The sequence below is a fragment of the Triticum aestivum genome, chromosome 5D (assembly GCF_018294505.1).
Source record: "Triticum aestivum cultivar Chinese Spring chromosome 5D, IWGSC CS RefSeq v2.1, whole genome shotgun sequence".
Taxonomy (NCBI): domain Eukaryota; kingdom Viridiplantae; phylum Streptophyta; class Magnoliopsida; order Poales; family Poaceae; genus Triticum; species Triticum aestivum.
Genome location: NC_057808.1, coordinates 31,266,979 through 31,326,864, shown reverse-complemented (window position 1 = coordinate 31,326,864; position 59,886 = coordinate 31,266,979). Strand labels below are relative to the sequence as shown.

General features: G+C 46.8%; 1 protein-coding gene and 2 long non-coding RNA genes across 3 annotated transcripts; 2 read left to right on the top strand and 1 right to left on the bottom strand.

The window, feature by feature from the left end:
• The first annotated feature begins 28,343 nt into the window (after positions 1-28,343).
• LOC123119236 (subtilisin-like protease SBT5.3) lies at positions 28,344-31,174 on the top strand. The gene is made up of 3 exons (XM_044538956.1): positions 28,344-28,545; positions 28,631-28,838; positions 28,947-31,174. Exons 1-3 carry the CDS (start codon positions 28,462-28,464, stop codon positions 30,971-30,973), a joined length of 2,319 nt encoding a protein of 772 aa, XP_044394891.1. The 5' UTR covers positions 28,344-28,461; the 3' UTR covers positions 30,974-31,174.
• Positions 31,175-32,164: 990 nt separating this feature from the next.
• Positions 32,165-32,951, bottom strand: LOC123124184 (uncharacterized). The gene is made up of 2 exons (XR_006461008.1): positions 32,564-32,951; positions 32,165-32,413 (listed from the first exon to the last, which is right to left on the bottom strand). It is a non-coding gene; the product is annotated as an uncharacterized lncRNA (long non-coding RNA).
• A 17,910-nt stretch (positions 32,952-50,861) lies between these two features.
• LOC123119234 (uncharacterized) lies at positions 50,862-55,625 on the top strand. The gene is made up of 4 exons (XR_006458548.1): positions 50,862-51,271; positions 51,356-51,415; positions 51,490-51,587; positions 52,733-55,625. It is a non-coding gene; the product is annotated as an uncharacterized lncRNA (long non-coding RNA).
• The last annotated feature ends 4,261 nt before the right edge of the window (positions 55,626-59,886 follow it).

Below are 59,886 nucleotides of genomic sequence, written 5' to 3'. Positions count from 1 at the left end.
CGGCTCCGCGTCGTTCCCTTCCTAGGCCTCACCGTCTTCCACCGCCTTGGTGCTCTCGGCGCGGCGTGGTCAACGTGGTCAACGAAGGACAGCCATCGGAAGAGGACTTTAGGTGGTGAGGCTGACAGCTGGACCCACCATCTACATCTTCGAACACAAGGAAGTGCCTCCTTATTAGTCGCGAAATAAAAATATTCCTCCCCGTGACAGCTAGGACCGAGCAGCTATATCTTCGCACGCAAGGAAGTGCGTCCTTATCCTCCCTGACCGCTGGGACCACCCCGGTCAAAGCGTACGTACCGTTGTCTGTCTGGTCGCGAACGTGTACGTACATACTGGTCGATCGGTCTCTTTGCAAGTATTAACCATGGCCGAGTAAGTAGCGACACGTGTCGTTGTAGAGCACTCGACATAGCAGTTCACGCAGTCCTGTCTAAGTCCTGTACACGTATGTATAACCACAGGGCAAAAAATACGGCCACGTACGTACATACGGGCGGGGTCTCGAGCGCGTACTCGCGCATATATATATACGGATGGCCAGGGCTTGTGTACATGGAGAGGCAACGAACGGCAACAACGGTGTCCTGTTCATCGGGTAGCGAACCGGCTGGATCGGAACGGAGAAACAATGTCCTGTTCATCTGGTGGCAACCGACTGGGTCGGAATACGTCATGTTCATCGGGAGCCAATCGGCTTGGATGGAACAGCCAATCAAAACGAGGCCTGGCGTATCGCAGAACGGAGGAAACGGCCTTGTGTTCAACCGACTACGGTCGAAACGGGATCCTGTTCATCGAGAGGGGTCTGGCGTACCGCAAAGCGGAGGAAATGGACTTCTCTTGGACCTCCTACGGTCGAAACGGGATCCTTTTGATCGGGAGGGGTATGGCGTACCGCAAAACGGAGGAAACAGGCTTGTGTTGGAGCGCTACGGCCGAAACGGGGGCCTGTTCATCGGGAGGGGTGTGGCGTACCGCAAAACGGGACTCCACGAGATACTGTTAATCTCCACCGTCGACTGCCTCCACGGGCTACTATTCATCTCCACCATCGACCTCCTCCAGCCTCCAGCTGCGACTGTTCATCCACGGGCTCCTGTTCATCCAACCTCCACAGCTCCTCCACCGGCTACTGTTCAACCAGCCCTCTCCACGGGGTCCTGTTCAACCACCCCTCCACGAGCTACTGTTCATCCAGCCCTCCACTGGCTACTATTCAACCAGCCCTCCACTGGCTACTGTTCAACCTTCCCTCCATGGGGTCCTGTTCATCCAACCCTCCACGGGGTCTTGTTCATCCACGCCCAATCGGCTCGATCGATCGGGGTCCTGTTCATCCAGCGGCAACACCACGGGGTCCTGTTCATCCAACCCCCCACCGGGAACTGTTCATCCAACCCCCCAACAACGCTCACTGTTCATCAAGGGAAGGAGGCAGCAGGTTTGATCGGCTTTAGTTAGCAGAAGTAGCGAACGAAGGAATCACTCGATAGGGTTCAGTTAACAGCCATCGATCGATCACTCGGGTTCAGTAACGCGTAGCCTGCAGTGCAATCGCTCGGGTTCAGTAGGCGAACGCCCCACTCGGGTTCAGTTAGAGCCCAACGCCTCGCACCCACGTGCGTACGTGTACGAGAGAAACGCGCATCGCTCGGCCCCCGACCACCCACCGTAACCAGGAACTCCCCGATATTTTCCTCGCCCTCGCTACTACCACGGTTTTTTTTCTTCATGAACGTCCCAAAGAATGTCATGCAGCTGCGTCTCCGGCCCGCCCAGGACGAAAAGCCCATTTTTTGTCATGATTTTTTGTCATAGAAGTAGGAGCCCACCACATCTATGATGATACCGGGTTTTGTCACAATTATCGTCATAGAAGTGTCATAAGCATGACAGAAAAAAAATTCGTTCGGCCCAAAATGTCACGGATGTGTCTTTTTTTGTAGTGATATTTATGTTCATGGTGATTTATATCCTACTCATGCTTGCACTCAATGTTGGTTAATCTCAATGCATGTTTATGACTGTTGTCGCTCTCTAGTTGGTCGCTCCTCAATCTTTGGCTAGCATTCACTTGTACTAAGCGGGAATACTGCTTGTGCATCCACTTCCATAAACCCAAAGTTGTTCCATATGAGTCCACCATACCTACCTATATGCGGTATTTACCTGCCGTTCCAAGTAAATTTGCATGTGCCAAACTCTAAACCTTCAAATAATATTATGTTTTGTATGCCCGAATCGCTCATGTAGCGATTGGGGGCTGTCAGTATCTTCCATGCTAGGTGGGTTATTCTCACGATGAGTGTTGATTCACTTGTCATTCACGAGAAAGTGGCTGGTAATTGGGATGCCCAGTTCCATGCTCGAAATCAAATCAAAATATAACTTCAAACAAAACTCCCCCAGGAATGTTGTTGGTATGGACCGTACCCGTTGTTTCGGACTAGCCGTGGAGTGTGCTTTTTGGTGGAGGGGGAGTAAAACCTTTACTATTATGTTTGGGAACAGCCTATAATGTATCTAGCATGGAAGATACCGAGATCTCTTGGTTGTTATATGTTGACAATGAAAGCATACCGCTCAAAATTATATTCATCTCTGTTTTAAAGCTCGAGCTCTGGCACCTTTGCAAATCCCTGCCTCCCTCTGTGAAGGGCTTATCTATTTACTTTTATTGCTGAGTCATCATCCTCTTATAAAAAACACCAGTTAGACAACATTACTGTCATTTGTATGCTTTGTTATTAATTGATATTGAGTATGACTGTGACTGGATCTCTTTTATCATGAATTACAATGTCTAGTCAGTCGTTGATCTTCGGGGGTGCTCTGCATTCATGTTTTGCGGTCTCAGAAAGGGCTAGCGAGATACCATTTTGTTATATCATATCATGATTGTTTTGAAAAAGTGTTGTCATCTGAGATTTATTATTATCACTACTGGAAAGAAGATCTTTGCCGGCAGCCAGCTCTTTGCCGTCTGCTAGCTGACGAAAAAGAAGGTCTTTGCCATAAGCTTAAAAAAAGCTGGCGGCAAAGGCCATGTTTGCTGTCAGCTAGTTCTTTGCCTTCTGCTAGCAGACGGCATAGAAGCTTTGCCGTATGCTAGCAGACGGCAAAAAGGGAGGGTGGCCCACTAACGAGAACCACCTAACGACCACTTTCTTTTCCATCTGCTAGCATACGGCAAAGCTTCTTTGCCGTCCACGAGCAGACAGCAAAGAGAATAGCCAACCTATCAGCCCAAGAACAAGAAAAGAAAAGGGCAGACAGCAAAAAGGGAGGTTAATTACTTAGTTAGATAAGCCCAAGAACAAGAAAAGAAAAGAAAGAGAGAAGATCTAAAAGGACTAGGAGGAGAAAACATAGAAAAAAGAAGAAGAAGAATAAACAAAACAGAAAAAGAAGAAAAGAAGAACTAAAGTCTACTGTCGCTGGGAGAAGCTTATTTCCACAGTTGTCGCAACTAAACCAAGTGTAGTTGGCGCTGCCGCTGCCGCTGGAGATGCGACAGATATAATAAGTCGGTCATAACCCCTCTTTAGTGTGGTTGGGTTTAGTTGCGACATCGTTGTTTTCATGTTCTTCGTCAATCACCATTCCAGATAATCTGCCTTATTCCCGTAACTTGTCTCGAGCGAGGGAATAAGCCGGGCAATATTGTTCTAGTTGTTCTAGTATTAGGCATATTGTTTTTGGTGGATGCAATATTGATTAGGGTACTTTGTTAGATTACTATGCTCTGTTTTTCAATTTCTTCAGTCTTAGGTTCAGTTCTTAAGTGCTGGGTTCAGTCTTAGGTTCAATTTTAGGTGGATGCAATATTTAGGGTACTTTGTTAGATTACTATGCTCTGTACTGATTGTTTCCCTTTCTATTTTATGAAGTGAACCATGCTTTAAAACTAGGTTCAGTACTTGGTGCATGCTTTAAAACTAGAGTCTTAGGTTTAGTACTTGGTGGATGCTTTAAATAGAGATCTGACAAAAGGGAAGTAGGTAGTAGCAAAATATGATATGGTTCAAATTAGGTAAAGTAGATAGATTAGGTTTCTTATCTGCTGTTGAGGCCCTGGAATGAGTAGAAGTAGAAAACAAAGTGTTGCTGATGTTTTTGCCATCATAAATGTCCATGTTTTCTTACTACTATTCAAGGGTGTTGTTGATGTTGATGTTATTCTAAGGGTGTTGTTGATGTTGATGTTGATGTTCTTCTTCTACTCATTGCCAAGATAGAGTAGTAGCAAATTGAGGCCATTGCCATTTATAGTAGTATTCCAAATTGAGGCCCTGACAAACACATCTAACTAAGTGCTTGTTTATCTTGCTTTGCTTTTTGAATTATAGTTCTTGCCATCATAAATGTCCACAAGTGCATTGCTTTTTGAATGTGAAATGATAACTTGGTGTAGTTGATTTTCTTCTGCTCAAAACTTCTGTTGTTGCAATGTTGTATGGTAATGTTGTAAGGGTAGTAAGTGGTCTCTTATACTGCTTATCAGAGATGGGGAGAGGCCGCCACCGCCGGCTGCGCTCTGCCACGCCGGAGTCCGACTTGGAAGGTTTCGAGTTCTTCACGATCATACTTGAGAATTCCTCCAGCAGGCAGGTATATAAAAGGAGGGATCTCCCCTTCACCCATCTCTTTATCATAACTCTGTTGTTTGCTACATCACTGCTTGACCCATGCTGCAGAGGCTGCCTGACACTTTTATGAAGATGTTGGACGGCCGTCGGCCACAGAATGTGAAGCTGCGACAGGCCGACAGCGGGCTTTGCAGGCTGTGGGATGTGGAGGTGGTGTTCGACACCGACCACCACATGTACCTGTGTCGTGGCTGGGAGCAGTTCGTCCGTGCCTACGACCTGCGACACGGGTACTTCCTTGTCCTCAGGTACGACGACAAGACCATGCTCACCATGAAGGTGTTCAACACGACTATGTGCCGCATGCGCTACCAGGACGACGACGATGCCAGTATGCTCTGCCTCTTCTTCCTCTCCATTTGACTTTGTCTCACACCGATTGTTAAAAAAACTTTGTTAGATTTGGTTAGGCAACGGGAGCAGCAGCAGCGACTCTGGCTACAGCAAAAGCAGTAGCGACTCTGGCTACAGCAAAAGCAATAGCGACTCTCGCTACAGCAAAAGTAGCATAGAGGATCCGGAGGAACGGAGTGGGGAAGAAGAGGAGCAGAGTGGGGATGAGGAGGTGCATCCTATTCTTTCTGACGATGACCTCGCGACGGTGGTGGCTGACGATGGGCAAGCGATGGTGGTGGCTGACGATGGGCAAGCGATGGTGGTGGCTGACGATGACCTAGCGATGGTGGTGCCTGAAGATGGCCTCGCGATGGTGGTGGTGCCTGACAATGACCTCGCGATGGTGGTGGCGCCGGCGATCCCATAGCTGGGCGACAGGACCATGCCAATTGTGGTAGAAGAGTACATCCCATTGCCTCGCCGCTCTAAGCACATCAGGATGATGAAGGAGAAAGAGAAGAAGGAGGAGTGAAGATCCTTCACCTCCATGATGACGGTAAGTTTTCTCTAGTGTTTTGCTTACAAAATGCATAAAGACCTAGACTTAGCTTTATTTCCTCCAAAATGCTTACCATAATGACCTAGACTTAGCTTATCTTCCTCCAAAATGACATAATTAGCTTACTTAGCTCCAAAATGATCTATACTTAGCTTTGTTTCGTCCGAAATGACCTAAGTTAGCTCTAATATGCTAAGTTATCTCTAATAGTCTTAGTTACCTAGGTTTGCTCAATAATGACATACACTTAGCTTACTTATGTAAAAATGGGCATAATTAGCTTACTTAGGTTTGAAATGGCATAACAATCTTGGTAACCTCATATATGTCATATAGTTAGCTTATTTTCCTCGAAAATGACATAATAAGCCTAATTAGCTCCAAAATGATCAATTTTACCTAAGTTAGCTCCAAAATGACCTAAGTTAGCTCTAAAATGCTAAATTAGCTCTAATATGTCTAGTTACCTGGGTTAGCTCAATAAATACCAATACTTAGCTTACTTATGTCAAAAATGGCATAATATGCTTAGTTAACTCAAAAATGGCATAATTAGCTAGGTTAGCTCCAAAATGACCCATTTTACCTAGGTTTGCTCCAATATGATCCATTTTACCTAGGTTAGCTCCAAAATGACCAAGTTTACCTAGGTTAGCTCCAATATGATCCATTTTACCTAGGTTAGCTCCAAAATGAGCTATTTACCTAGTTTAGCTCTAAAATGACCTACACACTTATCATTTTTACCTAGCTTAGCTAAAAAATGGCATTTTTACCTACCTTAGTTAGAAGAAGAAGAAGATAAAGAAGAGGAGAGGAGAAAAGAAAGAGAAGATAAATTCTTCTTCTTCTTTAGATGAGGAGCTTGCGTTCATGGAGTCTACTCTTCTCCTTGTGCTTCTTTTATGTTTTTGGATAATTGTTGCAAACTTGTTGTGGGATATGTATGTATGGATGGAACCATTTTATGTTGAGTATGTTGTTGGATAACTTGTTGTTGGAAACTTGTTATATGTATGTTGTTGGAAACTTGTTATATATATGTTGTCGGAAACTAGTTATATATATTTGTGAAATTCTGTGAAATTGAATGAATCTAAGAAAAACAGAAAAAACAGGGGTTGTGCAGGCTCTTTGCCGTCTGCTGGCAGACGGCAAAGCTGCCACGTGGCAGCTACCTGTGCAACCTGGGGTGCACTGGCTGGCCTATTTGGCAGCTTTGCCGTCTGCTGGCAGACGGTAAAGAGCCGTCTGCCAGCAGACGGCATAGCATGCCACGTGGCAGCTACCTGGGCTGGCCTATTTTGGCACATTGCCATCTGCTAGCAAACGGCAAAGACGCAAAGGTCTTTGCCGTCTGCTGGCAGACGGCAAAGCACGCCGTTAACCCCCTAACGGACCTAAGCTGCCACGTGTGCCGTCCAGGATCTTTGCCGTCTGCTGGCAGACGACAAAGACCTTTGCATCTTTGCCGTCTGCCAGAAGACGGCAAAGTGCCCTTTGCAGTAGCTTATTCAGTCGGACCTGTTGCCGACTGCTGGCTGACGGCAAAGGCCTTTGCCGTCCGCCAGGCATGCCTTTGCCGTCAGCCATGGCAGACGACAAAGTGCCTGATTCCTGTAGTGTATTGCTCGCTAGTTGATTATGCTATTGATATGAGTAAATGTGAGACCTAAATGTGATTGTGAATATGGTTAGTTCATAGTCTTTGCTGAAAACCTGAATGCTGGCTTTACATATTTGCAACAACAAGATGAAACAGAGTTTGTAAAAGTTTTTTTATCACTTTTAGTTTGTCAACTTGATCTTGAGGACAAGCAATGGGTTAAGCTTGGGGGAGTTGATACGTCTCCATCGTATCTACTTTTCCAAACTCTTTTGCCCTTATTTTGCACTCTAATTTGCATGATTTGAATGGAACTAACCCAGACTGACGTTGTTTTCAACAGAATTGCTTTGGTATTATTTTTGTGCAAAAATAAAAGTTTTCGGAATGACCTGAAAATTCACGGAGAATATTTTTGGAATAAATAAAAAATATTGGCGAAAGAATCTACCAGGGGGGACCCACCAGCTCTACACAATGGTGGGGGAGCGCCCCCTGCCTTGTGGGTCACCTGGACCTCCACCGACCTCAACTCCAACACTATATATTCACGTTCGGAGATAAAAAAATCAGATAGAAGGATTCATCGCGTTTTACGATACGGAGCCGCCGTCGCCCCTGTTCTTCATCGGGAGGGCAGATCTGGAGTCTGTTCGGGGCTCCGGAGAGGGGAAATCGTCGCCATCATCATCACCAACCTTCCTCCATCCCCAATTTCATGATGCTCACCGCCGTGCGTGAGTAATTCCATCGTAGGCTTGCTGGACGATGATGGGTTGGATGAGATTTATTGTGTAATCGAGTTAGTTTTGTTAGGGTTTGATCCCTAGTATCCACTATGTTGTGAGATTGATGTTGCTATGACTTTGTATGCATAATGCTTGTCACTAGGGCCCGAGTGCCATGATTTCATATTTGAACATATTATGTTTTCATGAGTATATTTGTGTTCTTGATCCGATCTTGCAATTTGTAGACACCTATTATGAGTTATGATCCGCATACCCCAAGGTGACAATAATTGGGATTCTTTCTGGTGATTACCGTAGTTTGAGGAGTCCATGTATTCACTAAGTGCTAATACTTTGTTCCGGTTCTCTACTAAAAGGAAGCCTTAATATCCCTTAGTTTCCATTAGGACCCCGCTGCCACGGGAGGGTAGGACAAAAGATGTCATGCAAGTTTTTTTTCCATAAGCACGTATGACTATATACGGAATACATGCCTACATTATATTGATGAATTGGAGCTAGTTCTGTGTCACCCTAGGTTATAACTCTTGCATGATGAATGCCATCTGACATAATTATCCATCATTGATCCATTGCCTACGAGTTCGTTTCATATTGATTTTTGTTTCGTTACTTTTCCGTTGCCACTGTTACAGTTGCTACAAAACTGCTACTGTTACTTTTGCCACCGTTACCATTACTTCCATACTACTTTTCTACTAAAATACTTTGCTGCAGATATTAAGTCTTTCAAGTGTGGTTGAATTGACAACTCAGCTTCTAATACTTGAGAATATTCTTTGGCTCCCCTTGTGTCGAATCAATAAATTTGGATTGAATACTCTATCCTAAAAAACTGTTGCGATCCCCTATACTTGTGGGTTATCATCCCACTATGTCAGATCATAGACAAGCTTAGTGTTCCTACTAGGTGTGGTAGCCCTCTCATGAAGAGTCTTCAAAACAGACCTCAGGGCTATATCCACCAACCAACTTTGGAATATGCAAGAATCAGGGGGGGTATCTTCCTGAAGTGTTCCGTTAAAAGCATCATATTATACTCTTTTTCCCTTCATGAGTTTACTTTATAGGTTCTCATAAAGGTTTTTAATGAGGTAATATCAACACAAGACCATATGTCATATTTATTGTTTTCCCCACCAAGGTTTTTAAGAAAGTATATGTGACATATTTATTGTCCTCTAAACTCTACGAGTTTTCTCGTATTGAGTTAAAAGAGATAATAACCATTATATGTTGTATCATTTTCTCCTTATTTTTCCACTGGGTTCGAAGGAGTTTTAGCAACATATCAAACACCTATCTCCTCATATTTTTTTCCCACAGGGTTTTTGGAGGAGCCTTTTCAAGATGACGATACTAACACTAACAAGTATGGATTAGGGGGAGTGTTAGGATTTAATTAATCCTATTAATCCCTACTTTTTCTAACCGAACCGGTTGCCTCGTGTCCCTTCAGACGCACGCTTCAGGGGCTATATATATATATATATATATATATATATATATATATATGTATATATATATATATATATATATATATATGTAATTCCATCATCAATGAGAATGACTGATTCACTTTACATCTCTCTGGATTGTTGTCTCTCGTCTATTCCAACAGTTTCTGCCACCAGTCATGCATCGTATGTAAGTTTGATATCTGTGCTCGTGTGTTATGATGGGAGGAAAAATATCACCGCACGACCGCACCCGCCCAAATGAATAGAAATTTTTGTAAACTGGGAGAGGTCTAAAATTAGTTGAACCATCGCTCGAAGTTTGTTAAACATTTCTGATGGTCAAGCAAGTCAAATGAAGAGGACATATATGTGAATGGTCAACTCAAATGTCCAAATATAGCTCTTTTAATTAGCATTATTGTAATGCACTCAAGTACTATACCTTTGCTAGAAGTTGACACCAAAGGAAATGAAGATGATATATACAACAAACGGCTTTAATTGTAATGATTATTTGGGGGAATCATTCGTGCTACGTTACGGAGCAAGCACATTTGCCATGAATCAGGGTTGGCCGGATTGAGGAACTGGGTCTCCGCGCAAGGGTCAGTGATGACAAAACGATGGGTTGATCGAGGTTATGGTTCACTAAGAAGCCAGTTCAGGACTAACCTAACCCCAAATTTTTTGTTGGCAACCAACCCAGTTTGTTAACATGAGAATTCTTCATCTTTTCAAATTTTCAAAAACATACAACCAGTACTTTTCAAATTTTCTGTAATATGCAACCAGTTCACTAAACCAAACTCTCTCTTTTTTCGATAAGGACTAAACGAAACTTACAAGGTTAAGCCAAAGGAATTGAACCAAATCTTACCAGAATGAAACAAAATATATGCAGTGCAATGTCAACATCCAGTGACAGACCACTGAAAGAAGAATATAAAAAAAACATGCATACCAAACATCACACAATCTGCATTGGATAGCAACAATAAAATCATTCAGTGCCAACAGCAGAAGATGAATAACAACGAGAGTGGCGTTTTGGCACATGGAAGCGCGCTCCTGGTTTTTAAAATATGTTTTAAACATATTTTGAAATGTCAAAAAATTCCAAACAAAAACTTGGCACGTACATCTCGATATTGTACATGCTCACAAAGTCGTTTCGCGAAAAACCGACAACTCATGTGTCGCGTGTGAAAAAGACAAAATCCAGTGTTAAAAATGCTTTTTCACAAGACATCCTTTTGTCTTTTTTATACAAGCCACAAAAAATATTGATTTTCTCCGAAACTGGACGTGCACACATATAATGTCGAGATGTATACACTAATTTTTTGTTTTAATTTTTTTCACACTTTTAAAAAAAAAATTCGCGTGCAGGAGCGCACGCTCCCGGAAGCACCAACGGATTTCCGGAATAACAACCTGCATTTCTCTCTCTGTATAAATTTGATACTGATTTTCCGGTCTATCTCTCCACAATGAATAGCAGAGCGGACAAATAGTAGCAGCACAGGAAGCACAGATTAAAGTAATCAACACCCAGAGAGCAGTTTCTAAATCTCCCAACACGGCAGCAGACATCCATCCACCTCCCACCACAGCGCCCACACATAAGCAGCACACATCACCTCCAAGCACGTGCGCACGAGCTCCGGCGCTCCTTCCAATGGGGCTGCCTCTCCACCACAGTGCACAGCAGCAGCCATCAATCCCGACCCGTGGCAGCATGGTCCGCGGCTGCTTACTGATTGGCTTGAGAATAGTCCTGGCCATCTCCGGCCCGGCCTTGTCGGCCCACCCAGACCCGGCCCTAAAATCCAGGGCCTAGGGCTGATGGGCTTGCCCATGGCCGGGCTTGGGCCTGAGTTTTGAGCCCACCACTAGGGCCTGGACGGGCTTGGGTTTGGCATATTGGCATTTTAAGGAAGAGGCCCGGCCCACGGCCCTAAGACTTAAGAGTTTTTGCAGGGCTTTTTACCAGATGGCCAGGCTTAGACTTGAAAAGTAGGCCCGATGGTAGGGCCTGGGAGGGCCCGGGCCTCAGTTTTCTGTCGTGGGCTTTTTTAGGCCCGGCCCGGCCCATGGCCAGGTATACTTGAGAAGCACCGGCACAACTTTAGGAGAGGCGTTGATGTTGGCTTGCAGTGAGGAGAGAAAACCCCGGGGAAAGAGAACGAAGATGAGACATCAGCCTTAAAAATAAGGCAGGGGAGGGAGGAGTGGCTAATAATTATCACGAGGCCAATATCAAAGAAAGGGCAAATAGGGAACAGAGGTGGTGCAAACCAGAACCCAGATTTGTGAAGGTACTCCCTCCGTTTCTTTTTAGTCTGCATATAAGATTTGGTCAAAGTCAAACTTTATAAAGTTTGACTAACTTTATAGAAAAAATATACTACAATACAAAAGTTATATGTTATGAAAATTTATTTCATCATGCATCTAATAATATTGATTTCATAGTGTGAATGTTGATATCTTTTCCTACAAAGCTAGTCAAACTTTACAGAGTTTGACTTTGACCAAATCTTATATGCAAACTAAAAGAACGGAGAGAGTAAATGTGGATGCTGCTTTCTTTGTGGATGAAAGAGTGGGAGCTAGAACAGCTGTAATCAAGGATGCTAATGGAAATTTCCTAGCTGCACAGTGTAGGTATATCACCCATGTGGCGGATGTGGTGTCAGCTGAAGCAACGGCTATGCGAGATGGTCTTATTTTTGCAAATTACTTAGGGTTTCCCCGGGTGGAGCTGAATCTGATTCCCAAAATGTAATCAATTGCTGTGATGGTCAGTCCAGGTGGTGGGATGCAGCAGCAGCATTATTTGTGGAGTGTGTGGATGTGGCATCATCGATCGGGAAGGCTGTCTTTAGACATTGTTTTCGTTCGAGTAATCAAGCGGCGCATGTGCTAGCTAAATTTTGCGTTTGTAATAAGACTTCGATGAGTTGGACAGATGAGCCCCCGGACTGTCTGATCTCTAATCTCATAGATGATGTATTTCCTTCCTTAGATTAATAAAGCATGCCATGATGGCCTTCCCTAAAAAAGGCAGGGGAGGGACGAAAGTGCTCCTCTGAGCCCGAGCACAGGTGCTCCCGATATCCCTCGCACCTGTGATCTTCGAGATTCCCATTCTGCGTACAAGACCAAATACTCCCTCCGTCTTGAAAAACTTGTCATCAAAATGGACAAAAAGGAATGTATATAGAACTAAAATACATCTAGATACACTAGTAGGAATAGGGGCTTTTACCCCGGTTCATAAGGGCCTTTAGTCCCGGTTCTGGAACCGGGACTAAAGGGTCGTTACTAATGCCCTAGCCCTTTAGTCCCGGTTCTTACACGAACCGGGACTAAAGGCCGTCCACGTGGCCGGTGCGGGGAGCCCAGGCAGGAGGGCCTTTGGTCCCGGTTTGTGCCACCAACCGGAAGCAATAGGCATCCACGCGTCAGCACCTGGCAGGAGCTGATGTTTTTGTTTTTTTTGAAAGGGGGTGGTTTAGGGGTTTTGGGGGGTTAATTTAGGTGTTTCATATATTGTGTTAGCTAGCTAATTAATAGAGAGAAGTGTCCTCTCTTATCTCCATGCTTGGTCGACGCTACGTACTATATACGTATGGAGAGGAGTAGACACGCTAGCTAGTAATCAAATGAAGGAAACAGAAGATCGTCATGAACATATGCATACAGAGAGAAGTGATATCGACCACCTCTCCTTCTCCGAGATATTGCTCGAACAACAAGTTCTCGTATATCTATCCGACACTACCGGCTACATATATACAATAATTATCTCTTACAATACAATCTCCTAATTATATTGTAGGAACACAGGGTCCACATAGTATTCTCCGTTTTCAGCGATCACGTGGTCAAGGAAGAATGCCGCCAATTCCTCTTGAATTCCTCGCATACGATCTTCTGCTAGGAGTTCATCCCGCTTCCGAAACATCTAATTTGAAGAAGGGGGTCAATACATATATATATATATGAATAAATGAAACTCAACACAAATGATGGTAATAAAATAAAATTGTGAATATTATTGCTTACGCACTTCATATTGTTCTTCAGTGTAGCCCCGCTCACAGGTATGGTAGCGGATGGACTCGCAAACGTAGTATCCACAGTAATTATTCCCGGGTTCCTGCCACAACCACTTTACAAGAAATAGAGGTCAATCAAACTGATAAGCAAGCATGCTAAATGGTATTGATGAAACTACCGCTTGAATCACTAGGAGATGCGCGGAACATGCTACTATAGTACTTACTTTCGGGTGATTAAATTGCAGCTTCTTCGGCAGTCCCGGAGCTTTTGAGGTGAATTTTCTCCAAACCCTGCCAGACAAAGAAAACAATTACTTGATATCAGGAAATGAACAAAGTTGCTGATATGGTGGATAATGATCGATTTAACTTACTTCTGGAGCATTTGAGTCATGTTCGCATAGTCCTGGGGATCTTTTCGTCTCGAGTCTAAGACGGTTACTACTCCCGGCTCAAGCTTAATCTCTAGGAGAATATAGTGGAAGCTGCGCATGCATGCATAAGTCATCAATTACATTACCATAACCTGGACTAATAAGGGAAACCGAATATGCACAAGACAGTAACACTCACTTGAAGTTGTAAGGAAAGAGTATTATATCTTTGTTTTGATTTAATACCAACGATTGTAGCAAGTTGGCCTCGGCTTCTTTGGGATGTTTTTCAACCGTATATGCATCTATGAGATTTGTGTTAATGAACCCAATATCACCGATTTGTCTTTTCTTCAATTCGGCGATCTTCAATCTGCATAATATAGTGAGGATAAGTATAAATACATGCAATGAAAGAGCTGACCTATATAGAGAGACTTAATGACAGAAGTAGTACTACTTATAGACAGTAGCAAGTGATCGTTGTTTTATCGAGGGCCTTTTGATTGTAAAACTGGAAGAAATCCTCAAATGGAACATTCAGCAGTTCAATTCCAACGAGGTCATGCTCCGGTTTAACTCTCAGCGTCAAAGTACTCATCCCATCAGACTCTCTGCAGGTTTTCATGTACCAATCATGTAGTCTTCGCATCATCGTGCTTAGAGATCTGACATCTTTGACGAGAGGCTTCCCGTAATGGTATTTGTGTTCGTCCACCTCCATGATTTCATAATGTACATCGTCGGGCAGGTAATCTCCAAGATTGCTATAACCGGGCACCATACTCGGATCATTAGCGACGATGTCTTTTGACACCTTGAGCGGGGGGCACGATTGGTTCGCTTGTTCGCCGAGCTGGGCAATTTTTTTCCCAGCTCGTCGTTCTTTCATCCTTTTATCACTGACAGTACTTCGCGACCGCTCCGCTTCGGCATATGCCTTTGCAAGAACGCGCTCATAGTTGCCTCTCGGCGGAAACTTTGGTGGTTTTGTCAGGGCAGCCAGAGTGCGCTTTGCTTTCACCGGATCTACCTTCTCCTTCGGAGGTGGATGTTTCTTTGCTTTCACCCCTTCAAAGAAGTTCTTCACTTCGGCTCGCACGATCTTCGCGTTCTCCTCCTCGGTCCTCTCATATGGTAACTTCTCTGGAGTCTTCAGAGAAGGACCGAATCTGTATTGCCTCCCGCCTCTGGCAGCTGTACTGCTAGACGCCGGCAGAGTAGACGGAGCGGCTGCGGCTGTCTTCTTTCCTTGCTTATGAGGCGGAGGAGAAGGAATACAACGTGCCGGAGCAGCCGCAGCGGCGGCGGGTCTCTTCCGCCCTTGCTGACGAGGCGGAGAAGGAGGAGGCTGGCTGCTCTGGCGTGCCGGCGCTGGCGGAGAAGGAGGCGGAGTGCCGCCACGCGCCGGAGAAGGAGGCTGAGTGCCCTGATCACTTGCCGGAGGAGGAGGCGAAGGAGGAGGCGGAGTGCCCTTACTCGCCGGAGCCGTCCAGTTCGGAAGCTTGATGAGCTCCTTCCGCCATAGGCATGGAGTCTTCAGAGCTAAACCCAGCCGAGTCTCCCCTTCACCGGTAGGGTGGTCAAGCTGGAGGTCCTCAAATCCCTCCGTTATTTCATCCACCATCACCCTAGCATATCCTTCTGGAATCGGCCGACAGTGGTAGGTTGCGCCGGGTTCAGTAGGTAAAACAGAGCCAACAGCCGCCTTGACTTTCAAGTTCTGCCATTCCGCCATAAGGTGGCAATGTTGAGACTCCGTGATAGCATCCACGGGGTAGCTAGCAGGAGCCGCATGCTCCAGCTGAGGCAGCTCGGTGGAAGCCACGCTGCTTCTCCGCTGAGATGGCGGTGTAGCTTCGGGGGCAGTTTCGGCATCTCGATTGCCGTCTCGTTCCTCTAGCGCTTGAACCCTTTCGTGCAGCTTCTGAATTTGGATCTGCTCCACTTTTTTCCTCCTCTCCTGGGTTTTGTAACCGCCCGCGTCTGGAAAACCAGCCTTCCACGGAATGGAGCCTGGCGTGCCTCGTGTCCGTCCAGGGTGCTCAGGATTCCCGAGGCCATTGTGAGCTCGTCGTTCTCTCTGTCTGGAACGAACGTCCCTTGCTGCGCTGCATCGATATAGTGCTTAAGCTTCTTGACGGGTATTGCAAGTTGCTCGTCCGTCCAACGACACCTCCCTGATACAGGGTCCAAGGTTCCGCCAGCCCCGAAGAACCAAGTCCGGCAACGGTCTGGCCAGTTCATTGTCTCTGGTTCGATCCCTTTATCAAGTAGATCCCTCTCAGACTTGGCCCACTTAGGCCGGGCTTTGAGGTAGCCACCTGACCCCGTGCGATGGTGAAGCTTCTTCTTCGCAGCATTCTTCTTGTTTGTCGCTGACATCTTCTTACTCTTTTCCGATGTCTTGTGGGCCACAAATGCGGGCCAGTGATCTCTGATCTTCTCATACCGGCCGATGAATTCTGGTGTCTCTTCTTTGTCGACAAACGTTTTCAGCTCATTCTTCCACCTCCTGAATAGGTCTGCCATCTTCTTAAGAGCATGAGACTTGATTAATTGCTCTATAACTGGCTTCTCTGGATCCTCCTCTGGCGGTAGGGTGAAATTTGCCTTCAGCTCAGTCCAAAGATCATCTTTCTGCATATCATTGACATAAGACACCTCAGGGTCTTCCTTCTTAGGCTTATACCATTGGTGGATGCTGATCGGGATCTTGTCCCTAACTAGAACCCCGCACTGAGCAGCAAAAGCATCCTTTGTCCGGAGGGGTTCAATCGGTTGGCCGTCGCGCGCGATTGCTGTGATCTCAAACCTTTCATCCGAGCGCAACTTTCTCTTCGGGCCTCGTCTCTTTACCGCAGTTGTGCTCGATCCGGAGGGCTAGAAAAAAGAAGAAAGACGAGTGTTAATTAATATGTGTACATACCAAAACAATGAATGCATCAATTAGCTAGTCAGCACAGGCTTAACTAATATATTTACCTGGCCGGACTCTATTCGGTCACCGGAGCCGTCACCACGGGCTCCTTCTTGCACCAGCATTGGGTCACCGTCATGTCTTTCCTCCTCCACTCTTCGATCACCGTAGCCTGCTTCTTCACCCTGTTCTTCCAGACCATCATTGTCGTTAAGATACGACAAGATATCACCTCCGGCTAAGATTATGTCCCCCAACACCTCTTCTGCTTGCTCATCTCGTCCGTGCTCCATTGTTTCTACAAATATTACAACATGACAATTATTACACAAACATGACAGCAGGTGGATATATTAGTGCAAACGTAGACCTAGCTTATTCCGGGTTTGGGGTGGCCTAGGCAACGCTTCAAGGGTAGGGGCGCAACGGGAGGGGGTTGGAGAGGACATCGTTTTTTTCTAGGGTTTGGGTGTCCTCGAGAGTTTTGGTCGAGCGAGAGGGCCGGGGGGTGCTCCCGTGGTATGAGTTATCACGGTCGAGAGGGGGTATACATATCGACCGTCCATCATGTCGAAGTTATCTGGGAGGGAGTTATATATATCGACGACGACGACATACATACACGGGAAAATAATGTTATCGGGGAGGGGGTATATCGACCCCCCCCCCACGTGTTGAAGTTATCGGGAGGGGGTTTTATATCGACAACGACGACATACATACACGGGAAAATAATGTTATCGAGGAGGGGGTATATCGACCCCCCTCGTGTTGAAGTTATCGGCAGGGGGTAATATCGACAACGACAACATACATACACGGGAAAATAATGTTATCGGGGAGGGGGTATATCGACCCCCCCCCACGTGTTGAAGTTATCAGGAGGGGGTTATATCGACAACGACGACATATATACACGGGAAAATAATGTTATCGGGGAGGGGGTATATCGACCCCCCCCCCTCGTGTTCAAGTTATCCCCCCTCGTGTTGAAGTTATCGGGAGGGGTATATATCGACGACGACAGACCCGATAAAACATAAGAAAACGAAGAAGAAATAAAAAGAGGAGAAGAAGAAAGGAATAGAGGAGAGGATTGAAGAAAAAAAAAGAAGAAAAAAAAGAGGAGAAGAAGAAAGGAATAGAGGAGAAGAAGAAAAAATAGAATATTTTCTATTTTTTCTTCTTCTCCTCTTCTTTTTTCCTCTTCTTATTTATTTCTCCTCTTCTTATTTTCTTCTTTCCTATCCTTCTTTTTCTTCTTCTTCCCTTCCTAGCTAGATATATAAAACTTTTCTAAAATTGTAACTTTTGCATATATAAAACTTTTCCATGTGGATCATCATTTCTCATATATATCGAATATATATCCATTGTCATATATAAAAACTTTCTATATATGAACAAAAAACTTTCTATGAACAAAAAAACATTTTTGACATATATATTCATACATTTTGAACATCTACATACATACATTTTTTTTGTTCACATATACATTATAGCCACACACACATATACATCACATATGAACAAAAAAATTAAACTAATAAAAAAAATATATAGCCACATATGAACAAAAACATATAGCCACATACATACACATATACATTATATATATATATGATCAAAAAACAATTAACTAATAAAAAACAGAGCCGGGGCGGCGGCTCTCACAGCGGGGGCGGCTAGGCCGATGGCGACGGCGGGGACGACGAGGGCGCCGGCGCGCGGGGGCGGGACGGGGCGGGGGCGGCGAGGGCGCCGGCGAGCACGCGCGGGCCGGGCAGGGGGCTCGGGGCGCCGAGGCGGCGCGCGCGAGCAGGGGAGCACGAGGCGGGGCGGCGCGTGGGGGCAGGGTGACGGCGACGAGCACCGGGCGGCGACCCGTCGAGGCAAGGGCATGGGGCGACGGCAACGAGGAGCGGGCGGCGATGGCGAGCACGGGAAGCCTGGCGGCGTCGGGGGCAACTGGCGAGGTATCTGAAAATTTTCCAAGTGTTGGCTTATATAGGCACACCTTTGGTCCCGGTTGGTGGCACCAACCGGGACCAATGCCACCCTTTAGTCCCGGTTGGTGGCACCAACCGGGACCAAAGGTCCCTTTTCAGCAGCCCAAAGGGCGGGAAGCGGCGGCCTTTGGTCCCGGTTGGTGGCACCAACCGGGACTAAAGGGGGGGCATTGGTTCCGGTTGGTGCCACCAACCGGGACCAAAGGCCTTGCGCTGCCAGCGGCCAAAAGTTTAGTCCCACCTCGCTAGTTGAGAGGGGCTCGGAGTGGTTTATAAGCCCCACTGCGGCTGCCCTCTCGAGCTGCTCTCAAATGCAGGCTTACGGGCCTAATGTCACACTGTGTTGTCTGTGGGCCTATTGGGCCTTCTGCGGGCCTGAATCCTGGCCCAGGTTGGGTTTCTAGTCATATTCAGGCCGTGGTGACCCAATAGGTGGCAGTTTTTTTTAAAAAAATTCTAGTTTTTTGGTTCTGTTTTTGCATTATTTATTTTCTTTTGTTTTTTGCTTTATTTTTAATTCTTTTTGCTTTTAGGTCAGCAAAATTATAAACTGTCTGTTAGTGCATTAGTTTTAGAAAAAATATAAACTTTCTATTAGTGCCATTAGTTCTTTATGAAAATTCTTTTTGCTGTATTTAGTTTTTTTGTTTTCTTTTTTGCTATATTTATTTTGTTTTGTTTCTACTTACAACAAAAAACTTATTTATTTTATTTTATTTTGCTTCTAATTACTTATTTATTTTACTTTATGATAATTCTTTCTGCTATTAAAGTTTCTATCAAAAAAAGTTCTTTATGAAAATTCTTCTTGCTTTTAACGATAAAAAATAAAAAAGAGGCGCAATGCGCGTTGATTTCCTTCAAGCCTTTCGGAATAGTGTGGACTGCACTGCACATAGCTCGATGCAGTCTACCTTATTCCTCAAGGCTTGAAGCTAAGCAACGTGAGCATTGCGCCTCTTCTTCATCGTCTCTGCACTCAGGGCTTATAAACCGCTCCTAGTGCCTCTCAGCTAGCGAGGTGGGACTAAAAAAACTGCTTAGCTAGTAAGAAACTCTAGTACCGGTTCGTGCCACGAACAGGTACTAAAGGTGCTCGTGGGGCCACAGCCTCATTAGTACCGGTTCGTGGCACCAACAGGGACCAAAGGGTGGAATTGGTCCCAATTCGTGCCACCAACCGGGACCAATGGCCTTGCACAGCGGCGTGGTGGTGAGTTTAGTCCCACCTCGCTAGCTAAGAGAGAGCCGCACCTGTTTATAAGGTGCGGTGCGCCTGAGCTGTCGAGCTCCTCTCTAAAGCAGGCTTACGGGCCTAACCTCTCTGTACATGCCTGTGGGCCTACTGGGCCTTCTGCAGGCCTGAATCCTGGCCCATGGATGGGTTTCTAATCGTATTCAGGCCGTGGTGGCCCAGTAGGTGGCATAATTTTTAATTTTTGGCATGTTATTTTTCATGCATTTACTAATTATTTTGAGCTATAAGACCCTAAAATTGAAAAGCATTTCAAATGAACTCTGAAAAGGTTGAAAGTTGACATGGTATCATCATTTCATCCACATAGCATGTGCAAGAAAATTGAGAGGGTTATGGCAAAAACTAGATGCACTTCTTGTACAAAACGGACAATGGTATCATACTCGTCTATTACAAAGTTGGCATGGTATCATCATAATAGTTGCGGGAGAAAGTCTTCACTTTTTCTTCGCTTGTGTCATTTGCTTATTGCGCCGTAACCATGGATAATCTTCATCGTTTATCAGGATGCTTGGGTCAGCCTTGACTTTGAAGGGAGGAATTTCATGAAACTTTTCATAATCTTCAGACATGTCTGACTTGCCCTCCACTCCCACAATGTCCCTTTTTCCTGAAAGAACTATGTGCTGCTTTGGCTCATCGTATGATGTATTCGCTTCCTTATCTTTTCTTTTCCTCGGTCTGGTAGACATGTCCTTCACATAGATAACCTGTGCCACATCATTGGCTAGGACGAACGGTTCGTCAGTGTACCCAAGATTGTTCAGATCCACTGTTGTCATTCCGTACTGTGGGTCTACCTGTACCCCGCCTCCTGACAGATTGACCCATTTGCACTTAAACAAAGGGACCTTAAAATCATGACCGTAGTCAAGTTCCCATATGTCCATTATGTAACCATAATATGTGTCCTTTCCCCTCTCGGTTGCTGCATCAAAGCGGACACCGCTGTTTTGGTTGGTGCTCTTTTGATCTTGGGCGATCGTGTAAAATGTATTCCCATTTATCTCGTATCCTTTGTAAGTCAATACAGTCGAAGATGGTCCCTGGACAACGAGTAAAACTCATCACAAACAGTGGTGTCACCTCTGAGACGTGTTTCCAACCAACTGCTGAAAGTCCTGATGTGTTCGCATGTAATCCAGTCGTCACACTGCTCCGGGTGTTTGGAGCGCAGACTGTTCTTGTGTTCATCGACATACGGGGTCACCAAGGTAGAGTTCTGTAGAACTGTGTAGTGTGCTTGAGACCAAGAATATCCGTCCCTGCATATTATTGAGTCCCCCCTCCAAGCGTGCCTTTTCCGGTCAGTCTCCCCTCATACCGCGATTTAGGGAGACCTATCTTCTTAAGGCCAGGAATGAAGTCAACACAAAACCCAATGACATCCTCTGTTTGATGGCCCATGGAGATGCTTCCTTCTGGCCTAGCGCGGTTACGGACATATTTCTTTAGGACTCCCATGAACCTCTCAAAGGGGAACATATTGTGTAGAAATACGGGCCCCAGAATGACAATCTCGTCGACTAGATGAACTAGGACGTGCGTCATGATATTGAAGAAGGATGGTGGGAACACCAGCTTGAAACTGACAAGACATTGCGCCACATCACTCCTTAGCCTTGGTATGATTTATGGATCGATCACCTTCTGAGAGATTGCATTGAGGAATGCACATAGCTTCACAATGGCTAATCGGACGTTTTCCGGTAGAAGCCCCCTCAATGCAACCGGAAGCAGTTGCGTCATAATCATGTGGCAGTCATGAGACTTTAGGTTCTGGAACTTTTTCTCTGGCATATTTATTATTCCCTTTATATTCGACGAGAAGCCAGTCGGGACCTTCACACTGAGCAGGCATTCAAAGAAGATTTCTTTCTCTTCTTTCGTAAGAGCGTAGCTGGCAGGACCTTCATACTGCTTCGGAGGCATGCCGTCTTTTTCGTGCAAACGTTGCAGGTCCTCCCGTGCCTCAAGTGTATCTTTTGTCTTCCCATACACGCCCAAGAAGCCTAGCAGGTTCATGCAAAGGTTCTTCGTCACGTGCATCACGTCGATTGAAGAGCGGACCTCTAGCTCTTTCCAGTAGGGTAGGTCCCAAAATATAGATTTCTTCTTCCACATGGGTGCGTGTCCCTCAGCGTCATTCGGAACAGCTAGTCCACCGGGACCCTTTCCAAAGATTACGTGTAAATCATTGACCATAGCAAGTACGTGATCACCGGTACGCATGGCGGGCTTCTTCCGGTGATCTGCCTCGCCTTTGAATTGCTTGCCTTTCTTTCGACATTGATGGTTGGTCGGAAGAAATCGACGATGGCCCAGGTACACATTCTTCCTGCTTTTGTCCAGGTATATACTTTCAGTGTCATCTAAACAGTGCGTGCATGCGTGGTATCCCTTGTTTGTCTGTCCTGAAAGGTTACTGAGAGCGGGCCAATCGTTGATGGTTACAAACAACAACGTGTGCAGGTTAAATTCCTCCTATTTGTGCTCATCCCACGTACGTACACCGTTTCCATTCCACAGCTGTAAAAGTTCTTCAACTAATAGCCTTAGGTACACATCAATGTCGTTGCCGGGTTGCTTAGGGCCTTGGATGAGAACTGGCATCATAATGAACTTCCGCTTCATGCACATCCAAGGAGGAAGGTTATACATACATAGAGTCACGGACCAGGTGTTGTGATTGCTGCTCTGCTCCCCGAAAGGATTAATGCCATCCGCGCTTAAACCAAACCATACGTTCCTTGGGTCAGCTGCAAACTCAACCCAGTACTTTCTCTCGATTTTTCTCCACTGCGACCCGTCAGCGGGTGCTCTCAACTTCCCGTCTTTCTTACGGTCCTCACTGTGCCATCGCATCAACTTGGCATGCTCTTCATTTCTGAACAGACGTTTCAACCGTGGTATTATAGGAGCATACTACATCACCTTCGCAGGAACCCTTTTCCTGGGGGGCTCGCCGTCAACATCACCAGGGTCATCTCGTCTGATCTTATACCGCAATGCACCGCATACCGGGCATGCGTTCAGATCCTTGTACGCACCGCGGTAGAGGATGCAATCATTAGGGCATGCATGTATCTTCTGCACCTCCAATCCTAGAGGGCATACGACCTTCTTTGCTGCGTATGTACTGTCGGGCAATTCGTTATCCTTTGGAAGCTTCTTCTTCAATATTTTCAATAGCTTCTCAAATCCTTTGTCAGGCACAGCATTCTCTGCCTTCCACTGCAGCAATTCCAGTACGGTACCGAGCTTTGTGTTGCCATCTTCGCAATTGGGGTACAACCCTTTTTTGTGATCCTCTAACATGCGATCAAACTTCGGCTTCTCCTTTTGACTTTCGCATTGCGTCCTTGCATCGACTATGACCCGGTGGAGATCATCATCATCGGGCACTGGTTCCTCTTGATCTTCAGCAGCTTCCCCCCTTGCAGCATCATTGGACACATCGTCTGGTTCCTCTTGATCTTCTGCAGCTTCCCCCGTTGCAGCATCACCGTATTCAAGGGGCACATAGTTGTCATCGTCCTCTTCTTCTTCGCCGTCTTCCATCATAACCCCCATTTCTCCGTGCCTCGTCCAAACATTATAGTGTGGCATGAAACCCTTGTAAAGCAGGTGGGCGTGAAGGATTTTCCGGTCAGAGTAAGACTTCGTATTCCCACATATAGGGCATGGACAACACATAAAACCATTCTGCTTGTTTGCCAGCCACTTCGAGAAAATCATGCACGCCCTTCATGTACTCGGAGGTGTGTCTGTCACCGTACATCCATTGCCGGTTCATCTGCGTGCATTATATATAATTAAGTGTGTCAAAAACCATTACAGAACATCATGAATAGATAATTAAGTGACCAAATTAATAGAAGTTCATCATCACATTAGAACCAAAGTACATACATAGTTCTCATCTAACAACATATATATAGCTCTCCAGAGCATCTAATTAATTAAACCATACATTGAAACTATGTAAAACATTTCAATGCGAAAACAAATGCGATCATAATCGCAACCAAGGTAACAATTGATCCAACGGCATAATGATACCAAGCCTCCATTGCATCCATCTTGATCTTGTGATCATCGACGACATCCGCAACATGCAACTCCAATATCATCTTCTCCTCCTCAATTTTTTTATTTTTTCCTTCAAGTAATTGTTTTCTTCTTCAACTAAATTTAACCTCTCGACAATAGGGTCGGTTAGAATTTCCGGTTCAACCACCTCCTAGATAAATAAAATCTATGTCACGTTGGTCGGTATATTTGTCATAAACAATAAATGAATCAAATAGTTATAAAAAGATAATATATACCACATCCGAATCATAGACAGGACGAGGGCCGACGGGGGCGGATAGCAAAACCATCGCACTATGTAATAAGAAGGAATAAAATAGTAAGAAAATTAGACAAGTATCTATCTAAAGTAAGATTTTTTTTTTCAAAAAGAAGATAAGAACAAGAGGCTCATCACGGTGGTGCCGGCGACGAGATCGGCGCGGGCGGTCGACGACGGTGAAGACGGGAATGGGACGTGACGGGCCGCTAAACCTAGACAAATCTTGAGGAAAATGGAGCTTTGAGGTCGAGCTTCGAGAGGACAAAGCTTAACTAGTGTGGCTCGGGCATTTCATCGAACACCTCATCTGCATAGGAGGTGAGCTAGAGCACCACAAAGCCCTCCCCTCGCCGGCCAGAGAAAAACAGAGCACTGGAGTGCTCTGCTCGCGGGCGAGGGGTATATATAGGCACCTCATTGGTCCCGGTTCGTGGCATGAACCGGTACTAAATCCGGGCCTTCTGTCCCGGTTCATGCCAAGAACCGGGACCAATGGTTGTGGGCCAGGAGCGAGGCCCATTAGTCCCGGTTCGTGCCTCGAACCGGGACAAATGGTTCCATACGAACCGGGACCAATGCCCACGAGGCCCCGGCCGGCCCCCTGGGCTCACGAACCGGGAGGAATGCCCCCATGGGTTCCGTTTCGTGACTGAACCGGGACTAATGGGCTTGCCATGCCCGAACGAAAGCCCTGTTTTCTACTAGTGATACATTCCCTTTTATTTATTTTGATGACAAGTATTTCCGGATGGAGGGAGTATTATCTAGTACTCCCTCCGTTTTCCTAAATATTTGTCTTTTTAGAGATTTCAAATAGTTATCACATACGGATGTATATAGACATATTTTAAAGTGTAGATTCACTCATTTTGCTCCGTATGTAGTCACTTGTTGGAATATATAAAAAGACTTATATTTGTGAACGGAGGGAGTATTAATGAATAGTGCTGACTCCAAAACAGAAACGGCCCCCGCGTCGTCTGCTTGGGTGACCCGTGCGGCGGCTCAGATCCCTTTTTTTCGGCGGCTCCCCATGCGACCTCCCCTCGCCGCCGCGGGGCTCGCTGGTGGCGGCGGGGTTCCATTCCCGTGGTGATTTGGACGGCGTTTAGCGATCTGTATGCAGCGACTTGGATGCTGTGAAAGGCAAAAGTTGAAGTGGCGGCAACGTAGGGCTCGATTCAGCGGGATGCATGGCCGTGGGGTGGCCAGATCGCCACCAATGTGATGCCGGCCACCACTCATGAAAGTCGTGGTCACCAATGGAAGCAGCTACCCGTGGTGTCGTCTGTTCGTCAGGAGGAGCACAAGAACCACTCATCATCATGGACTGAAGGTCCGCTTGCACTCATCCCAATGGCTGCCTCATGTGTCATCCTTGATCAGGGGCATCCTAACTGGTGCATGAATGGGGAGCCGAGATCCAATCTGGGAGCATGCTCATGCCATGGTCGTTGCCCTTGGGGTGGCTTTTTGGCGTCGGGCGTGGCAGGTTGGGGCGGTGGCCAAGCTCAGTTGTCGCGCGCATCTTCAGCGGGGAGGCGCAGTCATGGTGGTCTTCCAGTCGGGCTCTAGCTCAATGTTGGGTGGCGACATGAATCTGCCAGCATGCTGATGGGTGGTTACTGGCCAGACGATGGTCACCTGAGATGATTGAACTTGTATGATCTGCGTTCATAAGCGAGGAAGTTGGAGATAGTGGCTGCGAGTGATGCTGTCGTCTCATGCAGACCGGCCTCGGCTGCCACTTGTGAGGAAGGTGCATGGCCTCTGGAGTGTCTCAAACTCAGGATTTGGCGGTGCCACTATCCTTTCTCCTCGTTAAAGACTTCTTTGGGTGGTGGCGAGTGGCTCCTTCGAGTCTCGTCAGCTTACCTGTGTGGACAAGGTCATCGCTCTGCGCAAGGACCGTGCGCATATGCAGCTATTGGGATGGAGGAAAGTGGAGGAGACAACATAATTGACTTCGATTTGGGTGGTACTTCTCAAGTATCCAATCTTGAGCTCCCGGGTGAAAATTTTGGCCTGACCCTTTGGTTATATCTGGCAATGGCGGCGTTCTTTACGTCATTACCATGATGATAGCATTGCTCGGAGTTTGCTCAGATTTGATCTTCAGGGTGAAAACCATTATCCTACTTTCGGTGGTTGGATCCGGCGGCGACGACGCTTGGACTCCATTCCCTTCCTGGAGGCGTCGCTGTTGGAGAACACCTCTCATAGTCCTTATGTTGTCAAGAGATGATTGGCGTAGATGGTCACTGATGTATATCGTCAATTGTTGTTTTTATTGCTTGGGTTTCCCCCCCTCCGCATAGGCATGGCTTTGGTCTTATATGACTTTGCCTTTTACCGGTGTGGTTGGTTAGTGCGTGTGTTGTGTTGGCTGTGTGCATCCTAGTTATGCAGATGCCGGGTATGTATTCATTATGATTGTATACCTCGATGCTACTTCCTCCGTCCCACGATATAAAAGCATTTTTGACATTACACTAGTGTTGAAGACGTTTTTATATTATCGGAGGGAGTACATTATAAGTCAATAAAAAGCACCCTTGATCGAAAAAGTATTAATGAATATTTTACTGTCCCGCTTCTGGCAAACGACCGACCATTGGTACGGCATCACGGACTGGCCAGTCTCCAGATCTGCGGTTGCATGGCCAGTCTCGTGCAGGAAACTCATCAAGATAAGCAAATTGGAGAAAAATCAGGAACTGAATTCATGGGTGGACTGAACCTTCCTTTTTCTTACCTGCTCAAAGACAGCAGACACTCCAGAAGATGAACTCAGCGCAACTTGTAGTCCTACAGGCTGGTTTACTGAACTTTCAGATCCAACTGAACCCTGCACGCGCTCTGTACAACTTAAATAGAAGTTCCTGCCAATCCATGCTACAACAGAGTTTACAGCGCAAGGAAAGTCACCTCTGCGGATACTTCATCCAGCTTGCGAGTTGCATCTGATTTTGCAATATCACACGCCGACAGGGATAGCACGGTCGGAGCCATGGCAAGAACTGCCCTGTAGTACTCAAGGTTTCTTCTACATAAACGAAGGAATGGGTCAGAAGGGGCACGCGTGGTGGAGGAGCGACTATATATGCAACTGCTTATGTAATTGCTCCTATGTTTTTCCCGCTCCTGTAGTGAAACTAGAAATGGATCGGCCGAGCACTGGGCACGTGACCTCACACAGGCATGCACTTGTCACAGCTTACACCCTGCTATGTATCCAGCATTCAACACAATTGCCCATCCAGCAGGCAAAGATAACCAGATTGTCTCAAACTAAAAATTCAGCCAACAAAAACCATGTTGGCAATGGGAAATCAGTTCACAGAATCACTAAGACAGATCAACAATCATATGTACACCACTCTGCATGCACGAGGATACTGTCAAAAAAATTCAGAAATCACCGCACCATTGTGCAAGCAGATATATATACGCATGATTTTGGATAACAGTAACCTGAATAAACTAGAAAAACAAAATCGAATAAGCCGAAACACTATTCTCGGAATATTAATTTGGTACGCAACAGTGTTTGTGTGACCGGTGTTTACATACCCGCTGAATAAACCGAAATATATACCCATACCCACCCTGAAAAAAGAGAACATAACTTTGAATGAACAGTACCCTATGCTTCTGCGTGAACAGAAAACTGAGGAAAATATATTTAAAAAACCCTAAGATATTTTTAAACAAAAGTGGTAAAGGATTGTTTTCCTTTTTTTCTATATTACCCACTGTCGAAAAAATTATGTGGGGTGATTACATGGGTTTATGGAGGGAGTAGAGTACCCAACCCAATTTGCTCCGACAAAACCTCCACGTAACCCCTACACCGGCCGAATGAACACCCTTGTTAGTAGGGGTCAGTCAGTTGGGTGTTGAAGCGTTCCTGCGGCTAAGCGATCCGCTCTGCTCTGCTGCTGTCGCCGTAGCCTCGCCGCAGTCAGAACCAGCCAAATATAGAGCCTCCTCTCCGTGATCCGCGAATGAAGCTCTATTTACACCGGCACGCCGCGGTCGGGGTCCACTTGCAAGTACCACACCACCTGGCCGGCCGCCGGCGATACCACGACTGAAGAAGAAGAAGATGGCGGGCCGGGCGCTGCTCATCCTCGCCGCCGTCCTCCTCCTGTGCGCCGCCGAGTGCCGCCTCGTCCACGCATGGAAGAGGGTATGGAAGCAAACCTGACGACGAACGCCGTCGTTGCATGTTTCTTTAGCCTTCATTTCACCGTCTTGATCTGATGCATGCGCAGTCGTACGTGGTGTACCTGGGAGCGCACCCTTATGGCCGCGAGGCCACGACGGAGGACCACGCGCGCGCCACCGAGTCGCACCACGAGCTCCTCGCTTCCGTCGTCGGGAGCAAGCAGGCGGCGAGGGACGCCATCTTCTACTCCTACACCAAGAACATCAATGGCTTCGCCGCCTATCTCGAGGAGGAGGTGGCCACCCAGATGGCAAGTAAGGAACCCATTCATTCGTTCATCAGTCAATCTCATTTACGGTTATTATCCCTTGATTGATTGATTAACTGATTGGTTGGTTGGTTGGGCGATTGATGGAGAGCAGAGCACCCGGATGTGCTGACGGTGATGCCGAGCAAGATGATGAAGCTGCACACGACCAGGTCCTGGGGCTTCATGGACATGGAGAGGGGCGGCCAGGTGCTCCCGGACTCCATCTGGAAGCACGGCAAGTTCGGCCAGAACGTCATCATCGCCAGCCTCGACAGCGGCGTCTGGCCGGAATCCAACAGCTTCAACGACGAGGGCATGGCCCCGGTGCCCAAGCGCTGGAAGGGCTCCTGCACCGACACCGCCAAGTACGGGGTGCCCTGCAACAAGAAGCTCATCGGCGCCAAGTACTTCAACAAGGACATGCTGCTGTCGCACCCGGCGGTGGTGGACCGCAACTGGACGCGCGACACCGAGGGCCACGGCACGCACACGCTCTCCACCGCCGCCGGCCGCTTCGTGCCGCGCGCCAGCCTCTTCGGCTACGCCAACGGCACCGCCAAGGGCGGCGCCCCGCGCGCCCGCGTCGCCGTCTACAAGGTCTGCTGGACCGGGGAGTGCGCCACCGCCGACGTCATCGCCGGCTTCGAGGCCGCCGTCCACGACGGCGCCGACGTCATCACCGTCTCCTTCGGCGTCGACGCGCCCCTCGCCGATGCCAGCTCCTACTTCCACGAGGCCGTCACCCTCGGCTCCCTCCACGCCACCATCCACGGCGTCGCCGTCGTCTGCTCCGGGGGGAACGCCGGGCCCTTCGAGGACACCGTCGTCAACTCCGCGCCATGGGTCACCACCGTCGCCGCCAGCACCGTCGACAGGGACTTTCCCGACCAGCTCACCCTCGGCAACAACGCCACGATGAGGGGGATAAGCCTTGAGGCATCCGACCTTCACTCCAACAAGCTCTTCCCGCTCATCAACGGAAGCAGCGCCGCGCTCCCCAACTGCACCGTCAACCTTGCCACAAACTGCGCCACGGGCTGCCTTGACCCGGCCAAGGTCAAGGGCAAGATCGTCGTGTGCGTCCGCGGTGGGGATGTCCCGCGGGTCATGATGGGGATGACCGTCCTCAACGCCGGCGGCGTCGGGATGATCCTTGCCAATGGCGAGATGGATGGCAACGACATCCAAGCCGACCCGCACGTGCTCCCGGCCACAATGATCACCTACACCGAGGCCGTCTCGCTCTACAACTACATGTCGTCCACCCCGGAGCCGGCGGCCAACATCTCGCCGTCCAAAACGGAGCTCGGCGTCAAGAACTCGCCATCCATCGCCGCCTTCTCCGCTCACGGGCCCAGCGGCACGCTGCCCTACGTCCTCAAGCCGGACGTCGCCGCGCCGGGGGTGGACATCCTCGCCGCCTTCACGGAGTACGTCAGCCCCACGGAGGTGGCCGCCGACAAGCGCCGCTCCGAGTATGCCATCATGTCCGGCACGTCCATGGCGTGCCCTCACGTCTCCGGTGTCATGGGCCTCCTCAAGGCGGCGCACCCCAACTGGAGCCCCGCTATGATGCGATCCGCGGTCATGACCACCGCGCGCACCCAGGACAACACCGGCGCGCCTATGCGCGAGATGGACGGCAAGGAGGCCACCCCGTTCGCCTACGGCTCCGGCAACGTGCACCCGAACCGCGCCGTTGACCCGGGCCTCGTCTACGACATCACCCCCAACGGCTACTTCACCTTCCTCTGCTCCCTCGGCTTCTCCACCAAGGACCTGAGCAGGCTCAGCTCCGGCAAGTTTACATGCCCGGCCAAGCCGCCCCCGATGGAGGACCTCAACTACCCATCCATTGCGGTGCCGGCGCTGCGCCACAGGATGACGATCAAGAGGCGGCTCAAGAACGTGGGCCGGCCCGGGACGTACCGCGCATCGTGGCGCGCGCCTTTCGGGGTCAACATGACCGTTGACCCGACGGTGCTCATATTCGAGAAGGCCGGCGAGGAGAAGGAGTTCAAGGTGAAGGTGGCGTCGGAAAAGGACAAACTCGGGAGGGGCTACGTCTTTGGGAAGCTCGTCTGGTCTGATGGGACCCACTATGTGAGGAGCCCCATCGTGGTAAATGCCCTGGATTGAGATTTTCATTTTTGTGGTGTGTAGCCCAAGGGAAGGAAGTGTCAGGAGTTTAGGAATTTTCTTTTTTAGTTTACTGAGAATGAGATGAGTTTATAGGTTTTAGCTCTCCTGGTTGCTAATAAATAAACGCTGAATCTATTTTGGCTCTAGAGTGTAAATAAAGTGCAAAGTTTTCTTTCTTGTAAATTCCCCCTTTCTAGATATTGTGGTTGATGGAATTTTCTTTATGTGTTCTCCTCTAATTCGGTTTCAATTGAAAATATTATTCATAATGAAAACTTTAAATTGTCACTTCATTATATTTAACGAAACAATGCTCTATATTTACAGAAATACTAACTGACGAACATTCCATGGGAAGGGAATATTTTGTATGTTGGTGCTTAAAATAGAGAATATATATGAAGGATATCAAGCCCAAAAGCCTATTGAACGAGCATACCCTAAAAAGGTTAACAAACAAATTGTCATCAAACGTGCTATTGAAATAGCATACTCTAAAAAGGTTAACAAACAAATTACCATTGAACGCCATGTTCGAAATGGAAAAAGAAGGGACCTATGTCTGCAGTATATGTTAGGCTGCAATACTCTTTGGACTCTTATCTTTTCATGCCTCCCAAGTTTATGACGATGATCATTTGTTTTGAGAGCATTGACGGGGCTAGCGGTCATAATTGTTGGGATATGCGGTATGCAGGAAGGTCTCTTTGCAACATTGTGACTGAGAATTCAGACATGTGAGGTCATAGGTGAGACGATGATGATGCCACAGCTGCAGGCGCTTAGGGGGTGATTTGTCTGTGTGTTGTACTTGGTAGGCTTTCCGACATGGCTTGGTTTGGCTGTAATATCTGTTTATCGGTAGGTATGTTGTGAGGTGTTTCACACGTTTTTCTCAAATATAACCGGGCCTTGTAGGGTTTTCCAGCCAAGTTTTTCTTGTAAACGGATCATTTCTCCCTTAGATTGATTTTCTGAAATTTCTTTGGCGATAAATAACTCATCAATGGTTGTTCCGTCAAAAAGGAATTTATCCGAGTACACGGGTCTTGATGATCCTAAGCTTGCCGAAACTGTTATCACAAGAATGTATTGTGTCCCCAAGCATCCTGCATTCTCCACGCTTCCCAAATTGAGCACCTTAATTATTATAACTGAGATGGTAATACTAATTAACTCGACTGGATGTGCAAGCAAAATGCTGCTTTATTTCTTGTGACCCGACTTGCTGCAATACAATCTAATTAATTAATTAATTAAACTCGAATGCCAAATTGTTGAATCGAGGGACCCTGCGTAGCAACGGTTGGATGGGGACACGAATGGCAGTCGTACCCAGTCGACGGGGGCACTCCTCTTCGTCCGACGAGAGATCCTCCGCAACGTCGTCCATGAACCCCACCTCCTTCATTGTCATCTTGCTCTGTCGTTGTTGCTCTATTCACATCAATTGTGTTGTGTGCGTCGATCGAGAAGGAATCCACAATTAGTACAACTTGAGGTTTAGAACAAGAAAAACATGATGAAGTTGCTTTGTTTATGGAATTAATATGTGCAACTAGCAATGTACGAACATGTATAGCTCACCGGCGGTCTTGTTGAGTTTGGTATCATCCTGGAGGCGGCGGCGGAGGTGGTAGGATACAAGGATGATGCTGGTCGACACCACAGCCACCAACGCCACCAACCCAAGGCTTCCAATGTTGCTCCGGTCCATTATGAATAGATGCAAGAAGCTAGCTTGTGCTTGGTCGGTGCTGCCTTTATTTCTGACTCTGAGTGGAGAGATGGCGGAGGTAGCTAATATATATGTCGTAGTGAATCTGATGAGGAGAAGACGACGACGACGGGTGAGACACGAGACATGCGTGGGTACGTGCCGTCTCGTATGAAAGAGCCCTCGAGTATGCATGCACCTCGTTATGGACTGACACAATCCGTTTGCGGCGACATGGCTTTGACAAAAGCTCTAAAAGGTTCTTTTCGCCTATGTGATCTTGTGTGTTATGTTCCTGCTTTTGTGTTTTTTTATTTGATTTGAGATATGTTTTGGTCCTGTTTTACTTGCTTGCACGACGGAGTAGGTAGTGCCATGCGATCTTTATAGAAACGCCAATTACAAGATAGACATATACAGTCACACCCTCATAAATCTATGGCTTGATGTACTGTCTTTTGTATTGTACCGCATATGTGTTGGGTTGGGCGTGTACATCTTAGATATGCAAAGGTCGGCATGAACTCTTATTTCTTATAAGATAGGATTCCTTATTGGACCCTGTTTAAAAATATGCTTCCCCATTTGGCGCTAAAACAATATTTCTACCCAATTAGGCACTCTATCTAAAATATTGTGTCATATATGACATTGCCATCCATTTTTTTCCGTCAAACAGTGTTAACTAACTCGTGAAAAGACTATTTTTTTTCTGGTCTAATATGTGACCAAAAATGTCTAGGACACAACAAAACTTGATGTTGACCATGTCGAGCTTGGGGCAGAACAAGGAGTCCATTGGAACGATCGGTAGCCGCCAGTGATGAGTGACGACGAGACCATGGTCGCCAGAAGCACAACCGTGCACTACAGCAGGATGCTACTAACGCGACACTAGTATCAGATATCCTTCGACCAAACTGTGTGCGATGCATTAATCACAAACTGTGTTCTAATAAAATTGTCATCAATAAGACGAATTGTGTGCGATGGCGGAGACATCAAGCACGATTCAGATTAAAGCTGCGTGTGCGATACGTGGCATACAGTTGATCCATACGAACTGTTTGCCATGAGCCAGAACAACAGAAACGGTCAGCAAAATCAAGGTGTGTGCGATATATGGCATAAAGTTCACTTGAATGAACTATTTGCGACTAGCCAACACAATAGAAACGGTCAGCCAGATCAAGGTATGTGCGATATACGATATACAGCTCACTCGGATGAAGGGTTTGTGACGAGCCTGATACGTCCATTTTGCATCATGTTTTCCTACTGTTATTTATAATGTTTTTATGCATAATAACACTTTATGGAGTAATTCTAATGCATTTTCTCTCATAATATGCAAGCTTTACACAAAGAAGGAGAATGCCGGCAGATGGAATTCTGGACCTGAAAAAGTTATGTCTGAGATACCTATTCTGCACATCTCCAAATGAGCTGAAATTTTACGGAGAATTATTTTGGAATATATAACTAATATTGGACAAAAGAAATACCAGAGAGGGGCTGCCAGGTGCCCACAAGACACCAGGGTGCGCCAGCCCCCCAGGCGCGTCCTGGTGGGTTGTGGGCAGCCCAGCCCACATCCAGTGCCCATCTTCTGGTACATAAGGTCTTTGACCTAGAAAGAATAAGGAGAGGACCTTTGGGACGGAGCGCCGCAGTCTCGAGGCGGGACATGGGCAGGAGCACTTTTTCCCTCCGGCGGAGCGATTCCACCGGGTGAACTTCCCTCCCGGAGGGAGAAATCGAAGCCATCGTCATCGCCAACACCCCTCTCATCTTTGGGAGGCCAATCTTTATCAACATCTTCAACAGAACCATCTCATCTCCAAACTCTAGTTCATCCCTTGTGTTCAATCTTTGTACCAGAACCTCATATTGGTACCTATGGGTGACTAGTAGTGTTTATTACATCTTGCAGTTGATTCCTATATGGTTTATTTGGTCGACGATTATATGTTTAGATCCATTATGCTATTTACCCCTCTGGTCTTGAGCATTAATATCATTTGTGAGTAGTTACTTTTGTTCTTGAGGCCACGGGAGAAGTCATGTTGCAAGTAATCATGTGAATTTGGTATTCGTTCGATATATTGATTGTATGTATGTTGTGATTCCCTTAGTGGTGTTATGTGAACGTCGACTACATGACACTTGACCATCTTTGGGCCTAAGGAAATGCATTATGGAGTAGTTATTAGATGATGGGTTGTTAGAGTGACAGAAGCAACCCTAGTTTATGCGCTATTTCGTAAGGGACTAATTTGGATCCATATGTTTAATGCTATGGTTAGATTTTATCTTAATACTTTTCTCGTAGTTGCGGATGCTTGCGAGAGGGTTAATCATAAGTGGGAGTCTTGTTCAAGTAACAACACCACCCAAGCACCGGTTCACCCACATACTATATTATCAAAGTAGCGAACGCGAATCAAACCAACATGATCAAAGTGACTAGATGAAATTCCTATGTGCCCTCAAGAACGCTTTGATTATTATAAGAGATCGTTTTGGTCTGTCCTTTGCCACAAAAGGATTGGGATACATTGCTGCACTTGATATACCATTACCGTTACTTGCTCGTTACAAATTATCTTGCTATCAAACTATCTGTTACCTACAATCTCAGTGCTTGCATAAATTAGCTTGCTGAAAACCGCTTGTCATTTTCCTTACGCTCCTTGTTGGGCTTGACACTCTTACTTATCAAAAGGACTACGATTGATCCCCTATACTGGTGGGTCATCAAGACTCTTTTCTGGCGCCGTTGCCGGGGAGTGAAGCGCTCTTGGTAAGTGGAAATCGTTAAGGAAAATTTTATATTACGTGCTGAAATTTATTGTCACTTGTCACTATGGAAAGCAATCCTTTGAGGGGTTTGTTCAGGGTATCTTCACCTCGACCGAAAAAATAAAGAGTTGCCCCTCAACGTACTGCACCTACTAAAAGTATTAGTTATGAAATTCCTTCGGGTATGATAGAGAAACTGCTAGCTAATCGTTATGCAGGAGATGGAACGAAACATCGCAACTTGCACCTTATATATGTGGATGAAATTTATGGATTGTTTAAGCTTGCAGGTTTACTCGGAGATGAAGTTAAGAAGAAGGTTTTCCCTTTATCTCTGGGGGAAAAGCACAATAGACTGATTCCAGTGCTCTCATCCGGCGAGCGTGGCTCCGGTGTCGCACACATGGCGCGCTGTGCGGTGGGAGGTTCATTTCGTAGGCGGCCGCCGGTGTGATTCTTTGAAGGTGATGGCGGCGTGCAAGGCGCAGAGGCCAGGCGACGCGGGCGTCCATGAGCGCAGCAGCGGCAGCCGCTTCATTCCACGCGCCACCCCGAAGGGCGGTGGTGTTCTGGCCATGGAGTGCACGCACGACGGCGGCCGTGTGGAGCCCAAAGGCCGGCGTCATCTAGGTGAGCCCAAAGATCTCTTCTTTTCTTAAAATTTCATTCATTTGGGCTCGGTTTGGGATTTCAAAAATGGGGACAAATTCTAGGGTTTCAGTTTCGGACGAAATAGGGGAAATAATTGGGATTTCACTTAACCATAGATACCCTCCTTCTATTTTCTTAATGGGATTTAATCCGTGCTAACTAACATAAAAACTTGATATGGAAACGTGGCGTAGTTAAACTAACTGAACTTGTTAATTATCATGAAACTTTGACTAGCACTAATCCAGTAGCAATTTAGACATTAACCGAAATCTCTTAACCTTAGAGCTTAACCGAATAAGAGGGCTGACCTTAATCATGAACCATTAATCTTAACCTTAATCTTTAAAACATAATCAAGATCGTTAACTTAAGAAGATCATATTTAGGGATCTAATCTAGGCTTAACTAGCTCAAGGTACCATTGTTAGTTATTAATATAGTAGGATTGTTGTTATTGGATCTTATGCCTAGTCATTAGATCACCTAAAACGTGATGAACAGAGATGTAGAATAGGATCTTACCACCAATATGGAAGCAGCCATTGGTGTAGGCGATGCGAAGTCCCATGCCTACTCGATGCAGGCGTGATGCAGGCTCGGTGTAGATGCTCACAGCAGGTAGCGGCATCCCTCCGGGCGCCAGTGGCACTTCTCTGGCACCGGAGCAGAGGTAGGAGCAGGCCTTCCCGTCGCACAGCGCTCCCCCAGATCGGATTAGGGTTTTGGGATTTAGGAGGATAGAGTAGACGCACGTGAATACGTCCGATCATGCGTGGCCGGCTGCCCCCTCTTTATATGTGGCGCTGACAATCAGGGGCCTAAACCGTGTTGGTTTGTATCGCCCCCGATCAGGGCGCGTTACTTGGGGTCGAGAGGGCACGCACTTTGGTTCGTGACCCCCTCCCCTAAAGGTTACTTTTTTCTGGTTTATCCTTTTGACCCATTGGGCCATAGATCAATTCCGATAGTAATGTGGCGGCAACACACTCGGGGTTGCGTCAGCGTGTCGGGCTGGCTCGATAGGGCCTTCATGATCCACCTTGTCGCTTACGTCACCGAGAGCTCCATGGGCATCGTGTCGATCGGCTCACTTTCAGGACCATTCATATGGGGCCCCCAGTATGATCGTGTGCCAGCCCCAACTGCTGTCAGATCACGGCCATGCGGAGCCCGAAGGCCGGAGTCATCTAGGTGAGCCCCAAGATCTCTTGTTTTCTTAAAATTTCATTCATTTGGGCTTTGTTTGGGATTTCAAAAATGGGGAAAAATTCGAGGGTTTCGGTTTCGGACGAAATTTTGAAAATAATTGGGATTTCACTTAACCATAGATCCCCTCCTTCTATTTGCTTAACAGGATTTAATCAGTGCTAACTAACATAAAAACTTGATGCGGAAACGTGGCATAGTTAAACTAACTGAACTTGTTAATTATCGTGAAACTTTGACTAGCGCTAATCCAGTAGAAATTAGACATTAACCGAAACCTCCTAACCCTAGTACTTAACCAAACCAAAGGGCTAACCTTAATCATGAACCATTAATCTTAACCTTATTCATTAAAACGTAATGAAGATCGTTAACTTAAGCAGATCATCTTTAGGGATCTAATCTAGGCTTAACTAGCTCAAGCTACCATTGTTAGTTATTAATCCAGTAGGATTGTCGTGATTGGATCTTATGCCTAGTCATTAGATCACCTAAAACGTGATGAACAGAGATGTAGAATAGGATCTTACCACCAATATGGAAGCATCCATTGGTGTAGGCGATGCAAAGTCCCATGCCTACTCGATGCAGGCATGATGCAGGCTCGGTGTAGATGCTCACAGCAGGTAGCGGCATCCCTCCGGGCGCCAGTGGCACTTCTCTGGCACCGGAGCAGAGGTAGGAGCAGGCCTTCCCGTCGCACAGCGCTCCCCCAGATCGGATTAGGGTTTTGGGATTTAGGAGGATAGAGTAGACGCACGTGAATACGTCCGATCATGCGTGGCCGGCTGCCCCCTCTTTATATGTGGCGCTGACAATCAGGGGCCTAAACCGTGTTGGTTTGTATCGCCCCCGATCAGGGCGCGTTACTTGGGGTCAAGAGGGCACGCACTTTGGTTCGTGACCCCCTCCCCTAAACGTTACTTTTTTCTGGTTTATCCTTTTGACCCATTGGGCCATAGATCAATTCCGATAGTCATGTGGCGGCAACACACTCGGGGTTGCGTCAGCGTGTCGGGCTGGCTCGATAGGGCCTTCATGATCCGCCTTGTCGCTTACGTCACCGAGAGCTCCATGGGCATCGTGTCGATCGGCTCACTTTCAGGACCATTCATATGGGGCCCCCAGTATGATCGTGTGCCAGCCCCAACTGCTGTCAGATCACGGCCATGCGGAGCCCGAAGGCCGGAGTCATCTAGGTGAGCCCCAAGATCTCTTGTTTTCTTAAAATTTCATTCATTTGGGCTTTGTTTGGGATTTCAAAAATGGGGAAAAATTCGAGGGTTTCGGTTTCGGACGAAATTTTGAAAATAATTGGGATTTCACTTAACCATAGATCCCCTCCTTCTATTTGCTTAACAGGATTTAATCAGTGCTAACTAACATAAAAACTTGATGCGGAAACGTGGCATAGTTAAACTAACTGAACTTGTTAATTATCGTGAAACTTTGACTAGCGCTAATCCAGTAGAAATTAGACATTAACCGAAACCTCCTAACCCTAGTACTTAACCAAACCAAAGGGCTAACCTTAATCATGAACCATTAATCTTAACCTTATTCATTAAAACGTAATGAAGATCGTTAACTTAAGCAGATCATCTTTAGGGATCTAATCTAGGCTTAACTAGCTCAAGCTACCATTGTTAGTTATTAATCCAGTAGGATTGTCGTGATTGGATCTTATGCCTAGTCATTAGATCACCTAAAACGTGATGAACAGAGATGTAGAATAGGATCTTACCACCAATATGGAAGCAGCCATTGGTGTAGGCGATGCGAAGTCCCATGCCTACTCGATGCAGGCGTGATGCAGGCTCGGTGTAGATGCTCACAGCAGGTAGCGGCATCCCTCCGGGCGCCAGTGGCACTTCTCTGGCACCGGAGCAGAGGTAGGAGCAGGCCTTCCCGTCGCACAACGCTCCCCCAGATCGGATTAGGGTTTTGGGATTTAGGAGGATAGAGTAGACGCACGTGAATACGTCCGATCATGCGTGGCCGGCTGCCCCCTCTTTATATGTGGCGCTGACAATCAGGGGCCTAAACCGTGTTGGTTTGTATCGCCCCCGATCAGGGCGCGTTACTTGGGGTCGAGAGGGCACGCACTTTGGTTCGTGACCCCCTCCCCTAAACGTTACTTTTTTCTGGTTTATCCTTTTGACCCATTGGGCCATAGATCAATTCCGATAGTAATGTGGCGGCAACACACTCGGGGTTGCGTCAGCGTGTCGGGCTGGCTCGATAGGGCCTTCATGATCCGCCTTGTCGCTTACGTCACCGAGAGCTCCATGGGCATCGTGTCGATCGGCTCACTTTCAGGAACATGCATATTTCACTCCTCTCAGATTTGCCCCTCTGGGTAGCCCCTCTAGATCTCAGTGATGGATAGCCTAGGAGCCCATTGCCTCCCTCCCTAGAGTCAACCTCGTGCCAACCCGCCGCCAGCGTCAACCACCAGGGCCCACCACGGATAGCAAGACCATATGCCCACAAGAGCAGATGAGGGGGAGGTCACCGCACCCACGCCGCTACCCAAGCGATGGACTGGCGCAACAGAGCGTCGTCGTGCATATAACCGCCTCGGCCAGTGTCGTGCAAACCAACATGCTGTGAGTGGGGTACGACCGACCAAGCGACGAGCTCCGCCGCCACGTTCCCCGGTGCTCGCCCCGGATTCGTCGACAACCCCTAAGGTGCGATGGTGCAAGATGAGAGGGGCCAGAAGCCGGAGTAGGGCAACGGTGAACAAAGAGGTTAGTATGATATCATGTCTGCAACAACTACTTTGACATTAGGCATCTCCAGTGCTGACCCCCAAATCAGACACCGTATCCATCGCCGGTGAGGACCAGTCCTGGACATGGATACGGAAGGCACCAATCTAGTCCTATACCTCAAATGTCCACTTTTATATGTAACTAAAAAAACCACGTTGGCTTCCGCCATCACACACACATTCTGCCATGGAGACACACACATTTTGCCAGGCATGCAAGCACACACATACATACATGCAGACCCTAGCCGCCCCTCCTCCTCTCCCCGTCCTCCCAACCCTAGCCGCCCTCCTCCTCACCCCCTCCCAACCCTAGCCGCCCCTCCTCCTCACCCCCTCTTCCCTTCCTCGCCGCCGCCTGAGGCAGCCGCCGGGCAAGTCCGGGGCGCCAAGGATGGTGGCGGCGGGGCCTCGGTTGCCCTGCATCTGCGTGGGGAACCCCGGATCTGGAGCGGCGGCTCCATTGGCAAGGCACGGCCGGCTAGCAGCCGTGCGGGCAGTGGATCTGGTGTCCCGGCCGCGCGGGCGGCATGATCCGGTGGTCGTTGGCGGCCGGCGGCGGCTTCTGCGGCGGTCGGGGCGCACGATCTGGCGCCTCCCCTCCTCCCCTCTTCGACGTGCGGGCCAGCCTGGTCGGGCCGTGCTTCCTCTTGGTCGCCGGTTCTGTACAGGAGGCGCTGGTGGTGGCGGGGATCTAGTTCAGGCGAAATCCCTGGCCGGCGATGACCAGCCGCGCCGACGGCGATGCCTGAGGGAGCCGTTCCCCTTCTTGGAGCCGTCGGTATGGACATATCTCCTCACTTCACCTTCCCCTAGGTCTCCCGGGCGAAAGCCCTAACTTTGTTGGGCGGCGGCGACGCTCACGGCGCCGTTCCCTTCTTGAAGGCGCCGCTTTGGGAACCTTGGGGTTGGGTGGCGCTTGTGGGTGGTGGGCGACGGCGGTGGTGCGGCCCTATCCTAGCATGGATTTACGTCCGTTGCTTGGACATGGACTCGCATAGGTGGAGGTCGTCAGCTGGCGTCGTGGTGGCGTCAATGGCGGAGGACCTGCCAAGGCTCGCGTAGGTGGAGGTCGTCATTTGGCGTCGTGATGGCGTCGATGGCGGAGGACCTGCCAAGGTTGTCACCTCAATCTGCTCTGAAGATTGACCAGTGGAAGATGGCGGCAACGACACATGTGAGTGCATCGGACCGGTTTGAGCCCCGGACCCGGCAGATGGCTTGGTCGGGGCCTCCGGCTTTAGATGTTAGGCTTAGGTGAGAGGTCTGAGTATGTGGCCCAGCTTGCACCCCTTCATTATTCGGATAGGAGTAGCGGCAGATGTTGCAAAGATGGCGGATTCTGCCATATTGTTGTTCTACTTTGTAAGGTCCTTAAGAATAATCAATAAAATGGCTGCATGCATCTCCCAGATGCAGAGGCCGGGGTCATCCTCCTTTTCCAAAAAAAACATACATGCAGACAACACCTTCCGCCATCATGCATGCACACACATGAGCTTCTAGCAAATAGCAGCGGGCATGGATACACATAAACCTTTCGCCATCGTGCATACACACACATGACATGAGCTTCCGGCAAATAGCAGTAGGTATGGGTACGTGGTCCCTTTGGGTTGACCAGACAGATGTCTAGACTGCCAAGCCCCATGGTTTGGTTTCGTGCCGGAAATCAAACGTCCGAACCAGTTTGTGAACCGATGGGGTGCCGCATTGGATGATAAACTACGAAAAAACTATGTCCAAAGGTATGCATGAGGTTTAAGGATCCGCATTAGAGATTATTTTATTTGAGCAAAAGAATCACATCATCAATCATTGAGTGGCTTGCATGTAAAATATCCGTCTGAACATAAATAGATCAGAGTAACACTAGTCGATCGTAAACATCGAGAAATAAGAGACGAATGCTCCTGCAAGCCTCCTTAGAGCTCAGGAGAATCCGGCCATTCGTCTCATTTGCTTGATGGGTTTCGGGCCGTCGGATCGAGCCGCTAGACCACACAGCCCGTCGGATCAAGACCATGCGACTGTAGGAATGAATAGTTCCACTCCCGGCTTGCCACCGCGCGTAATTCCAGAGCCCCCCGAGGGTATTTTCGTCGTTTCGCTTCCTGGGGGTATAAAAGGGGAGCACGCCCGTGGTGAATGTTGGAAATATGCCCTAGAGGAAATAATAAATGGTTATTATTATATTTCTTTGTTCATGGTAATTGTCTATTATTCATGCTATAATTGTATTGTCCGGAAATCGTAATACATGTGTGAATACATAGACCACAACCTGTCCCTAGTAAGCCTCTAGTTGACTAGCTCGTTGATCAACAGATAGTCATGGTTTCCTGACTATGGACATTGGATGTCGTTGATAACGGGATCACATCATTAGGAGAATGATGTGATGGACAAGACCCAATCCTAAGCATAGCATAAAAGATCGTGTATTTTCGTTTGCTAGAGCTTTTCCAATGTCAAGTATCTTTTCCTTAGACCATGAGATCGTGTAACTCCCGGATACCGTAGGAGTGCTTTGGGTGTGCCAAACGTCACAACGTAACTGGGTGACTATAAAGGTGCACTACGGGTATCTCCGAAAGTGTCTGTTGGGTTGGCACGGATCGAGACTGGGATTTGTCACTCCGTGTGACGGAGAGGTATCTCTGGGCCCACTCGGTAATGCATCATCATAATGAGCTCAATGTGACTAAGGCGTTAGTCACGGGATAATGCATTGCGGTACGAGTAAAGAGACTTGCCGGTAACGAGATTGAACAAGGTATTGGGATACCGACGATCGAATCTCGGGCAAGTAACATACCGTTTGACAAAGGGAATTGCATACGGATTGATTGAATCCTCGACATCGTGGTTCATCCGATGAGATCATCGTGGAACATGTGGGAGCCAACATGGGTATCCAGATCCCGCTGTTGGTTATTGACCGGAGAGGCGTCTCGGTCATGTCTGCATGTCTCCCGAACTCGTAGGGTCTACACACTTAAGGTCCGGTGACGCTAGGGTTGTAGAGATATATGTATGCGGAAACCCAAAAGTTGTTCGGAGTCCCGGATGAGATCCCGGACGTCACGAGAGGCTCCGGAATGGTCCGGAGGTGAAGAATTGTATATAGGAAGTCAAGTTTCGGCCACCGGGAAAGTTTTGGGGGTTACCGGTATTGTACCGGGACCATCGGAAGGGTCCCGGGGGTCCACCGGGTGGGGCCACCTATCCCGGAGGGCCCCATGGGCTTAAAGTGGAAGGGAACCGGCCCCTAGTGGGCTGGGCGCCCCCCCTTGGGCCTCCCCCCATGCGCCTAGGGTTGGGAACCCTAGGGGGGGGAGCTTCCCCCTTGCCTTGGGGGGCAAGGCAACCCCTTCCCCCCTTGGCCGCCGCCCCCCCTTGGAGATCCCATCTCCCAGGGTTGGCGCACCCCCCAGGGGCCTATATAAAGGGGGGGAGGGAGGGCAGCAACACACAGCCTTGGGCGCCTCCCTCCTCCCCTGCAACACCTCTCTCTCTCTCTCTCTCTCGCAGAAGCTTGGTGAAGCCCTGCCGAGACCCGCTACATCCACCACCACGCCGTCGTGCTGCTAGATCTCCATCAACCTCTCCTCCCCCTTTGCTGGATCAAGAAGGAGGAGACGTCGCTGCACCATACGTGTGTTGAACGCGGAGGTGCCGTCCGTTCGGCACTCGGTCATCGGTGATTTGGATCACGGCGAGTGCGACTCCGTCATCCACGTTCATTGGAACGCTTCCGCTCGCGATCTACAAGGGTATGTAGATGCACTCCTTTCCCCTCGTTGCTAGTAGACTCCATAGATGCATCTTGGTGAGCGTAGGAAAATTTTAAATTATGCTACGTTTCCCAACAGTGGCATCATGAGCCAGGTCTATGCGTAGTTACTATGCACGAGTAGAACACAAAGCAGTTGTGGGCGTTGAGTTTGCCAATTCTTCTTGCCGCTACTAGTCTTTTCTTGTTTTGGCAGCATTGTAGGATGAAGCGGCCCGGACCGACCTTACACGTACACTTACGTGAGACAGGTTCCACTGACTGACATGCACAAGTTGCATAAGATGGCTAGCGGGTGTCTGTCTCTCCTACTTTAGTCGGAACGGATTCGATGAAAAGGGTCCTTATGAAGGGTAAATAGAAATTGGCAAATCACGTTGTGGTCATACGTAGGTAAGAAACGTTCTTGCTAGAAACCTACAAACCACGTAAAAACTTGCAACAACAATTAGAGGACGTCTAACTTGTTTTTGCAGCAAGTGCTATGTGATGTGATATGGCCAGAAGATGTGATGAATGATATATGTGATGTATGAGATTGATCATATTCTTGTAATAGGAATCACGACTTGCATGTCGATGAGTATGACAACCGGCAGGAGCCATAGGAGTTGTCTTTATTATTTTGCATGACCTGCGTGTCATTGAATAACGCCATGTAAATTACTTTACTTTGTTGCTAAACAGTTAGCCATAGAAGTAGAAGTAATCGTTGGCGTGACGACTTCATGAAGACACAATGATGGAGATCATGATGATGGAGATCATGGTGTCATGCCGGTGACGAAGATGATCATGGTGCCCCGAAGATGGAGATCAAAGGAGCATGATGATATTGGCCATATCATGTCACTATTTGATTGCATGTGATGTTTATCATGTTTTTGCATCTTATTTGCTTAGAACGACGGTAGTAAGTAAGATGATCCCTTATAATAATTTCAAGAAAGTGTTCACCCTAACTGTGCACCGTTGCGAAGGTTCGTTGTTTCGAAGCACCACGTGATGATCGGGTGTGATAGATTCTAACGTTCGAATACAACGGGTGTTGACGAGCCTAGCATGTACAGACATGGCCTCGGAACACACGCAATACACTTAGGTTGACTTGACGAACCTAGCATGTACAGACATGGCCTCGGAACACGGAGGACCGAAAGGTCGAGCATGAGTCGTATAGAAGATACGATCAGCATGGAGATGTTCACCGATCTTGACTAGTCCGTCTCACGTGATGATTGGAAACGGCCTAGTTAAACTCGGATCATGTTTCACTTAGATGACTAGAGGGATGTCTATCTGAGTGGGAGTTCATAATCAGATGAACTTCATTATCATGAACATAGTCAAATAGGTATTTGCAAATTATGTCATAGCTTGCGCTTTAGTTCTACTGGTTAAGATATGTTCCTAGAGAAAATTTAGTTGAAAGTTGGTAGTAGCAATTATGCGGACTGGGTCCGTAAACTGAGGATTGTCCTCATTGCTGCACAGAAGGCTTATGTCCTTAATGCACCGCTCGGTGTGCTGAACCTCAGTGTCGTCTGTAGATGTTACGAAACATCTGACATGCACGTTTTGATGACTACGTGATAGTTCAGTGCGGTTTAGAATTGAGGCACCAAAGACGTTTTTGAAACGTCGCAGAACATGTGAGATGTTCCGAAGACTGAAATTGGGATTTCAGACCAGTGCCCACGTCAAGAGGTATGAGACCTCTGACAAGTTTCTTAAGCCTGCAAACTAAGGGAGGAAAGCTCAATCGTTGAGCGTGAGCTCAGATTGTCTGAGTGCCACAATCGCTTGAATCGAGTGGGAGTTAATCTCCCAGATGAGATAGTGATAGTTCTCCATAGTCACTGCCACCAAGCTAGTAGAGCTTCGTGATGAACTATAACATATCAAGGATAATTATGATGATCCTTGAGCTATTCGCGATGTTTGACACCGCGAGAGTAGAAATCAAGAAGGAGCATCAATTGTTGATGGTTAGTAAAACCACTAGTTTAAGAAGGGCAAGGGAAAAAGGGATACTTCATGAAACAGCAAGTCGTTTGCTGCTCTAGTGAAGAATCCCAAGGTTGAACCCAAACCCGAGACTAAGTGCTTCTGTAATGAGAGGAACGGTCACTGAAGCAGTACTACCCTAGATACTTGGTAGATGAGAAGGCAGGCAAGGTCGACAGAAGTATATTGGATATACGTTATATGAATGTGTACTTTACTAGTACTCCTAGCAGCACCAGGGTATTAGATACTGGTTCGGTTGCTAACTGTTAGTAACTCGAAATAAAAGCTGCGGAATAAATGGAGACTAGCTAAAGGTGAGATGACGATATGTGTTGGAAGTGTTTCCAAGGTTGATGTGATCAAGCATCGCATGCTCCCTCTACCATCAAGATTTGGTGTTTGCATTGAGCATGATTGGATTATGTTTACCGCAAAACGGTTATTCATTTAAGGAGAATAATGGTTACTCTGTTTATTTGAATAATACCTTCAATGGTCTTGCACCTAAAATGAATCTCGATCGTAGTGATACACATGTTCATGCCAAAAGATATAAGATAGTAATGATAGTACCACATACTTGTGGCACTGCCATTTGAGTCATATTGGTATAGAACGCATGAAGAAGCTCCATGTAGGTGGATCTTTGGACTCACTCGTTTTTGAAAAGATTGAGACATGCGAACCATGTCCATTGGTATATATGCATGAAGAAACTCCATACAGATGGATCGTTTGGACTCACTTGATATGAATCACTTGAGACATGCAAATCATACCACATGGGCAAAATGACCGAAAGTCCTCGTTTTCAGTAAGATGGAACAAGAGAGCAACTTATTGGAAGTAATACATTTTGATGTACGCAGTCCAATGAGTGCTGAGGCATGCAGTGGATATCGTTATGTTCTTACTTCACAGATGATTTGAGTAGATGCTGAGTGTATTTACTTGATAAAACACTAGTCTGAATTATTGAAAGGTTCAAGTAATTTCAGAGTGAAGTTGAAGATCGTCGTGACAAGAGGATAAAATGTCTATGATATGATCATAGAGATATCTGAGTTACGAGTTTGGCACACAATTAAGACATTGTGGAAAGTGTTTCACAATTAACACCGCCTGGAACACCATAGTGTGATGGTGTGTCCGAACATCATAACTGTACCCTATTGGATATGGTGCGTACCATGATGTCTCTTATCGAATTACCACTATCGTTTATGGGTTAGGCATTAGAGACAACCGCATTCACTTTAAAAAGGGGCACCACGCAATTCCGTTGAGACGACACCGTTTAGAGAAACCTAAGTTGTCGTTTCTTAAAAGTTTGGGGCTGCGAAGCTTATGTGAAAAGGTTTCAGGCTGATAAGCTCGAACCCAAAGCGGACAAATGCATCTTCATAGAATACCCAAAACAGTTGGGTATACCTCCTATTTCAGATCTGGAAGCAAAAGTAATTGCTTCTAAGAACGGGTCCTTTCTCGAGGAAAAGTTTCTCTCGAAAGAATTGAGTGGGAGGATGGTGGAGACTTGATAAGGTTATTGAACCGTCGCTTCAACTAGTGTGTAGCAGGGCACAGGAAGTTGTTCCTGTGGCACCTACACCAATTGAAGTGGAAGCTTATGATAGTGATCATGAAACTTCGGATCAAGTCACTACCAAACCTCGTAGGACGACGAGGATGCACACTACTTCAGAGTAATACGTGATCCTGTCTTGGAAGTCATGTTGCTAGACAACAATGAACCTACGAGCTATGGAGAAGCGATGGTGGGCCCATATTCCGACGAATGGCTCAAGGCCATGAAATCCGAGATAGAATCCATGTATCAGAACAAAGCATGGACTTTGGTGAACTTGCCCGATGATCGGCAAGCCATTGAGATAAATGGATCTTTAAGAAGAAGACGGACATGGACGGTAATGTTACCGTCTATGAAGCTCGACTTGTGGCAAAGAGTATTTTCACAAGTTCAAGGAGTTGACTACGATGAGTTTTTCTCATCCGTAGCGATGCTTAGGTCCGTCGGAATCATGTTAGCATTAGCTACATTTATGAAATCTGGCAGATGGATGTCAAAACAAGTTTCCTTACCAGTTTTCGTAAGGAAAGGTTGTATGTGATACAATCAGAAAGGTTTTGTCGATCCTAAGGATGCTAAAAGGTATGCTAGCTCCAGCGATCCTTCCATAGATTAGAGCAAGCATCTCGGAGTCAGAATATACGCTTTGATGGAGTGATCAAAGTTTTTGGGTTTATACAAAGTTTGTTGGAAACTTGTATTTACAATAAAGTGAGTGGGAGCGCTACAACATTTCTGATAAGTATATGTGAATGACATATTGTTGATCCGAAATGATGTAAAATTTCTGGAAAGCATAAAGGGTTGTTTGAAAGGAGTTTTTCAAAAGAAGACCTGGATAAAGCTGCTTACATATTGGGCATCAAGATCCATAGAGATAGATCAAGACGCCTGATGATACTTTCAAAAGACAGCACACCTTGACATGATTTTGAAAGAGTTCAAAATAGATCAGCAAAGAAGGAGTTCTTGGCCGTGTTACAAGGTGTGAGTATTGAGTGAGACTCAAGACCTGACCACAGCGGAAGATAGAGAAAGGACGAAGGTCGTCCCCTATGCTTTAGACATAGGCTCTATAGTATGCTATGCTGTGTACCGCACTTGTAGTGTGCCTTGCCATGAGTTGGTCAAGAGGGTACAATGGTGATCCGGGAAAGGATCTCATGACAGCGGTCGAACTTATCCTTAGTACCTAGTGGATTAAGGAATTTTCTCGATTATGGAGGTGGAAAGGAGTTCGTCGTAAAGGGTTACGTCGATGCGAACTTTGACACTAATCCGGATGACTCTGAGTAGTAAACCGGATTCGTATAGTAGAGCAATTATTTGAAATGGCTCCAAATAGCGCGTGGTAGCATCCACAAGATGACACAGATATTCGTAAAGCACACGGTTCTGAAAGGTTCAGACCCGTTGACTAATGACCTCTCTCACAAGCATAACATGACCAAATCAGAACACATTGAGTGATAATCACATAGTGATGTGAACTAGATTGTTGACTCTAGTAAACTCTTTAGATGTTGGTCACATGGTGATGTGACCAGTGAGTGTTAATCACATGGTGATGTGAACTAGATTATTGACTCTAGTGCAAGTGGGAGACTGTTGGAAATATGCCCTAGAGGCAATAATAAATGGTTATTATTATATTTCTTTGTTCATGGTAATTGTCTATTATTCATGCTATAATTGTATTGTCCGGAAATCGTAATACATGTGTGAATACATAGACCACAACCTGTCCCTAGTAAGCCTCTAGTTGACTAGCTCGTTGATCAACAGATAGTCATGGTTTCCTGACTATGGACATTGGATGTCGTTGATAACGGGATCACATCATTAGGAGAATGATGTGATGGACAAGACCCAATCCTAAGCATAGCATAAAAGATCGTGTAGTTTCGTTTGCTAGAGCTTTTCCAATGTCAAGTATCTTTTCCTTAGACCATGAGATCATGTAACTCCCGGATACCGTAGGAGTGCTTTGGGTGTGCCAAACGTCACAACGTAACTGGGTGACTATAAAGGTGCACTACGGGTATCTCCGAAAGTGTCTGTTGGGTTGGCACGGATCGAGACTGGGATTTGTCACTCTGTGTGACGGAGAGGTATCTCTGGGCCCACTCGGTAATGCATCATCATAATGAGCTCAATGTGACTAAGGCGTTAGTCACGGGATAATGCATTGCGGTACGAGTAAAGAGACTTGCCGGTAACGAGATTGAACAAGGTATTGGGATACCGACGATCGAATCTCGGGCAAGTAACATACCGTTTGACAAAGGGAATTGCATACGGATTGATTGAATCCTCGACACCGTGGTTCATCCGATGAGATCATCGTGGAACATGTGGGAGCCAACATGGGTATCCAGATCCCGCTGTTGGTTATTGACCGGAGAGGCGTCTCGGTCATGTCTGCATGTCTCCCGAACCCGTAGGGTCTACACACTTAAGGTCCGGTGACGCTAGGGTTGTAGAGATATATGTATGCGGAAACCCGAAAGTTGTTCGGAGTCCCGGATGAGATCCCGGACGTCACGAGAGGCTCCGGAATGGTCCGGAGGTGAAGAATTGTATATAGGAAGTCAAGTTTCGGCCACCGGGAAAGTTTCGGGGGTTACCGGTATTGTACCGGGACCACCGGAAGGGTCCCGGGGGTCCACCTGGTGGGGCCACCTATCCCGGAGGGCCCCATGGGCTTAAAGTGGAAGGGAACTAGCCCCTAGTGGGCTGGGCGCCCCCCCTTGGGCCTCCCCCCATGCGCCTAGGGTTGGGAACCCTAGGGGGGGGAGCTTCCCCCTTGCCTTGGGGGGCAAGGCAACCCCTTCCCCCCTTGGCCGCCGCTATATAAAGGGGGGGGGGGAGGGAGGGCAGCAACACACAGCCTTGGGCGCCTCCCTCCTCCCCTGCAACACACCTCTCTCTCTCTCGCAGAAGCTTGGTGAAGCCCTGCCGAGACCCGCTACATCCACCACCACGCCGTCGTGCTGCTGGATCTCCATCAACCTCTCCTCCCCCTTTGCTGGATCAAGAAGGAGGAGATGTCGCTGCACCGTACGTGTGTTGAATGCGGAGGTGTCGTCCGTTCGGCACTCGGTCATCGGTGATTTGGATCACGGCGAGTGCGACTCCGTCATCCACGTTAATTGGAACGCTTCCGCTCGCAATCTACAAGGGTATGTAGATGCACTCCTTTCCCCTCGTTGCTAGTAGACTCCATAGATGCATCTTGGTGAGCGTAGGAAAATTTTAAATTATGCTACGATTCCCAACAGTGAAACCCTAGCCGCCTCGCTCTCTTTCTCGCGCGTCGCCGCCTGCCTCCTCTCCTCCCCGCGACCCAGCACCACGTCTTCTCTCAGGTGCCCACTCGCCCCGCCCCCGATTGAACCCTAGCCGCCACTCCTCGCTGGCCATTCTCCCCGTCCACGGCCGCCACGTGCATCGCCGCCAGAGGGCGTCGCCGGGTGTGCGCGTGCCTCCGCGGATTCGCGCCGCGGTTGCCGGAGGCGTGGGCACCGCGGGTCAACCTCCTCGGGGACGATGGGCGCCACAAGCCTCGTCGAAGGTCGCCTCTTCATCCGCCACGACTCCGGCGCTCGTCCTGCTCACCGACGGTTGCCTGTCCATCCGCCACGGCAGCGGTGCTTGTTCTCCTCCTTGGCTATCCGCCTTCCCATCCGCCATGGCTGTGGCCTCCAAGCTTCGGGTTGTGATGGCTTAGCTGCACCATGACGCTGGTAAGATAGTTTCCCTTGTCTCATATTATTTCTTTCCATTGGGCTGACCGTCCTTGATTGATTTTGGATCTCATTTGTCTGCAGGTCTCTTGTTCTTATCGTCGTTGATGTGTCAGATCTGTTGTTGTGCTAGCTGAACTGTAGGTATGCATCTTTTTTGTCCCGTTCTTGGTCATTGGCTGCTGCTCATCCGTGATTTACCTTTGATTTTGCTGCAGGTTGGTTCATTGTTTCTGGTTTCACGTCTTCTTGGTCGATCCCTTGTCCGGCATGTGCCTGCATGTTGTCTCCCTGCCGCGGCATTACGGATCTGCAGGTTGACCCTTCTTCTCCTCCTCTCTGCTCCAATTATGCAGATTGGCCAATGAGAGCCTTTTGTTTTATATGTTCTGTTCCTGGTAGAGAGTCAGTGCACTTAATTTTGGTTGTTTCCTTGCCTTCCTTGCTTGTTTTTTACTGGAGTATAAATATGTGCCTTTTCCTCCTGGTAGGGCCTAGGATTGTTGCTTTTGTTCCTTTCCTTGCTTTATTTGTTTGCTTCTGTTTTTTGTCCATGGTCTTAGTAGCTACTGAGTCATTTTGTTTTCTTGTTTGCCTTTGTTGTTGCTGAGGCTACCAAACAAAGCAATGACACGCACCCGATGCAAGCCAATTACCATGCTTTGACTCTCAAATCTTCTGCACAAATATATTAGAACATGGTAGTACTGGAAATTCAAATAAGCAAAGCAAGCCTTTGCATCTTTCAAGTAGCTATTAATATGTGAGCTTACTATTTTGCACAGATTGTGAAACTTGCAGCACCAGTTGTCCCAAACGCTGCCACATAATCCGAAGATTGTTGAACCATTGAGGATATAGAGATGAACCTATATGTGCAATTCTGGACTGTAATAAATAAACATGATCAGGTTCAACAGAATTAATAAATAAACATGACCAGGTTCAGTATGCCTAATCAAATGGTTTCGGAGATCCTAGGTTTAGTGTCATTGCAAGCTCTAGCTCCATCTTTCAGCCTCAGTTTCATGTTGGAGTGTGTAACAAATTACTAGCCAACCTGGAACATGAGAAAATGTACATCTGTAGACAAGGACCAGTTAGATGGGTGCCTTATTTCCTGTTTGGTTCACGTATTGCCTCTTATTTTTATTTGAACTATCAGATCATCTGTGGTTTATGGATTCTTTATCAGTTCTATGAGCATGACAGGTTGTTGCTTCATTTTCTGTTTGGCTCATGCATTGCTTTTCCTTTTTGTTTGTACTGTCAAATCATCTGTAGTTAATGGATTGCTTATTAGTTCTAGGTGTCTGGCAGGCTGTACACTGCGTGGGCCCTATAATCATATTATTGACAAATAATATTTGAGCTTTGCAGTGTATTCGAAGATGAAATGAGCCCTTTTTCCCATGCTTGGCTGATGTGTTGTTAGTACTTATTTCCTGCTCTGTTTTTTAGGTTTTGTAGATGGTAGCCTTACAGGCTGTGCTCCAAATGGGTAAAAGGAAGTTTCTACTTGCTGTTCTAAGATTCAGACATCAGGCACATACATAATATATCATCTCTTATGACTCCAATGGTTTGTATCCTGGAAGCAATTCGGGTCCTCTGTTTTTCAAGCAGCTTGTGTCTTATGCATGATTAGTGGGTTATACACTACACTTTTTATTTTAAATGCGACCATATAGACATAGCAATCAAGCTATATTATAAATCCTATTAGTATCTTTTTCATTGTTGATGCGTTCTTCCAAAAATCTTGGTGCCCAATATTCTGCTTGGATGTAGGATTCATTATAGCTATTTCAATAGTCCTCCCGGCCAGGCGAATACGCAGTGAATAGCGACCTTGCACCGAGGGTAAATCTTGCTGTCGGCCACATATTGTACCATAGCTAGAAATTGTCTTCTCACTTTGTAATCCAAAGAATTAGCTTTTTGTTCTTTTCCGCAACTTTTTCATATGTAGGGCCTACATGTTCTGGCAGCTAATTGAAAGAAACTATCTCCAGTTCTGCCAAACACTACCGTAGTCACGTGTCCTATTCTTTAGTAATTAGCAGCACAAGGAAACTGATAGGTGTTGCACGCACAATTCCCCTTTGGTGCCGTGCAGATTGAAAAATCAACAAGTACCCTGATTTTGGTGCCAGACATATGATGTGTGCTCTTCACAGAAGTTTTAGTTGGCATACATGCGTGCAAATGGATATATCTATTACAAATGCTCACAATAATATGTTTCATCCCACGCCTGTAAATTAACTATAAGGTTTATATTTTATCAGATGCATGGGCACTTGTCGTTGCAGCAAGAGTTGCCACCAAATCAGATTAGAAGTTTTTTAAACAGGTTCCTATATTACTCTATTTCTGCCACCAAAACATTTAGTGAAGGTTCTTGGCGTTTTTAATAATTATAGCTACTTCTCTATTTCTGCCAATAATGCATTACTCCGCAATTGTGGACTTTTTCTTGGTCCCAAGTTCTGAATATGCATTAATCCAAGACCTATTTTTGACCCCGTAGATGAATTTATCCCTGGGTGTTTATGCACGGAAGGAGGAGGCATACCAATGATAGTTTGAATCAAACCAGTAAAGGATGCAACCGTCGGTTATGGTGTCGAGCGATTGAACTGTAGTGAACTGGTAGTGCGACTGTTAACCTCCTTGAAACCATTCACGTTCGTCGCTCTTCAACTCACGCAACAGACAAGCAACTCTTCTTTTATAACTATAGACAAGTATGACTCCATACCCTTAAATTCCCTGCACGATTCTCAGGGTCATTGAATACATCTTGTAACCCCACATAAATGGTTAGGAACGAGATAAATTTTATTTATCTTTGATTCCCTACCAAAATATTTCTACTGCATGTGTTAGGTAGGATCTATAAGAGTTGCTGCTATGTATATGTTGTTGAAACCCCCAATGTAGTTAATCTCCGGCTCATCATCTTTCTTAGTTCAAGCCCTTCAGAGAATGCTTTTAAATTTATGAACTGAATTTAGTTCAAGATTTAGTGAAAATGCACGGTGATCTTTACAACTTATCTATTTCTTTTTTTCTGTGGGACTTCTTCAAAGATAATAATTTGGCAATAAATAATGTTCAGTAATCATGTTTCCCTTTTAATCACTATACTTTAGTAATCTTGGTATCACAGGATCTTTGAAACCTGATACCACTCATGTAATTAGCCATTATTTTTGTCATAAAGTCCCATGTCTTATCGCTAATTGCAGCATTGTTTTTCACCAGCGTGTCATAGATTCAGTTCTGCATGATGAGCTTGGTATAGGAGAAAATCAGTTTGCCAATATTATTTTCTTGCTTATTGATATACACATGTTTACGTACAATGTACCAGTTGCATGGATGTACCAATTGTTGTCCAGTAACCTTTGAAAGTTGAACACAAAGAATCTGCGCCCTAGGATAATTGCAAGGAAGGGAATCACATATGTGAGTGCCCTTCAGAAAACCCAGTGGCACGTGGCATATCAGAAGGAACCAAAATTGTAATCCCCAAGTGCGCCGAGCACTTTCTATTCTGTAGGAAGATGAGCTTGAGAGTTGAGAGGTGGGTTATAGTAACTATGCTCATGAATCTCCATTTGCCATACTTGAAAGTTGGGATATGTAATCTCCGTTGGATTATATAAGCTTGTTAAGACAGACTAATATGCATAAAATTTTGCATGGAATGCTTCTAATATGCTACCTAATAATAAGGCAGTTCCCATTTTAACAAATTTCATGATGAATCATAAATCTTCATACGTGCACACATAGTGTAACCTCTTTCCTGTAAGCATCCAGGCTTTTGATTGATTGGTTTGAGGTGCAACCATGCCTATCAAATGAGGAACACGTTACCCTTCTCAGCCACCCAAAAATACTGTTACCTTTAGTACTCGATGTAGCATGCATTCCCTTTTTCATTATCACCCAGTGGTGGCCTTAGAAAGAAAAGCTTGCATTAAATTTTTGTGCTGTACTAATTATTATGACCTGGTCTAATTATTATAAATCCTTCGACCTATGTAATGTACTCCTGATACTATTATATCATGCTGCATTTCCTGTGATATATCAAATATCTATCCTTTGTCCTAAACAAGAGGCCTTACAGTTATACTAAGCAATACTGATTTGGTCAGTATATAATATTGCAATGCTTATAACCCTTTGGTCAGTGGCCCATCTGAATTGAGATGCACTACTGGAATCGGGGATTTTGCCGTCTGCCAGTTCTTTGCCGTCAGCTAGCAGACGGCAAAGAAGGTCTTTGCCATCAGCTACCCAAAAGCAGACGGCAAACAACTGGCAGACGGCAAAGAAGGTCTTTGCCATCTGTCACTTCTTTGCCGTCCGCTGGCTGACAGCAAAGAATCTTTGCCGTCAGCTGGCTGACGGCAAAGAAAGAGGTGGCCCCACTAACGAGCCGATTAGAAAAAACTTAACGGCCCCCCACTTTGCCGTCTGCTAGATAAACAAAAAGCGGACGACAAAGGCTTGGCGGACGGCAAAGGCTAACTAACCTAACCTAACTAACGGCCGATCGAGAGCCCCCCCGCCCGTTACTCCTCTCTGTTTCTCTCCCTCTCTCCTCCCCGACGCCACGCCATCAGATCCACCCACCGCCGCCCCCGCCGCCCGGCGCCGCTCCCGCTTGCCCCGTCGCCCCACCACCCCGCCGTCCCCACCCCACTCGCCGACGCCCTGTCGCCCCACCATCCCGCCGCCCGGCGCCGCCCCCGCCCCCGCTTGCCCCGTCGCCCCACCACCCCGCCGCCCCCACCCACCCGCCGACGCCCCGTCGCTCCACCATCCCGGCGCCCCGGCGCACCACCACGTCGCCGGCCCACCCGCCCCACTGCCCCGACCGTCCCATTGCCCCGGCGCGCCACCACTTCGCCGGCCCACCCGCCCCACTGCCCCGACCGTCCCATTGCTCCGGTGAGTTATTTTTTTTCTTTTTTTAATTTTTTTTGCTGTTTAATTGTTAGTGATAGATTTAGTGCTAGGTATGTGTTATATAGTGTTAGTGTTAGATTTAGTGCTACATATGTGTTAGTGTTAGATTTAGTGCATGGGTTTTAGATAAAAAAGATGAAAAAAGAAGAAGAAGAAAAGAAGAAAAGAAGTAGAAGAAAAAAGAATATGTAGAAGAAAAGAAGAAGAAGAAGAAAAGAAGTAGAAGAAGTAGAAGAAGAAGAAAAGAAGAAAAGAAAAGAAGTAGAAAAAAGATGAAAAAAGAAGAAGAAGAAAAGAAGTAGAAGAAGAAGAAAGGAAGAAAAGAAAAGAAGTAGAAAAAAGATGAAAAAAGAAGTAGAAGAAGTAGAAGAAGAAGAAAAGAAGAAACGAAAAGAAGTAAAAGAAGTAGAAAAAAGGTGAAAGAAGAAGAAGAAGAAAGGAAAGAAGAAGAAGGATAGAAGGAAACACCCCGATCCCCTGACCCCGACACCACACCCCGACACCCCGACCCCCTGACCCCGACACCCGACCCCGACACCACACCCCGACACCCCGACACCCCGACACCACACCCCGACACCCCGACCCCCTGACCCCCTGACCCCGACACCACACCCCGACACCCCGACCCCGACACGACACCCCGACCCCCTGACCCCCTGACCCTGACACCCCGACACCGACACGACACCCCGACACCCCGACCCCGACACGACACCCCAACACCCTGACCCCGACACCCCGACCCCGACACCAGACCCCGACACCCCGACCCCGACACGACACCCCGACCCCGAAACAGCACCCCAACCCCGACACGGCACCCCGACACCGACACGACACCCCGACCCCCGACACGACACCCCGACCCCCGACACCTCCCGAAAAGGTGCTCTTTGGCCTTCCAGAGGCCGACGGGGTCATATATTCGTGAATTATGAGTTAGGTCATATATTTTTTGATTTTGTTATGAAAACATAATATATAATTGTGTTGATCGGGTAGATTTAAATGTGCAGTTGTTTCATCGCGGCGAGGTTTGGTGTTCGACGACCTCGCCGTGCGTTTGACGAGCTCTGCCCCTTCGTTCGTGGGTGAGCACAAATGACATGTCCTCCTCCCCCATTAATTATTTTCTCTGTTCCGGTGTTCGTGCCGATGAAACTTGATAACTAGCTATATATGTGTCTTGAATCATCAGTATGCGTAACCAATATGTGTCTCCCGTTCGAAAGCGTTATAGTTATAAATATGCATGCATTTGCATATTTATAACCTTGATTCTTTCGAATTGTCCAACGCTATCCATGGACAGCCCGAGTATGTGTAGATTGGGTTCGTTTTCCCATATGCTTTGCTCCGGATCCGACGCATAAATTTCGTCAGTGCCTCCCCTGTTGTTCTCTGGGTACACATCCTCTCTGTTTATTGCAGAGACGTGTATCAGGAGAACAGCGGGGAGGTGCTGCCGAAAATTTTGCGCCGGATCCGGAGCATAGCATGGGAAAATGAACCCAATCTACACATATTCGGGTGGGATTAGGACCTATCATTACCTATTAGAGTGTATGTTGCATGGACGTAATAAAATTGACAAAGTAGATCAACTGATGAATATATACATGGTGAATTATATATATATTTGTTGTGTGTCCAGTAGCTCTGAAAGTCAAGATGAGTGATCGTGCGTGGATGTATACCGGTCACACTGGTCAGAACAAATGGAGCGCTGAATGGTTCACAAAAACCAAGGGGTGGTGTTGCAGGCTGCTATACAGAGGGAGAGAGATAGAACGGAGAAACTTCTGGCGGAGGCGGCGGAGAGGCAGCGGGAGTTGGAGGAGAGAACGACAAAGATGTTGGAGGAGGAGAGGGCACGGAATGACATGCAAGCAAGGGCCATGTACGAGCTCCTTGTGGTAAGTTTCTTCTGCAGATTAGCCAAAACATTCATGTAGTGTTTGTCTCATTACTAACTAGTATGACTGAGTTGTCAAAACCAAATGTGCAGTCTGTGTGCGAGAAGTATGGTCAGACCGCTCCGCCGATGCCAGTGATTGCTCCTGGGACCACGGTGAGTTTAATTTGAATGGACATTACTTGCTAGTCTTAACATTTGAGTGTCATCATGCTAACGATACATTGGAAATGATCTTTGGTGCAGCTTAACTCTAGACAAGCATCGCACGATCCTTCTCCAGCTACCGGCACGAGCCAGCCCGCTCCTACACCTCCATGATCACGGTAAGTTTCTCTAGTGTTTTGCTTAACAAATGCATAAAGACCTAGACTTAGCTTTATTTCCTCGAATATGCTTACCATAATGACCTAGAGTTAGCTTCTTTTCCTCCAAAATGACTTAATAAGCTTACTGACCTCCAAAACCATCCATTTTACCTAAGTTAGCTCTAAAACGATCTGTACTTAGCTTACTTATGTCAAAAATTGCATAATTAGCTTAGTTAGCTCATAAACCATCCATTTTACCTAAGTTAGCTCTAAAATGACCCATTTTACCTTAGTTAGCTTATAAATGATCCATTTTATCCAAGTTAGCTCTAAAATGACCCATTTTACCTAGATTAGCTCCTAAATGATCCATTTTACCTACGTTAGCTTTAAAACGACCCATTTTACCTAGGTTAGCTCCAAAATGACCCATCTTACCTAGGTTAGCTCTAAAATGATGCATTTTACCCAAGTTGGCTCTAAAATGACCCATTTTACCTAGATTAGCTCATAAATGATCCATTTCACCTAAGTTAGCTCACAAACGATTCATTTTACCTAGGTTAGCTCCAAAATGACCCATCACACCTAGGTTAGCTCTAAAATGATGCTTTTTACCTAAGTTAGCTCATAAATGATCCATTTCACCTTAGTTAGCTCATAAACGATCCATTTCACCTAAGTTAGCTCATAAATGATCCATTTCACCTTAGTTAGCTCATAAACGACCAATTTCAACTTAGTTAGCTCATATATGATCCATTTCACCTAAATTAGCTCATAAATGACATATACTTATTGTTCTAGTCTTCTTCTTCTAGTCACCTTTTTCTAACTTTCTTATTTGCCATTTTGCAGATTTCATTCACTTCACGGAAGCTAGCTTGCTATGATGGAGTGCTTGTTTTTTCTTTCATTCTCTTCAAGTATTCTTCAAGCTTGCTATGATGGAACTTGCTATCTTGATGAAACTTTGCATTGTAATATGTATGGATGGAACAATGTTTATGTGCAACTTGATGGAACTTCCTATGTATGAATGTCTTGTGTACTTGATGGAACTTGATGGAACTTAATGCAACTTGATTGAATGTCTTGTGAACTTGATGGAACCCTAAATATATATATATATATATATATATATATATATATGTCATATATATTTGCTGTCAAAATTGTTGCATTAAAAAAAAGAAAAAAAAGAGGCAAAGCAGGATCTTTGCCGCCGGCCACTGATGGCAAAGCCACCTTTGCCGACAGCCGCGGACGGCAAAGGCACCTTTGCCAACAGCCGCGGACGGCAAAGCAGCCACGCGGCGGCCACCTGTGCCTCCTGGCAGCTGACCAATTTGGCTAGTTTGCCTATAGCGGCGGACGGCAAAGGTTTTGCCTACAGT

Excerpts from the sequence above, each read along its gene's own strand:
- LOC123119236 (XM_044538956.1), top strand. The coding sequence starts at position 28,462 with ATGGCGGGCCGGGCGCTGCTCATCCTCGCCGCCGTCCTCCTCCTGTGC. Across the intron at positions 28,546-28,630 it reads TCGTCCACGCATGGAAGAGG|TCGTACGTGGTGTACCTGGG; the intron begins GTATGGAAGCAA and ends ATGCATGCGCAG. Across the intron at positions 28,839-28,946 it reads GGTGGCCACCCAGATGGCAA|AGCACCCGGATGTGCTGACG; the intron begins GTAAGGAACCCA and ends GATGGAGAGCAG.